This window comes from Ursus arctos, chromosome X, assembly GCF_023065955.2.
Source record: "Ursus arctos isolate Adak ecotype North America chromosome X, UrsArc2.0, whole genome shotgun sequence".
NCBI lineage: Eukaryota > Metazoa > Chordata > Mammalia > Carnivora > Ursidae > Ursus > Ursus arctos.
In genome coordinates this window covers 22,532,547-22,604,635 of record NC_079873.1, presented here as the reverse complement: position 1 = coordinate 22,604,635, position 72,089 = coordinate 22,532,547, and the positions used below count along the sequence as shown (strand labels likewise).

The following is a 72,089-nucleotide window of genomic DNA, read 5'->3' as shown; positions in this document are numbered from 1 at the left end:
CCCCAAATCATTTAACTAATAAGTTATTTTAGTAAGGTTCCAGGAAAAAAGCAAAGTCACAGAATACAATCATATTTTTACATACTAGCAATAAATAATTGGAACCTGAAATTAAAAAGCACAGTACATTTACAATAGCTGAAAAATTAAGTACTTAGGTTTAGGTCAGAGAAAACATGTACTGGATCTGTAAGCTAAAAACTATAAAATGCCAATGGAAGAAATCAAAGATTTAACGACTGAGCCACCCAGGCACCCCTAAGAAATCCAAGATTTAAATAAATAGAAGTACTATATCCATATATTAAAAGACTCCACATAGTAAAGATGTCAATTTTCTTCAAATTGATCTGCAAGTTTAATAACTCTACTTTCAAAATCTCAACTGAATGTTTTATCAATATACACTAGGTGATCCTAAAATTTATATAGAAAAACAAAGGAACTAGAATAGCTAAAACAGTTATTAAAAAGGAGAATAGAGTTGGAGGAATTATACCACTTGATGGCAAGACTAAATGTGTAAGTACAATAATCAAGAGTGTAGTATTGACAGAGGGATAGACACAGAGATAAATTGAACAAAATACAGTCTGAAAATAGAACCATACCAATACAGCCAACTAATTCTGGATAACATAGCAAAAGCAATTCATTAGAGAAATGGTTGTTTATTCAACAAATGATGTTGGAACAATTAGACTACTATAGGATTTAAAAAAAAAAAAACTAAACCTAAACCTCATACCTTATATAAAAATTATTTAAAATGGATCATAGTTCTAAAAATAAAACTTTTAGAAAAAAAAAACACAGGAGAAAATCTTGCTGACCTAGAAGTCAATGAAGAGTTTTTAAACCTGTACCCCAAACCAGGATATATAAAAATAATAATGGATAGATTGAACTTGTTCAAAATTAAAAAGTTTGGTCTGGGAATGACATTGCTAAGAGAATAAGACAAGTCACAGTCTGGAAGAAAATATTTGCAAGTCATATATCCAACAAAGGACTTGTACAGGCAAAAACCTTTAAAGTCAACATTAAGCAAGAAACAGTCAAATTTTTAAAAAAGGCATAGAATTTGAATACACGCATCACCAGAGAGGATATAAGGATGGCAAATAAGCAGATTAAAAGATGTTCAGCATCCACTGGTGTTATATATAAGTAATGAATCACTAAATTCTACTCCTGAAACCAATATTACACTATATGTTAACTAACTGGAATTTAAATAAAAACTTGAAAAAAAAAGATGTTCAACATTATTACCCTTTGGGTAAATGTAAATTAGTAGGAATGTAAAATGTTCCAGGCTCTCTGGAAAATAATCCAGCAGTTTCCCATAAATTTAAACATGTACTTATCATATGATCCAGCAGTCCCCTCCTGAGTATTTACCCTGGGGAAATGAAAACTGTTGATAGTAGCTTTATTTGTAATAGGCAAAAAACTGGAAACAACCCAAATATTCTTCAACAGGTAAATGGGTAAACAGACTGTGATATACACCCGTACAATAGAATACAACCCAGCAATAAAAAGGAACAGGTTATTGATATGAATAACAACTTGGATGGATCTCAAAAGCATGTTGCTGAGTGAAAAATACCAATATCCAAAGTTTACTCTATGATTCCATTTATATAAAATTCTCAAAGTGATAAAATTATGTAATGGAGACAAAAATCAGTGGCTTACAGAGGTAAGGCTCCGAAGAGGGCATTATTATAAATAGGCATACCAAGGCATTTGTTTTGAGTGTTTGGAACAGTCTGTATAGTGATTGTATTGTGATCATGGTTAGAAAAATTGATACATGTGGCAAAATTTCATAAATTATACATACATCAAATGAAACAATACAAAGCAGTAATAACAAAATCACTGGTTGGATGTTAAAACTGTTTACATATAAATTAGATTTTAGATTAGTTAATATTATACTGATATCACTTCCCAGGTTTTGATGATTGTACTATCATTATGTAACTTGATATATTCAGAGGAATATGAGGTAAAGTACACAGGAACTCTGTATTATGTTTGTAATTCCTGTGCGAGTCTAAAATAATTTCAAAATAAAGGGCTTAAAGACTCCTAGTTTCAGCTCCAACATATAAAGAGCTTAGAAGTCATCACTTCTGTCTTATTTACAATAAGAAATAGCTGGAAAAATTGAAAATCAACAACGTTCCTTGGATCCAACAGGGAGTTAAGGTCACAGAGGTGACAGGACAGCCACATTCAGAAATATATAGTAATCTGCTTACCTAGAGCAGAAGCTGCTACAAGCTCTACAGATAGAACCAATTACTTCATTAGTAATGTTGACAAATAGCTGGAGGCTGAATGCCCACTAGTGTGAGACTACAAAACTCCCGGAGGCTGCAATTATAGAGGGGACTCCAAACTTGCAGGCTTTCCCTCCAGGCACCACACCAGATGTGCACAGTGAGGATCCCAGAAAATCCACTAGTGGCTCTGGCAGGGAGAAGGGAACAACAACCTTTGTGTCATCATCCCAGACCCTACATAACAAACACCTACTCTCCAGGGTAGTGCAGAAACCTTATCCTACTAGGGGAAAGACTTTCTACCCCACTCCATCTTCCTCCAGCCTTTCTGTCTCACCTAAGGAAAACAAAACAAAACATAATCAACAAGAGATAGGTCTCCAAAGGAATAGACTGGAAATGATGCAGCCAGGCAAGGAAGTAGGGGGCTCAGGTGTGTGGGCGGGGAGCTATATTACTGGAAGAGGGACAGAAATATTTGTGATGGCCACACATCCTTGAATCAGGCAAACTAAAATATTTAGATTTAATTAGAAGATTGTAGAACAATTCTCTTACTCGCCCCCTGCCACAGTCCCACCACAGTAACACACCTCCAATATAACAACAGAGGATTACTGCTGAAAGAGATGCAAAACACAGATGCTCCTTGAGGACCAATGCAAAGAGAAGCCCTAAAGCAAAGACAAGAGACAAAAATCAGACACTAGAGGAATCTGAAGCCTCTGGTACCTATAGCTACAATAAACGTTAAATACAGGCCAACTCCTAGCCATGTTGATATAAATACACTAAAAGCGTATTTCCTTCAGTACCCAATACTGCTACATATCTGTTTTTCAAAAAAAAAAATTACAAGATATGCCATAAAGCAAGAAAAATCATAGTCTGAAAAGATTATGAAAAGGTCTGAAAAAGACCATAAGAACCAGACAGGCATGATACAGATTTTGAAATTATTAGACAAAGAATTTAAATAAACATGATTACTGTTTTAAGGGTTCTAATTGGACAAACAGACATCATGCAAGACCAAATAGATAGTGTCATTAGAGAGATGGAATCTATAAGTAAGAATCAAAACTAAATACTAGAAATAAAAAAATATAGTAAGAGAAATGAAATGTCCCTTTAACAGGCTCATTAGGACATGTGACACAGTTACGGAAACAATCAGCAAACCTGAATATATGTGGAAAGCAACCTCCCAAAGTGAATCAAAAAGAGAAGGAAAGAAAAAAATTAACAAAATACCCAAGAATCATGGAACATTATTAAAAGGAGTAATATATAAATAATTGTTATGCCAAAAGGAGAAGAAAGAATGAGGGTAGAAAATATATTTGAAGCAATAAGCCAATGACTTTGTAACATTAGTGGCAGACGCCAAATCATAGATCCAGGCATCTCAGAGAACACCAAGATAAATACTAAAACAAACAAACGGGCGCCTGGGTGGCTCAGTTGTTAAGCGTCTGCCTTCAGCTCAGGTCATGATCCCAGCATTCTGGAATTGAGCCCGCATCAGGCTCCCTGCTCAGCGGGAAGCCTGCTTCTCCCTCTCTCACTTCCCCTGCTTGTGTTCCCTCTCTTGCTGCCTCTGAGTCAAATAAATAAATAAAATCTTAAAAACAAACAAACTACACCTAGGCATATCATATTTAGACTGCAGAAAACCAAAGACAAAAAGAAAATCTTGAAGAAAGCCAGAGGGGTGGAAAACACCTTCCAATAGAGGAAGAAAAATAAAAATTATAATAAACTTATCACCAGAAAACATGAAAGCAAGACAGGAGTGAAATGAAATCTTTAAAGTATTGAAAGAAGAATGCCAATCTAGAATTCTATATCCAACAAAATTTTCCTTCAAAGGTGAAGGAGAAATAAAAACTTTCTCAGACAAAAAAATGACTCAATTCATTGTCAATAGACCTGCTATACAAGATATGTTAAAATGAATTCATTATGCAGAAGGAAATTATAGGTCAGAAACTTGGATGCACATTTAAAAAGGAAACTCATCAGAGAAGGAATAAATGGAGGTGAAATAAAATCTTTAACTTCTCTCAGTCTTAATTTTTAAAAATTGCTTGTTTTAAGCAACAATAGTAATAATGGATTAGATGATTACAACACATGAATAAGTGAAATGAATGAGAGCAATGTCACAAAAGACAAGGAATTGGAAGTACTCTGTCATAAGGAATCTGCACTACGTGTGAAACAGTATAGTGCTTTCTGAAGGTGAACTTAGATTAATTTAAAATGTATATTAAAAACCCTAGGAAAATGTATATTAAAAACCCTAGGAAAAGGGAAAAACCCACTGAAAAGCCTAAAAAAAAGCATAGTGATATATCAAGAGAAGAAATAAAAGAGAGCCATATAAAATGATCAGTTAATACCAGAGAGCACAATAAAGGTGATATAAAAAAGAACAAATGCAACAGATGGAAAACAGTTACACAAATACTAGATTTTAGTACAGTTTTATCAATAATCGCTTTAAATGTGAATACCAGTTAAAGGGCAGAAGTTGTCAGAGTAGATTAAAAAAATTTTAAAAGACTCAACTACATGATGTCAATAGGAAACCTGTTTTGTGTATTGAGACTCTTGACAGTTTAAAAGTAAATACAAGAAGGATTTTAGGACAGTGAAACTCTTTTATATGATACTATAATGGCAGATACATGATATTATGCATCTGTCAAAATCTATAGGGTCCATACAATACAGAGAATGGATGTTAATATAAACTATGGACTTTAATTAATAAGAATGTATTAATATTTGTTCATTTATTATAAAAAATGTACCACGCTAATGCAAGATGTCAGTAATAGGGGAAACTGTGGGTATGTGTTGAGGTGGGAGTATATGGGAACTAGAACTTTATGCTCAATTTTTCTGTAAACCTAAAACTGCTCTAAAAAATAACGTCTATTAATTTTTTTAAAAAAGTGTTTAAAATCCACATATATGGTGGACATATAACCAGCTTAGTGTAAAGGAACTAAATCTGTATTGTAATGAACTAAAGCACTGTTGGATCCCCTGCTAATTCTTTAATTTGTCTTATTTTTAGCACATTGATTCCCACATTCTGTATATTGCCCACAACACAACTTAGCAGCTCTAACCTATCTTCCACACCCTCCTGTTCAACCTCCAGGAGTTACCTTAGAACATCCAAGATCAGACCAACAACCTGGTGATGATGGTGGTTGACATCTAATCAGTGTTCCGCAATGCTCTTTTTAAAGGAAGTATCTGATGGCCTCCTCACTTCAAGCAAGGGTCGGCTGCAGAAAATGAAAGAGTCTTTAGACTCTTAGATGATGTGATGGACTAACTTTTACCAACATTACCTCTTAACCGTCTGGTCGATATCCTTTATCCTTAGCTGACCACGTCTCAATGCTCAGGACCAAAGTGCAGGGAAGGACAGGACCAACCATGAAGCCTAGCAACCTAAGCACAAAACACATTAAACTTGTCCCTTTCACTAGTGCATGATGCAGACCAGTAGATGACACCTTCTCTTACTTTGAAATGGACCTGTTAGGAAATCTGAATTGAGGAAGCAGGTAGCTAGAAAATGTGACCTTAACTGTGCTCATTTCCAGATGAATAAAGAACTTTAAACTTTGTGCAATTAACAGATAAATTCTGTTGTTTACTTGGATGGTGAGAAAAGAATGCTAGACTTGTTAGAGCCTAGCCAGAGGTCACTAAAAGTTCAAATGCACGTGTAGCCATTGTAGCCATTGTGTTGCTACTGTTAATGTATGATTCTATTAAATAGAAATACATTCATGAGGGCTGCGTTATGAACTAGTGTCTGGTCTGATTTTGTCTGAGCAGGTCTCATCACTGGTTTCTCTCATGAGACATCTTGAATAACTTATTTTAGTTTCTTATATCTCATATAGGAATGTCACCTTTGAATTTAATAAAATTCATTTCAGAGTACATCAGTAAAGGATGGAGAGAGATCTACCATGGTAACACTATTCAAAAAATGCTTAAGTAGCTATACAAATTTCAGCCAAAGCAGATTTCAGAACAATGGATAGTATCAAGGATGAGGAGATACATTATGTAATGATAAAAGGATCAAATATCCGAGAAGGTATTACAATCCTAAACATGTATGCACCTAACAAAGGAGCATCACAATATATGAGGCAAATGCTGATTAAACTGAAAGGAGAAATGTGCAGTCACAGTTGGCAGACATCACTGTTTCTCTGGCAGTAATTGATAGATGAAGCAGTCAGAAAATCAGTAAAGGTATAGATGGCATGAGCAATACTAACAATCAACTCGACCTAATTGACATCATAAAGTACTTCATCCGACAACAGCAGAATACACATTTTTCTTTTTTTTTTTTAAGATTTTATTTATTTATTTGACAGAGGTAGAGACAGCCAGCGAGAAAGGGAACACAAGCAGGGGGAGTGGGAGAGGAAGAAGCAGGCTCATAACGGAGGAGCCTGATGTGGGGCTCGATCCCATAACGCCGGGATCACACCCTGAGCCGAAGGCAGGCGCTTAACCGCTGTGCCACCCAGGCGCTTAACCGCTGTGCCACCCAGGCGCCCCCCCCCAGAATACACATTTTTCTTAACCTCACATGTGACATTCACCAAGATAGACCACATTTTCATCCATATCTTCATCCATAAAACACTACTAAACAAACCTTAACAAATTTAAAAGAATATAAATCAAAGTATGTTCTCAGACGATGACAAAATTACATTAGAAATCAATAACAGAAAGATAGGTGGAAAGTTCCCAAATATTTGCAAATTTTAACAACGTACTTCTAGATAACCCATGAGTCAAAGAAATCTCAAAAGAAATTTAAAAATGTTTTGAAATAGATGGCAATACAAATTACCAAAATTTGTAGATTGCTACTAAATGAAAGCTTAGAGAGAACTGTAGAGGATTAAATGCATATATTAGAAAACTTCAAGATGCAAGATATTTGATCCTAAAATAAATAACTTAAATTTCCCCCTTAGGAAACTAGAGAAAGAAGAGAAAATTAAACCTAAAATGAGCAGAAGAAAAGGAATAATTTAAAAAGTAGACCATAAATAAATGATATTTAAAACAGGAAAACAACAGAGAAAATCAATGCAGTCCTCAATGACATCAGTAAAATTGGTAAGCCTCTAACCAGAATAACCAAGAAAGAAAAAAGAGAAAATATAAACTACCAATATCAGGAATGAAACAGGGGTCACTACTACTGATTCCAGAGATATCGGAAAGATAAAAATGGAATAGTATGAACAGCTCTTTTTTTAAAAGATTTTATTTATTTATTTGAAAGCAGGCGAGCGAGCGAGAGTGAGAGAGAGACTGGGGGGGGGGAGCAGAGGGAGGAGTAAACTCCCCCGCTGAGCGTGGAGCCCTATGCGGGCTGGATCCCAGGGCCCTGAGATGGTGACCTGAGCTGAAGTCAGATGCTTAACCAACAGTCACCCAGGCACCCCTGAACAACTCTATCTGTACAAATTTGAGATCAGATGAAATGGATCAATTCCTTGAATGTCACAAACTACCTAAACTCATTTAAGTTGAAACAGATAATGTGAAGAGCCTTGTATCTATTAAAGAAATTCGATTAATTTAGTTTAAAAACTTCAAAGGGAAAAAAAAGAATCTTTAGGCCCAAAATGTTTCATTGATGAGTTACATCAAACATTTAAGGGTAAAATAATACAAATAATCTGTAATCTTTTTCAGAAAATAGAAGAAGAGAGAAAGAAGCCTTCCCAATTCGTTTTATGAGGCTAACATCATTCTAAGCCCAAAGCCAGATAAATACATTACTAGAAAACTACAGACAAATATTTATCATGAACGTTGACAGGGAAAAATCCTCAACAGAATAATAGCAAATACAAGTTAGTAGTATGTAAAAAGAATAAATACATCATTACCAAAATTAAAGCCTAATTCAACATTTGTAAATCAATTAGTGTATTTCATCATATAAGAGACTGAATAAGAAAATAAATGTAATCATAGCAGTAGATGTAGAAAAATAATCTGAAAATTTTAATACCCATTTATGCTTAAAAAAAAACTTTAAAAACTAGGATTAGAAGGTAACTTCCTTAGATAAAGGGTATATAGAAAACCTATAGCTAACATTGTACCCAATGATCAGAGAATGGATTCTTTCACCCTAAGATGGGAAATGAAACAAGGATGTCTCCTCATTAATCCTATTTAGTATCATAATGCAAGTCATATTTAGTACAAGACAAGCATTAACAAATAAATAAAATAAAAATTTTAATTTTTGTGCAGGAAATGATTGTCTGTGTCAAAAATCTCAAAAAATCTACAAAGAAGACCTCCTGGAACTAATACCCGAGTGCGATTGCATTATTATATACCAGGAATAAACAATTGAAATTAGAAATTTTAAAAGGCAAAAACATTTACAGTTGCACAAAAAATGAAATGCTTAGATAATTCTAACAAAATATATACCAGATCCATTTGCAGAAAACTATAAAACACTTATCAAATAGGATCTAAATAAATGGAGAATATATTCCCTGTTCATGAATTGGTAGACTCATTATTATTAAGATGTCAGTTATTTCCAATTTGGTCTATAGATTTAATGCAATCCCAATCAAAATCTCAGCACCTTTTTTTTCTCAGCAACTTTTTGTAGATATCAACAAACTGACTTTAACATTTATATGGAGTGGCAAACGTCCTAGAATAGCCAACACAATATTGAAAAAGAAGCATGAAGTTTGAATATTCACACCACCCTATTTCAAGTCTCAATATAAAGGTATAGTAATCAAGACAACATAGTGTTGGTGAAAAAATAGACAAATAGATCATTGGAATGAAGAATTGAGAGCCTCAAAATAGACCCACACAAATAATAGTCAACTAACTTTTGACAAAGGTACAAAGGCAAATAAATGAAAAAGAATAAATTTTTTTTTCACCGAATAGTGCTAGAACAATTGGACATCTCTATGGGAAAAAAAAATGAATTTAGATACTAAGACACAAACCTCACACTTAACACAAAAGGTAACTCCAAATAGATTATAGATCTAAATGTAAAATGCAAAACTATGCAACTTCTAGGTGAAAACACATGCAACTTTCTAGATGAAAATCTGTGACTTTGGGTGTAATAATGAGTTTTAGATGCAGCGCCAAAATCACAATCAATAAAAGAAAATGATAGACTGGACTTTACTAGAAAGTTTTGTTCTGTGAAAAACACTCTTAAGAGAATGAGAAAACAAGCTGTGAAGATTTGTATATCACATATCTAATAAATGACTTGTTTACAGAGAACTCTTAAACTCAACAATAATAAGACAAGCAACCCCTAGTGGTTTGAATGGTGTTTCTTTTTTTTTTTTTTTTAGATTTTTTATATGTATATTATGTTTGAACTTGGAGTCATACAATTCAGTAAGCAGTTAGAAAATTAGCTTACTTTCAAAAACACGGAATCAAATTTTTCTTTGCCCTTAGGTTCTTTCAGTTGATTTATACAGTTTTCTGCATATAGGTCTAAAAAGTACAGTATAGTTATTTGGCCATTACCTATGCTGTGTTACATTTTCAATATGCAAATCAACCTTCTGATTATATGACAGGTCTGAAGAAATACTGTCTTCTGATTTGATGCCAGTGTATAATCAAGTTCCTTGTAATTTAACTGGTATTTATGTTACAGGCAGAATGTTAAATCAGGAATTGTAAACAATTCCTAGGCAATGTGTATAATGTTTGTAAGTCATTCCTAGAAATTGTTCACAATGCCTGTAACATATATGCAACTAGCAACATGCCTGAAATATATAAGAAAACTTCAAGATGCAAACTGGCCATCCCTGTGGCATCCCTGGATTATAACACATTTGCTTTAATACTTCTACTTATTTTTATGTTTATATATTTAGATATTAATAATAAGTCTAGTAATAATAGAGTTTATTTTCATAGCTCTCATGGGTTCTGGATTTTTACTAGTTATTGGGTGTTACAAGGCTTTGAACATGTTCATTTTAAGAGGCACTAGGAATAAAAGAAACCAATAAATAAGAATAAAGGAAATATTGTTTGCCAGATACTCTAAGGCCTCATCCAAATATTCTTATTCCTGTTCACAAGCTATAGCCCAAGCTCCCTTGCCTTTTTTCCCAGCTCATTAGACTCTATCTCATCCAAATATTCGTATTCCTGTTCACAAACTATAGCCCAAGCTCCCTTGCCTTTTTTCCCAGCTCATTAGACTCTATCCCAGTGATGGGTATTAAGGAGGGCACGTATTGCAATGAGCACTGGGTGTTATATGCAAATAATGAATCATGGAACAAGAACTGCTTCTTGTATTTGGAAATCATTTATATCTTATAACTTTTTTTCTCAGTATGAGAAAAATCCAGGGTGCTGTGGTGAGGCTTTCCAATTTGATTAGAATAAGTATCTTAGAGCCTTACTTGTAAGAACGATGAATTCCACATAAACAAGGTAGATGGAATATAATTTAAGTTTGTCTTAATGACTCAAGGTTGCCATTAAAAGCATGAATTGTTGTACTATGCTTTGTTACTCTCGGGTGAAATTAAGGTGTGTAGGTAAATTAGCCCCCAAGCTAACTGATTCCAGATTACTAGTCTTAAAAAATTCTCTCCACTTTTCTCTCCTCCTCACTGTAAGCTACCCCTTCTTGTGGCATGTCTGACTCTAGATGAATGGCTGCTTTCTGCTCCACAAAAGATTAACTAGTTATCTCATTAACTAATTGAGCTAAAAATTAATGAATAAAAATAGTTCAATATCCCTTATGGATCTGCAAGCCTTAAATGAACCTAAACTCCTTTCTAAGCTATGTTCTTACCCTATACCACCTTTTAAAATAGCAAGTTCCATGTGCTTATCACCCTTTCTATTTTCTTAATTTACTTGAAATTTTGGTATGCAAGAATATAGGCAGCCCAGTGAAGGATTCTAGAATTTGGTAAACAAATCCAAGTTCACATAATCCACATCCTTACAGACTTCAGTGAATGGTGTTTCTAAAAAGATATGTCCGTTTCCTAGTCTCTGGAACCTGTGAATGTGATATTATTTGGAAAAAGTCTATGCAAATGTAATTAAGTTAAGGATCTCAGTATGTCATCATCCTGCATTTATCTTTCTCAGAGAGAACAGAGACAAAACCATTCAGATCGGAAGGCCACATGAAGACAGGTGTGGGGCAGAAGCTATACATTTGCAAGCCAAGGAACACCGCAAGAATTGCTGGATAGCTACTGGGAGGTAGGAGAAAGACATGGAATGTATTCTCCCTCAGAGCCTCTAGAAGGAACCAACCCTTCTGACAGCTTGATTTCAGACTCTGGCCTCCATAACTGTGAGGAAATAAATGTCTTTTCTCACAAGCCACCCAGCTTGTGTTTATTACAGTTGCCCTAGGAAAATAATACACAACCCTATTTCTAAAGTGGGGAAAAGATCTGAACAAAAATTTATCAAGGAAGATATAGAGATGGCAAACAAGGCATATGAAAGGATGCACAACATAATTTGGCATTAAGGAAATGCAAGGTAAAATAGCTATTAGTTACAGGTACGCACCTATTAGAAAGGCTCAAATATCAATTACTAGCAAGAATACAATTGGATCTCTCACATATTGATGTTGAAAATGGAAAATGGTGCAGTCATTTTGGAAACAGTTTAGCAGTTTTTTATAAAGATAAACATAGTCTTGGGGCTCCTGGGTGGCATAGTCAGTTAAGCATCAGACTCTTGGTTTCCGCTCATGTCGTGATCTCGAGGTCCTGAAATCCAGCATCAGGTTCGGCTCTTGCGCTTAGTGTGGACTCTGCTTGAGATTATCTCTCCCTCTCCCTCTGCCCCTCCTGCTCATGTGCACATGCACTCTCTCTCTATCTCTAAAATAAATAAACAAATGTTTTTTTTTAAAAAAAGGTAAGCCTAGTTTTATTACGTGATCCAGAAATTGCCCTCCTAGATGTTTCTCCAACTGATTTAAAAACATCTCAAGACAAATAACTGCACATAAATGCTTACAGCAGCATTATTCGTAATCACCAAAAACCAAGCTGTCTTTGATAGGTGGGTGAATAAATAATCTGTGACACATACATATACTGGAATACTATTCAGCAATAAAAAGTAATAAATTATCAATTAATGAGATAACATGAATGAATCTTAAATGCATGTTGCTAAGCAAAAGAAGCCAGTCCACAAATGTTTGATTCCATTTATATGACATTATGTAAAAGATACAGCTAAAGAGACAAAAAACAGATCAGTAGTTTCTAGGGTTTTCTTTGTAGAGGGGAGGGAGCGGTTGAAAAATTGAAACACACGGGATTTTTTAGGATGGTGAAACTATCCTGTATGATATTCTAATGATGGATGTATGCACTTTTCAAATCTCATAGAATGTTAGAGCACAAAGAGTGAACCTTAATGTATACAAATAAAACTCAGTTCAGAGATCTAGGTACCCCAGGATGGAATGCAGACTATGACCAAATAATTCTAGTGTTATTACAAATATGTGAAGTAATATAAATGAAGAGGATGGGGGAAGAGAGGTGCTGATGTAAGTAACTTTGAAAGTGAGTGGATGATGTGTGACTAGAGAAAAAGGAACTGTATATAGATACAGTATTCCAGTTAGTAAAGTTGTTTCTCAGAAGGGTATGGGTTAATAATCAGAAATCAATAAACCTGTATACTAGGATTGAATAAATAAATATATGAATGGTGGATAGTTGGAGCCAATTTTCTCACAGAGGTAGGCAAATGGGAAGCCTAGAATGAATCATGTGATCCTAGATTAGAATTTGGAGACATCAGTATGACTCATGTTTAGCTTAGTATAGGTACAGATGGACAAATATAGAAATAATTATAAATATATGTGCATAGATGGGCTAGTATACAGACATTTTCCAAGCTCTGTCTTCTGAGAAGAAACAATAAAATTCCATTAGTTATGGAATAATTTGAGCAGGAAAATAAATAACCTAATACTGGCATATGACCTAAGTATAAAATAAATATCCATGAATCCATGCTGCTATAAATAAGTGACTGAAGGAATAAATAAATCTGGGATAATAGACAAATTGTATGTGTAAAATAATTCCAAATAATTTAGGTAGCTTATCTACCCTCAAGGAGCTAGAGCACAATTCCCCACTGCTTACGTGAAGGCTGAGCACCAAGACTTTTTTTTCCAAAGAGTACTGTATTGAAAGGAGGAGGAAAGAGTAATTTCACAATAGAGAAACTTGACAAATACAACCTGGGTAGCTGATCAAGGTGATATCATCAGTTCAGTCATGTTTATGGTATGTGCCTTTGATAGAATGTAATGAAAATAGTACCTTAGTCCTGAGTCCTTCCTTCCAAGAAGCTATAGTGCCAGTCAATCTTAAGAAAAACATCAAACACATCCCAGTTGAGGGACAGTGCAAAATACCTTCCCAAAACTGTCAAGGTCATAAAAAATAAGGAAAGTGACAATCTGTCACTGCCTAAAGTAGCCTAGGAGAAATGATGACTAAATACAATGTGATATCATGGATGGGATCTTGGGCCAGAAAAAGGACATTAGGGAAAAAATAAAGGAAATCTGAATGAAGTATGGACTTTAGTTAATAAGAATGTATAAATATTGGTTCATTAGTTGTGACAAATGTATCATATTAATGTTAGATATTAACAATAGGGGAGAGTGAGTGCTAGGCATAAAGGAACTCTGCACTATCTTTGCAACTTTTCTATAAATTTAAAACTATTTTAACTTATAAGTTTATTTAAAAATAAATGATTTTAAACAAACACGAATATGACAGCTTGTGGTACACTTACCTAGTGTCCACCAATGTCCAGTTCTCACATTCAGCCACCCTTCCTGGAGCCTACCAGTACTGACAGCAGGGGTGGGGCTCTATGGAGATCCCTCTGTTCTACTGTGGGTGGTTTCTTTAGACTTCACTCAGGGTTCTTGTGTTTACTTCTGTTAGGGCCTGGGCCTCTTCCCTCTGCTGGCCTGAGGTCAATACCCCGGTCTAAAACTCTCATCAGCTAGAAATCCACAAGGAGAATTTAGAGGTGCTAAATCAGGTGGTCCCAGGCTGGGTCTACCAGGGCTGAAAGCAGAGTTGGTACTCTGTGGGATACCCTTCAAATCTGGGGTGGGTGGTCCCCTCAAACATCACTCAGGGTCTTTACCTTATCTCCTGGCAGGGCCTGGGCTCCTCCTCCATCTGCTGACCTGACTCCTCTGCACTCATAACAGAGCCTTCACTATGCTGAGACACCAGAGGCAGAGGTAAAGGGAAACCAATTCCTGAGACCCCTGCATAGGGCCTGCCAGGGCTGACAGCAGGGGTGGGGCTCTAAGCTGGTCCCTCTGTTTTACAGAAGAAAATATCCTCAGTCCTCACTCAGATTTCTAAACTTGACTGCTAGACAGACCTGGGACTCCCTTTTCTGCTGAACCAAGTTGGCTAGCCTTAGATCAAAGCCAAATCCCCACCCCACCCCCTATATTTCTACCCCAACCCCAGTCTCAGGAGAGTGCAGTGAAGCAGTGCCTGTGCTTAACAGCTATAACCATTGTTCACAAGGCAGACAGCAGGGGCAAGGCTCTGTGTGGGGCAGTCTGTTCTCTGGTGGGCATTTCCTCCAGACTTTGCTCCTGCTTTTCACCTTTACTTCTGTTCAGGCCTGGGATCCTTCTCTCTGCTGGCCTGAGACTGACACTTTGCTCCAATAACATTACCTTTTATTGAAAGGTAATAATATTTACTACAGATCATGTGAAAATGTTGAGACTAGCTGATACAGAATTTTATTTTTTTAACTCAGGCCAGAGTTATTACAATAATAAAGAGCTTTAAACACTACATATCACCATCGACTCCAGTCAATTTAACAAGGAACTGCACTATTTGCAATGATTTTCTCCATCCCTTCTATAAAACATTTACACACCTGGGTTCATCCCTGTACCCCCAGAAAGTATATGGTGGCAACATATACCAGCAAACAGAGCCATAGCACATTCTTGCTATGCAAGAAAGAAAGGGGGCCAATCTAAGTTGGCTTAGTATCTAGATCATTTTTTAATGATCTAGCCTCAGCTTCAGTGCTGGAAGGGTGCTGTATGTAGGAGAAGAAATAGCCTTCTCCATCAGGCATTAAGACAACTCTTAGTCCTGCTATACTGGAAAGGATGCACAGAACCATGAAAGTAGTGAAGAGATATAGGCTTCCCAGAATTCATTAATATTATCACTGGGTGATGCATGGGAGCTAGCTATATTCTGCCTGATAGTGGGCAGGAGGGATTCTAAGGCAAGGAGGGGTATCAGGTATGCCTCTGATTCTTCCATCCAAAAGGTCTGCCCACTCAGATTGCTGTGCAACTGTAGGCTGCTAATATTGATTCATTCATAGGTATTCCAAGCCTTTTGCTGGAAGTTGTCCAGGACCCTCCAAGATTCCACATGCTTTCTCCTTCTGGTCCCCTTTCCATTATATGCTGAGCTGTAAATTCACACCCCGGACTGCCAGCCTGCCCTGGGCTATCTGGGTTTTGTTTAGTATGTGGTCTGTCTCATGGGATCTAGAAATTTCTTTACCATTCAGACCTCCTGATACTCCTCACTAGCTGACAGCATCCTGTCTAGACTATTTTCTGAAATCTAGTCATTCTGATCAAATCCATCCTTCTTATAGTAAATGGAAAAAATCTTATTGACAGAATTTTAAAACACTTACCCACAGATATCCCAGTACTCAAGATACCTTGCAAAAAATTGTGCTTACTATGGATGGGGAATTAATAAAAATTATTTTTTTGAAATACATAATTAGAAAACATGGAAATTCCAAATAAAATAACAGTGAGGATATATTTTGACACAAAAGATTGATCAGCATTTAAAATTGATTAGAATGCCCGTGAGAGTTTAGGATATTTACGTACATTAATATGTGAGAATATAAATTGGTACAGCATTTTTGAAACAGAATATTAGCAATACTCATAAAATTTTGCAGTCATCACACTACTTCCACTTTAACCCAATGTTCACTTCTTTGTTTTTCCTATAAGAAAACATCCACATTTGCCCAATAATTTATATTTAATAATGTTGATATCAGTTTTATTAGTTATAGCAACAAATGGAAAACAACTTATGTGTCCATCAGGAGGAGACTGATTAAATTAATTATGGCACATCTGCACATTAGAATTTTTGGGGCTACTTAAGAGTCAGGTGGATCTGAAAGATCCTGCATTCATTTTATTGGGGACAAGGGCAAGAGGCAAAACAATATGTACACCATTGCCCAAGTACATTAAAAAATCCTCCAATTGTACTTTTCTAGTACATCTATATAAGAAAAAGCCCAGACTATATTTTAAAATAATATATACAACATTTTAAAATTGTGGTTACTTCTGAGGAGTGCTGAATTTTGGAAGATGAAGTAAGGAATGGGCTTTCTGATTTATCCATATTTTTAGAATTTTTTAGCATCAAGAATTTGTGCACTATTTTGTAATTAGTATATTTAAGAAAGGCCAACAATAGAAACAGTAGCTGCCTGTTATTCAGATGAAGTTAACCGCTAATGAATGTAATGGAGGAAGCTTGAAATCTGAATGACTTAACACTACAAAAGCTTACTTCTCAAGCACAGAAGGCCTGATGAGTTGGCAGGATCTTCCCTGTCTGGTGACCCAGGGATAGAGTCTGCTTACACAGTATGAATCAACATCTCAACACAGGATCTCCTTGATTGTGCTGTATGGGACAGAAAGCATAGAAGGGGTGTACTGACTCTCAAATGCCTTGGTCTGCAGATGACAGCCGTTGTTTCTGTTCATATTTCAGTGGCAAGGGTAGTCACAAAACCTTTTCTAATACAAGTGCATTTGACAATATAGTATATCCCATGAACCCAGGAAGGAGAGCAAGGCATGATGTGGAAGAGCGCTTACAGTCTCTCTATAAACAGTTACAGAGTAGGTCATCAGTAGAGTACAACACTCAGAATCTGTATGACAAAAGCCCTCTTCATTCTTGGAGAAGTTTCTGAGAAGGCCAAAATTGCCTTGCAACACTCCAGATCTTTCAAAGTACCTACTACGTGACAGGTGTTCAAATACAGGATCACACCATTATTCTAAAGGACGCTGGGAAACCTGAGCAGGGAGGCATCATCCTTCTTCACTCTATAACACCTTCCTGCCCTGACCTTTTCAGTAACCTCTACGGTCCCAATACACTGAGAAGTTTCTTCTTCCTTTTGCTGCATGGTCAAGATCACACAACTTTTGAGTTTCTGCTACATGCCACTTGATGAACATGACTAAATACTTGTACAGGTGTCTTTGGGCATGCTGAAAACCAGGATTTTCCCCTGCAGCAGATACAGACAAGCATCAGGAAAATGATGGCCAGTTAGTTTTTCTTTTCTTTTTAAGATTTTATTTATTCATTTGACAGAGAGAGGGAACACAAGCAGGGGGAGTGGGAGAGGAAGAAGCAGGCCCCCAGCGGAGCATGGAGCCCCATGCGGGGCTTGATCCTAGGACCCTGGGATCACGCCCTAAGCCAAAGGCAGACGCTTAATGACTGAGCCACCCAGGTGCCCCTAGGTTTTCTTTTCTTACCAAAGCAGGCATGTCTGCGGGGGAGGCATTTTCCACCTTGGTGGTAGACTGAATAATTGTTCCACGAAGATACCCATACCCTTATCCCTGAAACCTGTGAGTTTGTTGTTACACTTTGCAGATGTAGTGAGGTTATGAAAACGACTTTAAAATAAGGAGATTAACACTGCATTATCAGAGTGGGCCCAATCTAATGATATGAGCCCTTATAAACAGAGAACTTTCTCTGGCTGGATACAGAAGAGAAATGCAGCAGAGTGGGAGGGGGCAGTTAGAGAGATTTCAAAGGCGAGAAGGATGCAGTGTTTTATTGCTGACTCAAAGTAGATGGGCTCAGGACTGGAGAGAGGCCTAGAGAAACTCTGTCAGCTCCAGCGGACAGTCAGCAAAAAAACAGGGCCTCAGTATCATTACCACAAAGAACTGGACCTGCCAACAGCCTGAATGATCTTGGAAGGAGATTCTTCCCAGAACTCATGATGAGAGGCCTGTCAGCTAAAAGCTTGATTCAGGGCTGCAAAAATCCAAGTACAGAATCTAGCAAAGCCATCCCAGCCTTCACAACTACAGAAATGTAGGTAATACCTACTGAGATAATAAACATGTGCTGTTGTAAACCAGTAAATTTGTGGTAATTTGTTACAGCAGCCATAGAAAACTACTATAACTTCCTGAAAAACTACAGGGTCTTTTAGACTCCATCGTCTGCCAATGGTTGTTACACAGTGATTTCCCCAGTCCCTCCTCATCTACCATGTAGGAGGGAGGCTTTGGTTTTTGACCACTCAGTTAAGCTCACTCATCTGTGTGTGGATTCAGTGGCCAGTCTCAAATAATTCATCAGCTTTAATTCTCCTTTATAATTTTATCTTCTTCCTACCACCTCCTCTCTAACTTCATGAATATGTTTTTGTTCCAGGACATTATAGCCATTATATTCCGTGTCATATTAGAGTCTACCTATCAGCAGATTTGGTTAAAAAAAAAAAAAAACACCAGACTTCTATGAATGTAGTGTAGGTATCCAGGGTAGGAGGTGGGGGTAAGGAGGTGTCTAAACTTCACTGTCAGAATTACAGGGAAGGGCAGTTGCTGTCAGAGGAGGGCCAGGGGGAGGGATGGGAGCTGCAGGGAATTGGAAAATGCTCTAAGTCAGGGTACGGCAAGGGACAGTGGCTGTCTGTTCCACCAGGAGCAGGTGCTGCCTGCAGAAGAGGACAGAGAGGAGAGCTAGTCTGAAGGTCAGATTCCAGTTTGGTCATGAGCGCCACTGGGGAAGTCCCAGGGGAGGGAGCTGTGATGCAAGAAAGTCCCAGGACTGGACACAAGTGCTGAGAAGAGGGCACAGCCAGCTTTCAAGGAACCTTGGGGTGAGGGGCAGGAGGATCCTAGGAAAATGTACCCCATGAACAATCCCTGACTTGTGCTTGATTTTCATTTTCACCTTCCTTCTTTAGACCTGCTCTTAGTACTTTGGCCACAAGGTCCTTCTTTCATTGTCTGAGAGCCATCATGGAATAGTGAGAAGAGAAAGTAATTAAGAGACAGAAGGTTGGCCTCACGCTGTGAAGAGTGGAACAGTGTGGGCTCCAGAGGAATTCAGACCAGGGCTTTATTCTCAGGCCTGTCTTTTCTGAAATTTGTGAAGTCATGAAAATTTCAGAGATACGTGTGCCTCAGGTTTCTCATCTGAAAAACGGGCTTGATGTAGTCAGCTTGCTGTCTGGCTCAATGATACCTTGTGAAGTCAAACTGTTGGAATGTAAAGTAATTTATGTAAGGTACCTGGAATGGCTTTTTTGGATCTTTGGTAATTACCAGTTATTATTATTAAAATTCTGACATCAAATGCTACCAACCTCCTATCTTGGAATTTTAAAATATATTTTTATCCTGGAGATGTCAGAGAATAGTAATACATAGCTCTAGTATATAGCACACCAAATCAGCCAAAATATTTATTACCAAGTAAAAGTAAGTTACCTGCTAAGGAACATTTTGAGGATTTTTATTGTGAGTTGGGAAAGTCTTCCCCAGTTGGATGCTTAGAACATTCATAGAAAATCTGTCAAGGACTGCCTGGTTCACTCCCATCAAAACATCTATCTCTTGCTTTGAGTTTGCCAATTTATACTCAAGATAACTTAATTTAAATACCCTATTAACAGAGTGAGCTCTGTCTTTGACAGTGCAAGTCAAAGATTGCCAGCAAAGTGGCTTCTGAGCATCATAGGTTAAGGCATTATTAATTACCCTTATTTCTCAGAGTCTCCCTGGAGACAATGTACATAAAATACCTAGTTTGTGCACTGTGTTCACCTATACTAAGACAAGAGCCCAGGGCACCTTTCATTTCTGCCCCATTTCTGGTTAATTCATGGCCTTAAAAAGTAATTGCTAGAAAGAGTTTTCCATTCCAGTCCTTATTTTTTTAAAAGATTTTATTTATTTGAGAGAGCACGGGTGGAGGGTGGAGGAGCAGAGGGAAAGGGAGGAGCAGAGGGAAAGGGAGAAGCAGGCTCCCCGCTGATCAGGGAACCCGATGTTTTGCTTGATTCCAGGACCCTGGGATCATGACCTGAGCTGCGAAGGCAGACGCTTAACTGACTGAGCCACCCAGGCACCCCCATTCCAAGCTTTAGTCTCTTAACTCTGGACACAGCTTTTGAGGGTCTGGCCCCTGCCCACCACTCCCACAGCCTCATCTGATCCACCACCCAGCTTCAGGTAAAACTGACTCACACCAAAGGACTTGCAGTTTCCCAAAGCCCCAGACCCACTGGCCTCAGAGTGCTTACACTTGACTTCTCACATCTGGATCCTCCCATGTCCTCTCCTTTTCACTTGTCCTTAGGTCTTAGGGTATATCCCATCCTCTTTCTTACTTGACAGCTGTTTCTACATTCTATGGGCACGGTGGGTGGGTCTTGTTTATCCTGACACTCCCAGTACTAGCAGGAAGCCTCCCAAAGAGCAGATGCTGAAGGAATGTCTGAGAAATAAATGAGACAGTGTGCAAGAGGTCTAATTTATTATGCTATAATTCTACATTCTTAAATAATCTATATGTATAAGTATACAGGCAATATCATTTAGTTTTAAACAAACTAAAAGTGAAAAGAAAATGAAGTATTTGGCCATCTTTTACTTTTTTCTCTATTTCTTGACCCCAAGTATTTTACTGCTGAATTCTTTTACATTTCCAAGGAAATGCCTAATCAACTGACATGTTATCATGTTCCAAATCAGTAAATAAGATGAGGAATTTCCCAATTTGGTTTACAAACTAACAATCGTTTACTCTTAAATCTCATATTACAGCACAAATTTGAAAATGTCATTCATAAACTTGGATTTTTGAAGCTGATAAACCTTCTATCAAAAGGAAAAACAATTAAAAATGAACATGTAGAATGGGAACATAAACATGTTATACACTCTGTTGTCTCTACCCCACCCTGATCTTCCACTAATGAGATCATGGATTTTTTTTTTTTTAACAACAAAATGAAGAATCTGCCTCATCCTTTACTAGGGGTGGGAGGAGCTGCTAGCCATGGCCCTGGAATGTGCACTGGCCATGGCCCTGGCACGTGCACTGGCTTTGGCAGCAATAAGAGCCCTGGCTGCAGCTCTGGCTTGGGCTCGCTCTTCCTCATCCCTCAAGGCCTCTTCATAATAGAATGGGAAAGCAGTGGGGACAGTATCATGGATCTTGGCTAAAAACTCAAGAACTCTCATCTTGCTGGTCTCAGCATGGGCTCTGGGACCCCACAGGAATTCATAGCGTGGAGGATCACTGTTGACCACCTGCCTATACTCCAGGTAATTTTCTTTCACCAAATCTCTGGTGATGAGCTTCCTGGGCTCTCCATAGATGAAGTGCTTCCTCCCAGGATATAACCCCATCATATTCAGCACTTCCCAGACTTGCTCCTCAGTGGCACAGTTGCCCTTTGTGAAGATCACACCCAGAACAGTCATCAGCAGACCGGTCTCAGGCACACTACTATCATTACTCAGCTTCCCATCATAGTTTGGTTCCAGTTTGTTGACGAGCACATAGATGTGCCTATTGGGATCCACTTCCTTCATGTCGAGGCCAAAGACCAGCTCCAAGTGCTCAGAGGCTTTCCTGAGGATCACATGGAAGTAATTCCTGTAGATCTGAATTACATTCCTCAGCATACCTGCCTTGGTAATGGGCTCTTTCGTTTGGTATTTGTACAGCAGGTAGTACACCAATATAAACACCTTCTCCCCTAGAGGGCTTCTATGGAAGGACTCAGTGGCTGTTGGGTTCTGGGAGGATCTTGGCCTTTCCTGTACTTCGTTGGTGCCTTCATTTGATCTCATGTATGACACAGCTGCAGCAGTAGTGGCGGTGAATGTGGCTGTCCGAGGACCCTGGGGATTGCAAATGATTCAGCAGGTGAGCTCTAAGGGAATGTCTTCGAAATGAGGAGAGGAAGAGGAGTGCAATTGAGCAGTGGCTTGAACACTTACCAGATCCTGTGACCCTGCTTGGGCCTGGCGACGTTTCTCACGGGCCCGGAGCTTACTCTTCTGACCCCGAGGCATGATGACTCTGTTCAGGTGCAACAGAGATGTGAACAGGTGAACCCGTGACCTGGAGGAAAGAGGATAAGATGGTGTGTGCCTGTTCACAGGGGGATACTGCCTTGGCTTTATTGATGGCTACCTCTGTAGGTTTTCTTGTGTGCTCTGCTCAAGGAATCCACAATTTTCATGTTTTCTTCTCAGCCTGTTTCCTGAGACCCTTGTGAAAGTAGCTAGAGTTCACCTTATACTGCTACCTGCCAGATCTGCCTGGGGCTTTCTGGGGTGACAGCAAACCTAGAATATCTAGGCTCTATGGAGGCCCCTCTGTTTGGGGTGGGTATGTTTCTCTCACTTCACTTTCAGAGCTATTGTCTTGGCTTCTGGCAGCTTCTGGGATCCCTTTACTGATTTCATGCTGACCTCATTTCAATACTTCATCTCCCTTTGATTCCAGAGGAGAAATTGAGGGAGACTTCAACTGACCATATTTTTCCAAGGATGACAGTAAGGGAAGAGCTCAGAAGGCCTCTCTCCATCCTGGGGCAATTAGGATCCTCACCCCTCACTCAGGGTCCTCACCTCGTCTTCTGGTGGGGCTTGGTACTCTTCCCTCTCCTGGTGTGAGACTTATCTTTTTAAGACAAACCCCTTATATTTTAAAAAATTACTGAGGAGGTCATTAGGGAGCCCTTAGCCTGACATATCTACCCAATACCCTCAGGGCTTACAGCATGGTTGACACTCTGGGCAGGCCTGCTTTGATATGAAGTTAATGGTTTTCTCAGAACTTTAATCAAGGTCTTTCTTATTACTCTTGTTAGAACTCCTCTTTCTGCTGGTCTGAGGCTGATGCTCCAGTCCAATGCCCTCACCTCTCTAAGTTCTCACAAGGAGAATTCAATGGATGCTTCATCAGGCAGTTCCTGCCCAGGGCCTGTCAGAAATCTGTGGGACCCCTTACCTTTTGGGGTAGTGGTCCGCTCAAACTTCACTCACGATTTTTACACTACCTCCTGGCAGGACCTAGAAGTGGTTCCTCTGTTAACCTAAAGCAGTCCCTCTGACACGAAGCTACTCACGTTTTTGAAATGCCAGATTTTGAAATTCAGTATGTTTTACATCCAACCACTCTCACCTTGGCCCTCCCTGGGCTGAAAGCAGTGTCAGGACTCTGTGAAAACCCATCTTTTTGAGGGTGGGAAGTCACTGGGACCTCACTCAGGGTCCTCACCTTTACTTACGTTAGGACCTCGGACTCTTCTACCCATTGACCTGAGGCCAGAAACCCCGGCCCAATGCCATCTCCTCTTTGAATCCACAAAGTAAGAATTTAGAGGGTACTATATCAGATGTTCCTTGCCCCAAGCCCACTGTTGCTGATGGCAGTGCCCGACTCTGTGCAGCCCACTTTCACTGGATAGTGGGTATCTTCATACCTCCCAAACGTCCTTATCTTACCTCCTAACAGAGCCTGGGTCTTCTCCCTCTAACTCACACTATCCCCTTCTCACCAATTCTTTCACTTCCCGGAGACACCAGAGGCAGAATTCTAGGTGTATTATATCCAGCCAGTCCCATCAAGGGTCTCCCAGGCCTGATAGCAGGGGCCCGGCTTCTGAGTAGCCTTTCTCATCTGTTGTAGATGGTTCCCTCAGATCTTAGGGTCCTCAACTTAACTGCTGGAAGGGCCAATGCCAACCCCCGGTTTGATACCATCTACTCCCTGCCCACAAAGAGGGAATTTAAGGGCACTATATCAGGTAATCCCTGTCCAGGGCCTACCAGGATTCTGTCAGCCCCCTTCCCTTCTGGGGGGGGGGTGTTTGTGTGTGTGCGTGCGCACGCACACGCGCCTTGCCCAGGCACAGCGTGGGGGACGGGGAGGTGTACCCTCAAGCCTCATTCAGGGTCTTTACCCTAATTCCAGACAGGGCCTGGAACTCTTCCCGAGAGTTCTCCTGCTTGCCTGACACCACCGGCCGGAACTATGCTTTCATTTCTCTGAGAAGTCAGAGACGGAAGTTGGGGGAATCCACTTCCGGTCATTCTCATACGGGGCTGAGGGAAGGGGTGTGGCTCTTGGAGGGGTGGGGCGGAGTCTGTTTTGTGGGTGTGGAGGACTCTGGCAAAATTCACATAGAGGTCTTTCATTGACTCCTGGGAAGTCTGGGACTCGGACATCTCCTGATTTCAGTCAGCCAGACTTAAGCCAAGACTTTGTCCTCAAGCATCCCACCCTCCACATCTCCATTCCCAGTTGCCAGAGGGTGAAGTGAAGGAGCCCCTGGACCTAACAGCTTGGAAGTGCTGATAGCAGGGAAGGGTCTGTGTAGGTCCATTCTGTTATGGGTGGATTGGTTCCTGAAGAACTCCCTTAGGGTCTTCATTTTTACTTCTTAGAGTCTGGGACCCTTCCCTCTACTGGCCTGAGGATGATGATATAAAATTTTCTGTAGATTGTGTGATAATTTTGGGAATGGTTAGCCGAGCGTCCTGTTTTTAATCTTTTTTATTAAGTATTTTTAAAATTTCAATTCAATTGAATCGGGGTTGTGGCAATAATGAGTTTTGGACTTCACATATACCCATCATTCCCAGCTTAACAAGGAAGTATACCATCTCCAGTACCTTTCCATCCACCCTGTAAACGTTCGCATTGTGAGCCCACCCCCTACTCCAGTCAATATCTGGTAGCAACATAGACCACCAAACACAGCCAGAGTACATCTGCCCTCTGGTGTGCAAAGAAGTCAGGAACCATGGGAGGTAATCAGAGCTGGGGATAACACCTGGGTTGCTTTTCAAGGCATGTCTACACTGAGCCCTTTATTCTCAGGGCCACTGGGGTAATTAGCCTCAACGAATTCCCCCTCCAATTTCCCCTCCTTGCAGCTGCACAACGCTGGCCAGCACTCATTGGTAATGTTTGCCCTATTTTAAACATTCTGAATCACCAACCGAGCCCACCTGCTTGCATAGCTTCAATCTCCGTGGTGGGAGGGCCAAGTACAATAGGGGAAGAAATAGCCTTCTCCATCAGGCATCAAGAACACTCGTAGCTTTGGTCACTGGCAAGGATGCATGGAACGATTAGAGTCGTGAAGAGTTGTAGCTCTCCCAGATTCAATCAATAACATTACTTGGTGGGTGACACAGGAGAGCCAGCTATACTCTGTCTGATAGTGGTCAGGGGGCATTTTTGGCTGGGGATGGGGGCCTGGGAGCGGGTATCAGGCATGCCTTTAGTCCTTTTATCCAGCAGATCTACCCACTCATATCACTCTACGACTTTGGGCTGGCAGTGATGATTCAGAGATTTCCTAGCCCATCCATGTAAGCTGTCTGGTACCCTCCACCAGATTCTCCACATTCTCTCCTTCTGGCACATTTTCTGTGTTTTGCTGAAGCCTGCATTCAGGACTCTGACTGCCAGCTGCCCTGGGCTCTCTGGACTTGTTTTAGTATGTGATCTGCCTCGCGAATCCTGGAAATTGCTCGACTTCCTCCATCCCTGGTCGTCCTGATTTTCCTTCACTCACTGATGCTTTCCTGTCCAAGCCCATTTCCTGGCACCTGGTCATTCTGATAAATCCTAGCTTCTCAAAGTAAAGGGGAAAGTCTTATGGACATAGAATTTTAAACTACGCACCCAAAACAATCCTAGTACTTAAGATATCACTGCAGAAATCTTGCTTTATATGAGTGAATGATTAAGTTAATTTTCTGCTTAATCTGTTTAGAAAATAGGGAAATACAAATTAAACTAGCAGAGAGATAATATATTTTCGATCAAAAGTTTGACCAAAATTTAAAAGATTGATAAAATAAAATGCCATTGAGAGCTTAATTTATTCACATATATAAATACATGAAATGATAATTTGGTATAACATTATTAGAACAGAATATCATCAATATTCATAAAAATTCACTGTCTTCAGATTCTTTCCACTTTAATTGCATTTGTCTACATCTCTCCATAATAAAACATCCACATTTGCTCAAGAAATGATGTTCAGTGATGTTGCTATCAGTTCTCTTAATCATAACAACACATGAGAGACACCTTGTGTGTCCATCAAGAGGAGAATGTTTAATTATGGTACATATGCACTATAGAATTCTAGAATTAACAGAGTGAGGTAGATCTGTTTGTCCTTTCTTGGAAAAATCTTGCATTTATTTTATTCAGGGACAAGGGCAAGAGGCAAAATGATATGTACGCAGTTACACATGTATTGTTAAAACTCACAGTGTATTTTTCTAACACATGTATGTAAGACTAGGCCTGTAATCAGCCTTAAAATACTACATACAAGATTTTTAATGGAGTTACCTCTAGGAAGGGATAAAATTTGAAGGAACATAGTAAGGAAGAAGAATTATAATCTATCCCTATTGTTAGAATTTTTTGGCAACAAGAATATGTGCCCTATATCTTTTGTAATTAATATATTTTAATAAGAGAACAGAAATAGTATCTGTATAGTTTTCAGGTAAAGTATATGAGATGTAATGGGAAAAATCTGATTGTGAATGGCTTAATGTAACAAAATTTTATTTTTTATGTGCATAAAATCTGATGGGTATTGGCAAGGTGTCTCCATTGTCAGGTGACCCTGGGATCCAGGGTGCTTCCATTGTAAGCTTCCACATCTCAACACAGGCTCTCCATGTTTGCTGTTCAATGAAACAAAAAGCATGGAGGTGGCACACTAGTTCTCAAATACCTTTGTCTGAAGGTGAGAGACATGCTTCTGCTCATACTTAAGTATCAAGGATAGTCACATGACCCTCCATAACCACTGGCAGGTAGCCTCTGTATGAACCAAAGATAGAGAGCAAGATATGACCTGTTTGAGCATCTGTAGACCTTCCCATTAATGGTTAAATAATAGGTACTCAGAAAAGAGCAACTATTAATAATTTGTTATGACTTTAGCCCTCTTTGTTCCTGGAGAATTTCCCAAGATCAAATTTCCTTGCAATTCAACAACTTTTTCTAGTGCCCCTATGTGACTAGTGTTTTCAAATACAGGATCACACCAGTTTTCTAAAGGACATTGAAAATCTCAGCAGGGGGGTGTCACCCTTTTTCACTCTATAGCACCTTTCTTCACTGACCTTTCCAATAACCTCTACAATCTCAGTACACTGAGAATTTTCTGCTTCCTTTTGCTGCATGAAAAACCTATAACTTGTGAGTCTCTGCTATCCACCACCTGAAGAACATGGCTGAAGACTTGTTCAGGTATCTTTAAGCACGCTAAAAAACTAGGATTTTCCTCTGGTGCAGATAGAGACAAGAGTCAGGTGTATGCTGGTGAATTTTTTTCTTTCCTTATCAAAGCTGGCATGTCTGCCAGGGAGACATTTTCTGCCTTGGTGGTGGACTGAACACTTGTTCCACAAAGATGCCCATACCCTTATCTCTAAAACTTGCCAATATGTTATGTTACGTGGTCAAAGGCACTTTGCATATGTAATTAAAATTTTGGAATGGACCTTAAAATAGGGTCCATTATACTGTATTATCTGAGTGGGCCCAGTCTAATGACATGAGCCCTTATAAGCAGAGGACTTTGTTTGGCTGGAGGGAGAAGAAAGATGCAGCAGAGTGGGGGTAGGAGAGTTTCCACAGGAGACAGTCAACATACTATTTCTGAAGTAGGGGCCCATATGCAAAAAGTGGAGAGAGACCTTGAGGAGTTATGGCAGCTCCAGCTAATGCTTAGCAAGGAAACACGGCTTCAGTCTTATAATCACAAAGCACTGAATTCCTCATAGAACTGGATTCTGAGAGTAACCTGTGTATGTGTGGAATGAGATTCTTCTCAGTATCTCTCAACAAGAACCCAGACTGACAGCTTGATTTGGGCTTTGTGTAACCCAGAACAAAGAAAACTGCACACCCAACCCATATATATTACCTACACAAATGTGAAATAATAAATGTGTTGTTGTAAGTACCTTGATTTATGGCAATTTGTCTGTCAGCAATAGAAAATTACTACATCCTCCTGGAAGGATACCTGAGATTTTAGGAATCCAGCCTCTGTAATGGTTGCTATATAGTGATTTCTTCTGGTTTTCCTCATCTACACTTAGGAGGAAGGTTTTGGTTCTTGACCACTTAGTTAAGCTCACTTATCAGTATATGGGTTCAGTGGCCAGTCTCAAATAATTGATCAGATTAAATTCCTTTTTCTTAAGAATTTCATCTGCTTTCTAAAACCTCTTCCCTAACTTCAGGGTTATCTTACAAGAATGAATAGATCCTGTGCCAAATCAGACTGCTCACAAGCTGACTTGGAAAAAACTTCGAGTGAGAGAGAAGCACCCAGAGCAGATGAGCAGTCTAAACTTTACTGCCAAAGTAAACAACCATGTGGATGGGACTGTTCTTATTTCATAGGGGTTCCATGGTCAGGGATGGGGCAGACAGCGGACATCTTCAAGGGTTTGAAACACTCTAAGTTAGGGGAAAGGCAGGTGATTCTGGGCTTTCTGTTTCATTGGTAACAGAGTGAGGCCTGATGAAAGAAAGCTGGATGGCTGGTCGGGATCCAGATTTTGACGTGAGGGCACCCTGGGAAGACCCAGGGCAAGAGTGATGTAATTCAGGAAGTGCTAGAACTGGTCCCAAGTGCTGGGACCTGGGTGGAGTCAGCTCTCAAAGAACTCTGGTGGTAGAAGCAGGAGGAGCCTAGGTAAATTAAGCCCACAGACTATCCTGAAATTGTTTTTAATTCTCATTTTTTTTTATTTATTACACCTGGGCTTAATACATTGGCAAGAGGGTCCTTCATCTCAATTGCTTGAGATACATTGTGGAGTAGTGAGAATAGAAATGAATTAAGAGACAAAACATTTGCTTTATTCAAGAAGATGTGAAAAAGTGAGGGACCCTAAATGAATTCAGACCAGAAGTCCAGTCCCACTTCTGAAATTTACGAGCCAGATGAAGTCAGGAAAATTTCAAAGCTCTATAAGGCTTTTTTATGAAATGAGCTAGAGAGGCCCTGCTCTGTGGGACTCCTGGCATGTATATAATGTATGAAAACACTTAGCATGTATTGAGTCTTTAATAATTTTCAGTTATTACTATTACTGTTTTGACCCCAGACTCTACTAAAATCTGCTCTGTGATTTTTTTTTATTCAAGAGGTATCAGAGAACATGCAGCACTCTATGAGACAGCACAACAAATCAGCCAACATGATGCATGGCAAGTAAAGCTAAATTACTTACTCTGCAAGTTTTCAGGATATGTTACTTTTTGCATGTTGGGGGGAGTATTCCCCAGTTAGGTGGAACTTAGGGGTCCTTTGTGTCAAGAACCACCTCCCTCCAACTGTCCTTCCATCCAAACCACCTCTATTTTCCTTTATTACAATTCCATTAAAAATCTAGCCTTCACTTGGAGTTTGCCAAATTACACACAACTTAGTAAATAAACTTTAATGTAGTGGGCTGTGTCTCTTCCAGGCCAGAGCAAAGATTGCTAGCACAGTGGCTTCTGAGCATACCCATGTTGTGTATGACTCCCATTTCTCAGAAACTCCCCGTCCATGGTGTGCATAAAACACAGTGTGCTGTGCTTAACTGCACTGGGAAAAGAACAGTGGGAAAGGATGCAGGACCCCTTCCATTCTTGTCCAAGTTGGAGATTTCTCTCTGGTTAATTCATGATCTTAAAGTAATTGCTAGAAACAGTTTTCCACTCCAGGCTGCAGCCTCTTAACTGTGGACACAGCTTCTGAGGGTCTGGCCCCTGCCCACCACTCCCACAGCCTCATCTGATCCACCACCCAGCTTCAGGTAAAACTGACTCACACCAAAGGACTTGCATTTTCCCAAAGCCCCAGACCCACTGGCCTCAGAGTGCTTACACTTGACTTCTCACATCTGGATCCTCCCATGTCCTCTCCTTCTTTTCACTTGTCCTTAGGTCTTAGGGTATATCCCATCCTCTTTCTTACTTGACAGCTGTTTCTACATTCTATGGGCACGGTGGGTGGGTCTTGTTTATCCTGACACTCCCAGTACTAGCAGGAAGCCTCCCAAAGAGCAGATGCTGAAGGAATGTCTGAGAAATAAATGAGACAGTGTTCAAGAGGTCTAATTTATTATGCTATAATTAATTCTACATTCTTGAATAAACTAAGCACATCTAAGCATATATCTCTTAATTTTACAGAACAGACCAAATAGTGATAAAGGAATGCAAAAATATCTCTTTTACTTTTTTCTCTATTTCTTGATCCCAGCGTTTTACTGCTGAGTTCTTTCACATTTCCAACGAAGTACTTAATCCACTACTATGTTATCTTATTCCAAATAACTCAATAAAATGGAAAATTTCCCATTCTATAAAATAGTAAAACTCTTACTCTTAAAACTCATAAACATCAATAAATGTGTGATTTACATCATTCACAAACTCAGATTCTGAAGCTAGTTAAACCTTCTATTAAAAGGAACAACACTGGAGCACCTGGGTGGCTCATTCGGTTAAGTGTCCAACTCTTGATTTTGGCTCAGGCATGATCTCAGTGTTGTGAGATCGAGCCCTGTGTCAGGCTTTGTGCTGGGCGTGGAGCCTACTTAAGATTCTCTCTTAAGTACATGTTATGTACTCTCTTGTCTCCAGCCCCACCCTGACCTTTCACTAATGAGAACACAAGCTGTTCTCTTCAAACACATAGTAATAACCTTCCTCAAACTTCACTTGGGGGCGGAGAAGCTGCTGGCCATGGCCCTGGAGCGTGCACTAGCCATAGCAGCAGTACAAGCCTTGGCTACAACTCTGGCTTGGGCTCGCTCTTTCTCATCTCTCAAAGCCTCTTCATACCAGGCTGGGAAGGCACTGGGGACCGTATCATGGATCTTGGCCACAAACTCTAGGACTTTCATCTTGCTGGTCTCAGCATGGGCTCTGGGACCCCACAGGAACTCATAGCATGGAGGATCACTGTTGGCCACCTGCCGGTACTCCAGGTACTCTTCTTTCACCCAATCTTTAGTGATGAGCTTTCTGGGCTCCCCATAGATGAAGTTCTTCATTCCGTCATATAACCCCATCATATTCAGCACTTCCCAGACTTGCTCCTCCGTGGCACAGTTGCCCTTTGTGAAGATCACACCCAGGACAGTCATCAACAGGCCAGTCTTGGGCACACCTCCATTATCATTTACTCTCCCATCATAGCTGGATTCCAATTTGTTGACAAGAACGTAGGTGTTCCTGTTGGGATCCACTTCCTTCACATCAAGGCCAAAAACCAGCTCCAAGTGCTCAGAAGCTTTCCGGAGGATCTCGTGGAAGTGATTCTTGTAAATCTGGATTACATTTCTCAGCATATCTGCCTTGGTAATGGGCTCTTTCATTTGATACTTGTACAGCAGGTAGTATACCAACATAGCAACCTTCTTGTCTAGAGGGCCTCTGTGCCAGTGCTCAGTGGTATTCCTGGCTTGTGAGGCATTTGGCTTTTCCTCCACTTGATTATTGGCACCTTCATTAAAACTTGTGTTTGAAGCAGCTGCAGCAGTAGTGCTGGTGGAGTGGACTCTCCCAGTAACTTGAGGTTTGCTGGGTGTTCCAGTGGCAGGTGAGCTCTGGGGAGCATCTTTGAAATGAGGAGACAGAGAAGAGGGGGACTCTTCTTCCTCTGGTACAGTAGCCTGAGCAGCCACCAGATGCCCTGGCTCTTCTCGAGCCTGGCGGCGTTTTTCACGGGCACGAAGCTTACTCTTCTGGCCCCGAGGCATGATGATTCTGGTCAGGGACAGCAAGCACAACTGTGGAAAAGGCAACAGATGATTCAGTGACGTGGAGGAAAGAGGATGAAATGGGGTGATATCCTCTGGCAGGGAGATACCATTTGGGGCTTTATCAACAGCCATCTCTCCAGGTTTCCTTTAGGGCACTGCTCTAGGATTCCACAAGGCTCCCTTTCTTGGATTCGCCTTTACCCTGAGGACTCTGAAAGTAACCAGAGTTCACCTTGGGCTGAAGCTTCCCACCCCTACCTGAGTCCTACTGGAGCTGATACAGGGTTTGGCAGACCCAGGCTCTATGGTGCCTCCCCTGTTGTGGAGTAGGGGGTGTTTCCGTTCACATTCAGCACCATTACCTTGACTTCTTGCAGGACCTAAGGTCCTCTGCTTAACTGATTTGATGCTGAACCCTCATTTCAAAGCCCTCACCTTCATGACATCCTGGAGGAGGAACTGAAGGAGAACCACATCTGAGCACATCTGCCCAGGGGTGCCCTGAGATGAAAGCAATGGCAAAGCTATGTGGGACCTTCCCCATCCTGGGATAATTATTTTTGTATTCAATTTTGTATTCAAGTATTTTTGTATTCTTATCCTCTGGCTATGCATTCTGACATATATAAGTAAGGGTTCTCACTCCTTACTTAGAGTCCTCACCTTGACCTCTTGCAGGACCTAGGACTCCTCTCTTGGCTGATCTTAGACCTATACCCTCATAGCAAGAATCTCACATTTTTTTAAAGGTTTGAGGAAGAGTTTAGGGAGGACTCAGTTTAACATATCTTCCCCAGGGCCCCCTTTGAGGGACGATATCACATGGAGGGTTCTGTGAAACAGCCTCTATTCTGTGATGTGTGGTCTGCTCAGTGCCCAGGTTCCTTACCTCCTCCCCTTGACTGCCAGGTATCCCCCCTTCTGCAGACCTGAGGGTTGTAACAATCACACCAAGGGTCTCATCCACCTGATATACTAGAATATGCTGTGGAGTCGGTGGGGGGGGGGGGTATGGAAGGAGACTCAGAATGCAGATCTCCCCAGGGTTTTCCAGGGCTGAACACAGAGGAGGGCCCTAACTCTGTATCCTCCCTGCCTCTGTTCTCCCTTTGACCTCTAGAACAGCCTGAGTCATCTTCTAATAGGGCTCATCACCCTGGGACCACTGAGGATAAAGTCAGAGACATCTTTGCCTCACAACCCTGCTGAGGATCCACCAGGGCTTATAGCAGGGGAGGTACTCTTTGGGGCCCCTTTTGTCATGAGGGAGGAATTCCCCTCAGTCCTTAAGGTTCTGAAATTCACTCAAAGGCACCCCTAGGACTCCCTCTGCTAACCTGAATAGTATAGGCTTAGACCAGGGCTCGCATGCACCCCTCTTCCCCCAGCTAACCAAAAGGTGAAGCAAGGGGGCACCTGGGCCTTACGGCCGTATCAAGAGCTTCCAGGGACTGCAGAAGGGGTGGAGCTCTTTAGGGCCCCCACTGTTCTAATGAGGTGGTTTCTCCTAGAACATAAATAGGGGTGTTCGTCAACACCCGGCAGAGCCTGAGACTCCTTCCTCTGATAGCCTGAAGCAGAAAACCCCAGTCAAATATCCTCACCCCTTGGGGTCTCCCATGGCTGACAGCAGGGGCCCGGCTCTGTGGGAACATCTCTGTTACGGGGGAGGGAAAGTTCGACTGAATTCACACAAGATCCTTCATTGACTCCTCCGATATCAACACCCTGGGTCCAATGCTATTGTTTCTCCGAGTTCTCAGAACAAGAATTCAGAAAGCATTACATCGAGTGATCACTGCCTGAAACCTTCTAGGGCCGACAGCAAGGGCAGGGCCGTGAGGTCTTAGGTCTTTCGAGACAGGGGGATTCCCTCAAACCTTACTCAATATCCTTATTTTACCTGGGGCTGAGCTTGGATTCCTCCCTCGTCTGCTTCGATGCCGTCCTTCTCGCAACAAAAGCTCACCTCCCACGGACTCCAGAAACGGAAGTCAGTTTGGGTATATCCGGCTACTCCTGGGGCCCCCCGAGATGGGGCGATAAGAAGCGTGACTCTGTGGTGCCCCCTCTGTTATAGTGTGAGTAGTACCGAAGTTCTCGCGAAGTAGGTCCTCATTTTGGCTCCTGGTTCATTGATTAAAGGCTCCTTGGGAAATATCACCTCTTTTTCTTAAGCTCCGGACAGTTTGTCAGCTTAAACCCTTGCAGACTGTGGGTCCGCGTTCCAGCCGGGGTTTGAGATCGAGAAACTGCCGCACAAGGTAGGGGGGGCTAGAACAGGTTCTGAGATGTCAGAGAAAATGCATAGTGATGATAGGATCTCTTCACTAGTCAAACGGACTTTTGGAAACTTTTCTGTTCGAAAAGATCTTGCTGCAGGAAAGAGGCAGATCTGCGTAACTTTGTGAGACCCAGGTGTTTTGATCTTATGTAACATTGAACAGTGTAGTGAAATTCATTTTAATTTTGATTCTCATTTGTAATACATATATACATATTCTAATAATTACTGCTTTATACGACAAGGCTCTTGATATTACTATAGTTATCTATACACCAGTTTTCTGAAGTTGCTTATTTACTTAAATAATCCGTAGCCTTTTCCTTTGGATTTTCAAAATGATGATCGTGTTTGCAACCAATAATTTCTGTTTCTTTTTACTATTCCTAACTTTTATTTATTTTTGTATTCTTATCCTCTGGCTGTGCATTCTGATCCAGTTTTGAACAGTTAGAGTTGGTAACATATTGCTGTGTCTTGCTCCTTACATTAATGGGAATGCTGCTAACATTTCACATTTAAGTTTGTTTGCTATAGATTTTAGGAAACGGAAGTTCCCTTCTAATGTTACTTAGCTAAATGGTATTATCCTGCATTCACACTGAATTTTTTTTCAAAAGTTTTTTTCTTTACTTCAGTATATGATCAAATGCCTTTTAAATCTTATCTGTTAATGTAGTATTTTAGGCAGTTTTTTCTAATGTTAAATTGTTATATTTCTTGGATTCAGCCTCTTTTTTCTGCTTAATTCACTGCTATATTGAAACTTCTGTGAATTTATTTAGGATCTTTTCTTGTATGTGGGTGAGCTTGGCCTTAAGTGTTCTGTTTTCAAAGTGTCTTCAGCTGGTTTTCTTATAAAGGATACCTAGACTAGGAAAGTAAACTGAAAAATTGCCCATATTTTTGTATACTTTGGATGAGTTTACATGAGATGGTGGTTAATTTTTTGCCTATTATTTGGTAGAACTGGTCCCTGGCTGCCTGGTCCTGAAGCTTGAAGGTGACTGAAACTTTGAGGGTAGTTTCAGTTTATATTTCTCAGTAAGAGTATTCTATTTCCACTAAAACCTACTGGGTGATTAATATTATTTTCTAAATCATAGTCTATTATCACTTAGGGTTTTAAATTTAATGGCTACGTATATATTATATTTATTGTAGAAAATTTCAAACATATACAACAGTAGAGAGAATAGTATAATAAAACCAGTATACTTGACATCAGAATCAGCAATCATCAACACATGGCCTGCCTGGTTACATTTCTACCCATATCTACCCCCATCTCTGCCACTGAAATAATGAGAAATAAATCCTAGATATCATGCCATTTCATCTTTAAATATTTAAGTATCTATTTCTAAAAGGTATCCTTTATGAAACATAAATGTTCAATTACACATATCCTACCTTAAAAAATTAATATCAAATGTCCAGTTATTTTTTACATTTGCCTGACATTTTAAAAATGTTTTTTCTTGAATCAGTGTCAAATAAAGTCCATTCATTGTCATTGATCTTTATTCCCATTAATTTATAGGTCCTACACCCCCCACATACATATATTACCTATTTTCCTTGTCATTTTTTTGTTGAAAAAAAAAATTGTGTTTTGTCCAGTTTCATATGGCATGGGTTTTGCTGATTGCAAAACTGGTGTCCTTCTCCCTCTGTATTTCTTTAAATCAGTAGAAGTTTCATCAGATTAAGGTATAATTTTTTTACTCTCTCTTTTTTGTTTGGAAAGACTTCCTATAGGTGATACTGTGAATTTCTATCGTAAGGAACCTAGTGTCTGTCTTCCTTTGTGCTCATGTTTGCAGTCTTTGAAGATTAGCATATTTATCCATTAATTAAGGGTTACACAATGTTAATTTTATATTTCTATTGTTTTTTTCTGAGTTTATTAGACGAAATATGTTTTATGCAAAAACCTATCCTTGTTCGCCATTTGGTAATGATATTTATAGTGTTCTCTTATAATTTTTGAATTCCTTCTGCACCTATATTTTGTACAATATTACTTAATATCATTTACTTCTGTTTCTTTTGTTAATTGATGATGCTTATAAAACTGTCAGTTATATCAGTCTTTTCAAAGTACAGGCTTTTGTTAGTTGGCTCCATTGTCTTCTAATTCATCGTTTCTGTGCTTCATTATTTTTTACATTCTATTTCCTTGGGTTCAATATGGTATTCTTTCTCTAGTTTCTTGAAATTTTTGCATGTTGTAAATATTTCCATTTTTTGTCCATTGGGATTTTAATTTCAACAACTATATTTTTATTTCTAGTTATTGTTTTAGTTCTTTTCAAATTAGCCTACTCTTTTTTCCTTCTAATTTCTTGTTGTTATGGTCTCCATGCTTTCTTTTCTCATTAATGGACTTTATTTTTTAATTGAGATATAATAATTGACATATAACAATATTAGTTTTAGGTGTACAACATAATGATTCGATAGTGTATATATTGTGAAATGATCACCACAGTAAGTCTAGTTAACATCCATCACTACACATAGTTACAATTTTTTTTCTTGTGATGAGAACTTTTAAGATCTATCCCCTTAGCAACTTTCAAATATACAATACGGTATTATTAACTATAGTCACCATGCTGTACATTACATCCCAAAGACTTATTTATTTTATAACTGGGAATTTGTACCTTTTGACCACCTTCACCCATTTTACCCAACCCCTAACCCCTGTTTTCTTGCAACCAGTAATCTCTATGAACTCTTTTTTTTTTTTTTTTAGATTCCTCATATAAATCAGACCATATAGTATTTGTCTTTCTCTGACTTATTTAGTGTAATGTCCCTCAAGGTCCATCTATGTTGTTGCAAATGGCAAGATTTTATTCTTTTTATGTCTGAATAATATTCCACTGTGGATATATGTATGTATATTTGTGTGGGGGGGGGTATGTGTATCACATCTTTCCCCCTTCATCCATTGATGGATACTTAGATTGTGTCCATATGTTAGCTATTGTAAATAATGCTGCAGTTCTATAGGGCATATATCTTTTTGAGTTAGTGTTTTTGTTTTCTTCCAATAAATACCCAGAAGTGAAATTGCTGGGCCATATTGTAGTTCTGTTTTGAATTTTTTCAGTAACCTCCATACTGTTTTCCATAGTGGTTGTACTGTTTTATTAATAAATGTACTTAAGACTATAAATATCTTTGTGAGTACCACTTGGGCTGTTTTCCACAAGTAACTCTATGGAGTTTTATGTGTAGAATTTTTTTACAAACTGAATATGTCTCTGTATTCCTTATCTTCTTAGAATTTTTTGAATACATAGACAGAAATACTAGTGAGTGCAGAAAATTATTTTTGAGAAGGATGTGAAGAAGAGAGAACCAGAATTATATAGAGGAAGTGTCAGTTTCCCTGGGGTGTTTTGCTTTGTTTTGTTTTGGTTATATGTAATCTAAGAGACTTGAGCACATTTAATTGCTTGTGACTGAGTTGAGTTTTTCCTAGGAATGAAAAGAAAGATTCACAGTTAGAAAGTCAAACAATATAATTAGCTAAGTGCAACTGTCAGAGATTATTCAGGAAAACAGAAATTACTCTAATTCTATAACTCAGACAGAATTTAATGCACAATATTGGTTATTCAAGTGATGGAGAGGCCAAACGAGGTAGTCAGGCAAACCAATACTTAGCAACTTGAAAGTCAGTCCCATTTCTAGTGTAGAGGGAGAAATTGAAGAAGGAGATAGTGTTACAGAAGACTGGGAATTGGCATCAACAGAATATAAAACCATCGTTAACCAGTGTGATGGGAGCTAGAACTAGAGCCATGGAGAAGATATAACCACTGAAGGAGAAGCCACCTGATGCAGAGGGGGAAGGCTGTTCCTGTCCTCCTGGGCTATAATCTGCTGGTGTCCTTGTTGCCTGAACCACGAGAGCAGCCAAATATTGGAGAACCTAGGAATTGGAACCTGCAGGGGTTATCCTGAACACTAGAGAGTAGAGCAAGGAAAGAGAACAAATTATTTAAGGGCAAATAACTACAGTACAGGCATACCACATTGACAAATTAAATGAGAAAAATATCTAAGTTGTTAAATATCTGCTCTGTAAAAATCAGGATTAATCTGTGATAAGAAGAGATGTTATCAAACTAAATAATGGCTAGCCACCATAAAACAAACAAACAAACAAACAAACCCTCTATCAAGCATCATACTTAGTGGAGAAAGAATGGAAATTGGGAATTAGATAAGAATAGCTACTATAACCATTATTATTCCACATTGTAATATAGGTACCTGCCAGCACGTGAAAGGAAAAAAATGAAATAAGAGTTAGAGACTGGAAAATAAGATGCTTTAGTTGTCACTTCTCCTAAAATGATCTGTAGGTTTAGTAAAATTCCCACCAAAATCCCAACAGGACTTTTCTTAAAAGAAATTTATACATTGTAAAATTTTTATGGAAATATGATGGGCCAGTAATGGCTGAAATGACTTTGAAAAAGAAAGGGAAATTTGGAGGACTAACACTACCTGCTTTCAACGTGATAAAGGACTTGTCTGCAGCATTTATAAGGAACTTTTCAAACTAAATAATAAGAAAACAACACAGTATAAAAAGCCAAAAGGTTTAGCAGACGTTTCACTAAAAGACAGTTATGAGTAAGAAAGAAGCACATGAAAAAATCCTAAACAGCATTAATCATTAGGGCAATAGAAATTAAAATCCCAAAGAGATACCATTACACACATACTGAGTACTGCGAAGGGTTTGAAGGAACTCTTAAACATTGTTGGTGGGGATGTAAATTGGTACATCCAATTTGGAAAACTCTTACTTCCTAGAGTTGTTGAGATTTTGCAATGAGATATACGTAAAGCCTCTACCACAGTTTAGCAGTTTCTTAAAAAGTGAACTATACACCTGCAATATGACCAAGCTATTATACTACCAGGCATTTACCTAAGAGAAATGAAAGCTTATACCCATGCAAAGATGTATATATGAAACTTCATAACATTTTTTTTAAGGATTTTATTTATTTTATGGGGCGCCTGGGTGGCTCAGTCGTTAAGCGTCTGCCTTTGGCTCAGGGCCTGATCCCGGCATTCTGGGATCGAGCCCTGCATCAGTCTCCTTGGTTGGGAGCCTGCTTCTTCCTCTCCCACTACCCCTGCTTGTGTTCCCTCTCTCACTGGCTGTCTCTCTGTCTAATAAATAAATAAAATCTTTTAAAAATTTTTTTATAAAAGGATTTTATTTATTTTAGAGAGAGAGAGTGCACACACTTGGGGGGAGGGGCAGAGGGAAAAGGAGAGAGAGAATCTCAAGCCGACTCTGCGCCGAGGATGTAGCCTAACTTGGGGACTGGGTCTCACAACCTTGAGATCATGACCCGAGCCCAAACCAAGAATTGGACGCTTAACCCACTGAGCCACCCAGGTGCCCTGAACATTCATAGCATCTTGATTTGTAATGGTGAAAAACTGAGAATACCTAAAAATATCCACCATCAGATGAACAGATAAACAAACTGTAGTATATACATACAATAGAATATTATTCAGCAGTAAAAGGAATTAACTATTGATACATGCTGTAGCATGCATGAATCTCTAAATAATTACTTTGAATGAAATAAGCCAGGCTAAATAGCACATACTGTATAATTCCATTTATATAAGAGTATAGGAAATGAAAATGATTGTATACTGATATAAAGAATATTGTTCATTGGTTGCTTATAGACTGGGAAGAATGCCAAGGAGGTTACAAAGGAGCATGAGGAATCTTTTGGAGGTGACGGATATATTCCTTATGTTGATTGCAGTGGTGGTTACATGAATGTATACATATGCCAAAACTTAACAAATTGTGTGCTTTAAATATATGCAGTTTATTGTATGTCAGTTACACCTTAATAAAGCTGTTAAAAACTCTAGAACAAGCCGATCTAATTTATAGTTGACATCAGAACTGTGGGAGAGGAGTGATGTAAAGTTTAGTCTATTGGAACTGGCTAGAAAGGGCATGAATGATCTTTATGAGGTGGTGGAATAATAACGTATCTTGATAGGGAATGGTTTACATGTGTGTATGCATTTGTACACCTAGGTTTTATGAATATGTTCTATGAATATTATATAATAATAAGAAGAATACATATATTCAGAATAGAACAAAATGAACTTTAAGGAAACTTGAATATCCAGTTTTTATTGGTAATGCTTAATTATCCACTTTATTTAATCTATTGATAAAACATAAGTTAAATAATACTTAGTCCTTCTGAACTTTGTATACACCAAATATTTCAGTAGTTTTACATGTATCTTCACTTTTCAGCATGGCTGCAATGGTATTATATATATATTCCTCAACTGATCTTTTTATCTCTTGGACATTTTAGGGCTCACCTTACTCCTTTATCTAGAATCAATTTCTAGTATTTGTTGGTCATAATTAACCCAATCCCAAATACCGCAGTAAGAAAAAGAACAAGCTAACAGTGCTTTGTAATTAAGGCTAAATACGTTTTGGATGAGGATGTTTTGAAGCCTAAACTCTTAAAAAAATTTAAGTAGTTAACCATGTACAATGTTGCTAAGAAACAATCATTATCATCATAACGGAAGCACATGACTGTATAATTACCATAAAAGTATAGGAAAATACAATAAATTATTTTAAACAAAAGAGAATAATGATGGGGCACCTGGGTGGCTCAATCGTTAAGCATCTGCCTTCAGCTCAGGGCGTGATCCTGGCGTTCTGGGATCGAGCCCCACGTCAGGCTCCTCCGCTGGGAGCCTGCTTCTTCCTTTCCCACTCCCCCTGCTTGTGTTCCCTCTCTCGCTGGCTGTCTCTCTCTCTCTGTCGAATGAATAAATAAAATCTTAAAAAAAAGAGAGAGAATAATGAACTAACTTATAACAAACACGTTTATGTCACCTAAAGGCAAAGCTGCAAAGAAAAGAGTAAGATGTGGTGTGTGAAAAATTTGTATATTGCCTAGACCCTGTTTAGAAGAACAAACTTTTTTACTGTTTGTCTCACAGGTAGCTGGTACTTTGTTCAAAATAGGCTACTTCTTTTTGAGATTTGTCACCACATTGATAACTGTGCTTTACTTATGCATTTGATATGGCCATTCTCATGCAGATCATATTTTGATATTCATATTTACTTTTGTAAACCATAAACCAGCTTTTAAGATCCAATTTATTATTTTGGCGTGTAATTATGCAACAGGTATCCTTACCCCTTTTCTACTACTTCTGTCCTTCCTAACTCCATATCTAATCGGTGACCCATCACCTTATGGTCACTACTTTATTGACAATAACTCATGTGCTAATATTCACCACATCCTTAATCTCTGCCCCTTTCTTTAAGCTTTAACTAATTACTGACTCTGTTTCCATTATCTGTTTATGGGGATTAGGCTTGAGGATGAGTTGAAATTTTTGGAAATATTGAATGAGTTTTAAAGAACAAGTAAATACTTCCATCATCATGTAACTGAGATATAGCAACCATCAACATTTTTCTTTTAATTTTTTACTTATCTATATTTTTTAACATCCTGCTTAGCAATTAGGGACAAATGGTAACATTGCCTTTTTGGAGCTTCTAGGTCTCAAATCAGGAATAATACAGAGAAAGCACAGACTTCAAACATCCTCAGACTAATAGTAATGTGGTGAATGTCCAGAAGTCTCTTTTTCATGTCTACTTATATCTGGGTTTTTTAGGGCCTAATCCTAAACATGGAGTCATGCTGATACTATAGCTGAAGGACAGTATTCACAGTCTACTGAGCTAGAAAAGTTTCTTAAAACATCAAAAATGTACTCTAATTCTAGTCTCCAAGTTTTCCATAGTGACATTCACAACTGCATAAAAATGATTGACTAAAACTGTACCTATCCCTCAGGCTAGTCCTTGTCCTTTGGTGGGAGAAATAACTTTGTGAATGTTGTTCAGAACTCTCACCCCACCAGCACCAGTATCCTGGTCAACACGGGCCAACAAATTAATCCTGACACAGATGAAATCTAGGGAGAAGATATTACTTGCTCTAGCAAGCACTATAGTAGTATAGCTAACTATGACATGGAATTGGTAGTATTGCTGCCCACGTGTCTGCATAACTCAGTGTTGATATCCGCAACATCACACCTGGATGTAAAATTGCATGTCTTCCCTCCTTCACAGGAATACATGTTTGAAATTGTGCAGCAGTTAAAATTTTAAAAAAAGGCATGAGTTGCAAATGGCAAGATAGAATTGTGGAATCATTATATTGTACACCTGTTAGTATATAACCTTATTTGTTAATTATTCTTCAATAAAAAATTAAAAAAGAAGACATGAAGAAGATCAGACATGAGCTTATGACAGAAAATCATGAAAATTTTCAGTAAATACTTCTATTTCCCCCTATATTCTTGCATGTAATCCCATGCAAACATTGTGTACAACTATTTTAGATAATTATGTAAGGTAAATATGCAAATTATGGGTAGAATCAATTTGTTTCCTCCATTTTTTAGTTGTTCATGCTGCTTAAATTTAGAAGAAATTCAGTTAAGTAAATAGCAAAGGAGCTTATTTTGATGTGGCTTAAATATTCACATGTATTCCTCAATATGTGAGTAAAATATATCTGTGAGTAAAATATATATAATTTTATATATAACACAAATATATAATATTGAAATGCATATAAGTTTATATTGATGTATATTATGTAAGTATATAATATATCCATGTATATATTGTTCTTACAGCTCTGACATTTAAAGTAAAAAATATGAACATGAACAAGTAAAAATATGTATATGTAACAATATGGAGTTTATTTTTATCATTACTTAACCTCAGTGGGTTTGATATTCTGTTAAAAAATGAAGGCAGTACTCCAAGTAGATAAGTTAAAATGGCTGTAGATTTGCTTTGATAAATAACTAATATCAAAAGTATATTCCTTGATCTGCTTCCACTCCTCATCATATTACATATCTCACTTTTTAATGATATACATGAAGCTGGTTAAATGATTTGAAGAACTTCTCAAACTCAATACACGTGAAACAAATAATCAAATCAAAAAATGGGCAGAAGATATGAACAGACACTTTTCCAATGAAGACATACAAATGGCTAACAGACACATGAAAAAATGTTCAAAATCATTAGCCATCAGGGAAATTCAAATCAAAACCACCTTGAGATACCACCTTATGCCAGTTAGAATGGCAAAAATTGACAAGGCAGGAAATAACAAATGCTGGAGAGGATGTGGAGAAAGGGGATCCCTCCTACATTGTTGGTGGGAATGCAAGTTGGTACAGCCACTCTGGAAAACAGTGTGGAGGTCCCTTAAAAAGTTAAAAATTGAGCTACCCTATGATCCAGCAGTTGCACTACTGGGTATTTACCCCAAAGATACAGACGTAGTGAAGAGAAGGGCCGTATGCACCCCAATGTTCATAGCAGCATTGTCCACAATAGCTAAATCGTGGAAGGAGCCGAGATGCCCTTCAACAGATGACTGGATTAAGATGTGGTCCATATATGCAATGGAATATTACTCAGCCATCAAAAAGAACGATTTCTGAACATTTGCTGCAACATGGACGGGACTGGAGGAGATAATGCTAAGCGAAATAAGTCAAGCAGAGAAAGACAATTATCATATGGTTTCACTCATTTATGGAACATAAGAAGTAGGAAGATCAGTAGGAGAAGAAAGGGAAGAAGAAAGGGGGGGTAAACAGAAGGAGGAATGAACCATGAGAGACTATGGACTTTGGGAACAAACTGAGGGCTTCGGGGGCGGGGGGAATGGGATAGGCTGGTGATGGGTATTAAGGATGCCACGTATTGCATGGTGCACTGGGTGTTATATGCAAGTAATGAATCATGGAACTTTACATCAAAAACTGGGGATGTACTGTATGGTGACTAACATAATATAATAAAACATATTATTATAAAAAAATAAAATGAGTCTCTTGTAGGCAGCAAAAAAAATGATTTGAAGAAATTCAAATTGGTGATACATATTAAAATTTATTATAGAACAAAATAAAAGCAAAATGAAAAATTTAAATGCTATCTATTTTTACACCTTTTAAAGGCTATTTTATAGGCTAATATTGTTTGCTTTTTGTTTGCAGGAGGAAAAATGGAGATATGTGGTAGCTGTCACTAACTGTGAAAAGGCTAAGATTTTTATCCTTCTTGCAAGCTATCGAGTTAACCTGTCACAATTTCATGGATGCTGGCAAAAAGCACGTGGCTCTTGGGTAAGAGACGAAATGCTTTATTCTCATAGCAGTAGTAGTCACCAGAGTACCTCCATTTTCTTACAGTGGTAACTCAAACCCCAGTAATCACAGACTGACATGAAGAGGGCCAGGTGATACCAAAGCATGCAGTGAGTTGCATTGCAGTAGAGGAGCTCTGTGCTTCGGTAACCTGATCTTATATAATGGGCAATGAGCATGACTTCCCCCTGATCTGGACACGTTTTATATGTCTATGACTATCTATATCTATATTTATAGATAGATAGATATCTTCTAAGGCTGTTTGCTATACAGACTTTCTTGAGAAGAGTATCTAGAATAAAGGGCAACCGCTGCCTCACAAGATATACAGAAATGCAAGTGACCCATAGAGAATTGTCCCCTAGCCATTACATATTCTAGTTAATAGGTAAAGTCATTTGTATAGTTGATTTTCTTCTTCTTAGACGTCAACTTTTGGTGAAGTAATATGAATAGATTTACTTGGGAAAAGGAAACATCTTTACAAAAATGTATTGTCTCACTCAATCCATTTTCTTAACATCCATCTGGTGCATATTTTATTGGAAGAAAATAAACATTAGGACATAAATTAAAATCCACATAAACAAATTGGTTTCAAGTTATTATATGTTTAAGTGACAATTTGCTCACAAAACGTACTTACTATTGTAAAGCTTATTCTAGGTGAGTTTCTTCAATGGAAAGTTAAGGCTTAAGCAAAATGGAAAAAGATCCTTTGTTTTTCCATTTTGTATATCAAAATAAAATAAAATAAAAACATCTATGTGCCCCTAAGTGGAATTAAGCAAAGATGTAAAGGACAGATAGGTAAATATAATGAACCTGGAGGGTTGGGAAAAATCTTCCTTCCTCTTACATTTTACATACACCGTTAGTATGTTACTGTTCTGACCCCAAGGTCCTAAGCTTTTCAGTGGCACAATGATAAGCATTCATTTCCTTCTCTAATGAAACATATTTTATAGTTTCTAATATCCTGTGAATAGGAATCAGTGAGATATAATAATACATGAATCCTTACCAGTGTTCCAATGGGAGTAGCTTCTGGTTATAAGGAAACTTTTGAAGTATTAACTATAAAATTATATTTAATATTCTGAGCACTGTGATAATCTCCTTACAAAAACCCGAAGAGTGGTCATCTTTACCTTAGAATTCAAAAGAAAATGCTTCTGCTTGCATTTTTGAAACCACTAGTGTTTTAACAGATAAATTTTCTTGTCGAGGAGGGTGGGGGGTGCTTTTGGATCAGATAGTCTTTAAATCAACTCAAATCACAGATACACACAAAACTGCTAAAAATCTTCTGGTTATTATATCACTTATCAGGATGTGTTGAAGCTATGTTTCAAAACCAAATATAGTCATATTAAAACTGCCTATAAAATAGTCCAAAACATATCAGCTCTGCCTCTAAAAATTCATGAGGGTGTAAAAATAAAAATACCGAATATGCCATCTAAGTTGAAGATCCCTTATGATTAATTTCTGTTTCTTGCTGCAAGTTTATAAACATGCCAATAATTCCTGCACTACATTAAAAAATCTTTCTTGTGAACTGACCATGGTGACAAGAATACAAAAGTCCACATTTTTAAAAATATGAATTTGAATTTCTCCTTAATGTGGACATAAAAACAGGCAGTGACTAGGAGTTGCATCAATTCTTCCCAACTGTCTCAAAAAATATGTGCACTGTTACAATAAAAACAGTTCACCAGCTGTTTATGTAAAAATTATTTGACAAAAAACAAGCATGGCCATATGGCACTCTAGCTCTGCTGTGGGAGCATGAAGAATAATTTTGTAGGCTGTAGTACATAATGGTCATGCTAAGCAGGGTGTCAACTATTGCAGGCACATTACATTAATAGTTAATCTGTCCTTTTATCCTCTAAGTACTTACATTTCTTAACAGCTTGTAGTTTGGAAACAAGTTAACAACTCACTGATTAAGAATTAAAATTTTGGAAATGACAAAATATTTGATGTAATGTGGACATAATATTCACTTGCTAATTAAAGGTATTATTTAAATAATACATTAATTGGGTGATATGAATGTGGTAGGGGAGCTAGTTCTCATCTATCTAGAGGTTCAGAAATTATGAATCTGTTGAAGGTACTATACCACTGATTTAGAAGAAAAAAATAATTAGAAGAGATATTTCATGTAAGAACCAAATCAACAAATATACTTACATTCTGAGACTGTAAGAACTGTACCTCACTCACCTTTGTATTCTTTGCAATATCTATAACTGTGTCTTGCACATAGTAAGTATGTAATAAATATTTGCTGAATAGAGCATTGTTAGAAAAAAATGAATTATAAATGCCACCAGCAGACCCTCGAGTCTTTAAGTTTATTTAGAACTTCTGGAATACATTGGGGAATAACCCTTATCCATTACATAGACTGCATACTTGAATGATGTTTATTAGCTTATAAAACTCCAATATTTTATTCTCACATTCATTTTCCTTTTTGAGTTGTTTACATATTGGGAGCTAGAGTCAAATGAAAGAAAAAACTGAATGGCCTAGCTCTCATTCAGCAAATTAGAGTACTTAATCCAAGATCCTGGAAAAGAAGATAGAACACACTGGAGAAGAAAAAAGCCAGGTTAGAATCAAGTCATTCACATTCATAGTTTTGGTTGATACCCTGACAAAAAGATGTTCATTGACATGTGGCTCTGTTATTAATAACTTTAAAATGTCAGCTGAGTGTCATGGTGACATTAATAACTCAGAACGAAACCACAGACATAGTTCTGTAAGAAAAATGTTGGAGACAGACCATCTATTTCTAAAATGCTTATCCTTTGTGGTTTTCATGGTTCATTTGATACATGAATACCTACTTTGAACTCATGATCTATGTGGTTCCCCCCATATCAGTTCTCAAACAAAAATGTTAATCTTTAATTTCAGGGATTTAGAACTTCACATTAAAATTTTCAAACTGGTAATGATTTCCTTGCTTACAAACGGCAAACACAATTCGTGTGTAGGTGATTATGTCTCAAGGGACATTGGAAGAAGGCTACAAACTCTGCTATGGGTACATAACTCATATTGGTACATGGAATATAACAATCATAATAAGGGTGTATTATGAAAATAACTTGAAAAATGTTCGAGGAAACAAAGTCTTTAAGTTGGTATAGAAACAAATAGAAGGAGGGGTAAAGAGAAGGGGGAATGAACCACGAGAGACTATGGACTATGGGAAACAAACTGAGAGCTTCAGAGGGGAGGGGGGTGGGGGATTGAGATAGGCCGGTGATGGGTATTAAGGAGGGCACATATTGCATGGAGCACTGGATGTTATACACAATGAGTCATGGAACACTACATCAAAAACTAATGATGTACTGTATGGTGACTAACATAACATAAAAATTAAAAAAGAAAAAAGAACAAATAGAGCTCATGGCTTAATATTTGAATGATGGGACAATTAAATACTGCAATCAGAGAAGTGTCAATATTTCAATTGACGACAGTCACAATGAAGCAAAGCTCACAAGATTGGAAGAGACTGTTAGATATAACATTATTATCCCTCTATGATATTAATATTTAAGAAAATTAGACTTTTTCAGTTAAATTTGTTTCACAAAATTGATCAAAAAGGCAATTTTCCAGGGGTGCACATCTTTTTATTGATTTTTACTATAGCATGTGGTTAAAGTAACTGGTTTTTATCACTTGAAAAGATTTTTTTTACAAGAAAGTCTACTGCTCATTTGTTGACTATAAGAAGTAGTATTTTTAGTAAGATGTTAGTTACATATATATTTAAGTTTTCAAGGATACACGTAATATTTGAGAAGACAATAATAAGAATATAGAGAGATATGCTCACCCAGAATGAGTATGGTAGTGTAAAATAATGGGTGATGATAATTAGTAAACTATAGTGCGAATTTATGAAATAAAAATCAGCTGGTATTACAAAATAAGAATACTTTTGAGGGGAAGTTGAAATTTCTTGATTTATGGATATATATATATTTAAAACATTTTTAATATATTCGTTGTATACTATTGAGATATTAAAATAGGCATCCTTTTTTTAAAAGTAGGGAGCTGTCCAAAGAAGAGATAAAAATCGCCCGTAATTTCCTATCAAGAGATAACCTCTCACTAAGTTATTTCACTTAGCATAGTACTCTCTAGTTCCATCCACGTCTTTGCAAATGGCAAAACTTCATTGTTTTTGATGGCTGAGTAATATTCCATTGTGCATATATATACCACATCTTCTTTATCTGTTCATCTGTTGATGGACATCTAGGCTCTTTCCATAATTTGGCTAGTGTTGATAATGCTGTATAAACACCGGGGTACATGTATCCCTTAGAATACCATATGATTTCACTCATACGTGGAATTTAAGAAACAAAACAGGTGAACATAGGGGGAAAAATAGAGGCAAACCAGGAAACAAACTCAGTTACAGAGAGCAAACTGAGGGTTGCTGGAGGGAGGTGGGCAGGAGATGGGTTAAATACGTGATGGGGGGGGTGCCTGGGTGGCTCAGTCGTTAAGTGTCTGCCTTCGGCTCAGGGTGTGATCCTGGCGTCTGGGATCGAGCCCCGCATCAGGCTCCTCCACTGGGAGCCTGCTTCTTCCTCTCCCACTCCCCCTGCTTGTGTTCCCTCTCTCACTGGCTGTCTCTCTCTCTGTCAAATAAATAAATAAAATCTTTTTAAAAAATAATAAATAAATAAATAAATAAATAAATAGGTGATGGGGATTAAGGCAGGCACTTGTGATGAGCACTGGGTGATGTATGGAGGTGATGAATCCCTAAATTCTACACCTGAAACTGATATTACACTGCATGTTAACTAACTAGTATTTAAATAAAAAATTGGGGAAAGAAAAAAGTAATTACATTTTCATAAGTGGAACATGTTGAATAAAAGGCAATATTAAAGTATTAACTAAAAAAGAGCCTATTAGATATATTTTTCCAAGTTTGTTTACAATATTTTAAACTTTTTATAGTATTTGTTCCAGACACTTTCCCAATTTATATTTTTACTTTGTTCATTTATTTTACATACGGAATTTTAATTTTTTGTAGTTAAAACTGTCATATTTATCATTTATATATGTTTTCTGAATTTGGAGTCATATATTTATAAAGGTTATTCTTTCTCTCAAATGACCTTTAATATTCTTCCAGTGATTTTTTTATCCCTTAACTTTATAATATATTTACTAGGCAAAATCATAAACAGCTGGTCTACAGTTTGGATTTTGCCTGGAATTATTTTATTCACACAGTGAAGTTTTTGTGGTTGTTGCTTTAGTTTGTTAGTGTGTGTGTTTATGCACTTATTTTTGAAATATAATGTACATAAAAACAAAAAAGTGAACTAACCATAGTTACAGCTCAGTGTATTTTCACGAAGTGAACACATCCATGTAACCGTCATCCAGATCAAGAAAATAACTACAGCAGAGACAGTACTGTGAAAAAAAATATTGCAGACGTGCCATCTGTTTCTAGAACTCAAAAGCCCCCAGTATACCTTCTTTCAATTGCTATTCCTTCTAAAACGTAGCTACTACCCTAAGTTTTAAAAGTTCTAAAAGATAAGTTTGTCAAGTTTTTGAACTTCATGTAAATTGAAGCAATGAAAATGACTGTTTCTCATATGATTATTGACCATTTGGATCTCCCTGTTCCAAGTGCTTATTTGAGTCTTTGGTCTATTTTTTCTATTGGGTGGTCTCCCTTTTTCTTAATATTTTATAGAAGTTCTCTATGTATTTTGGACATAAGAACTTTGTTGGAAGTTCCTGCTGAACTCACCTTTTCCCTCTTCTTGGCTTCTTTTTTCATTCTCTTAATAGGGTATTTTAATACCGAAAGTATGTCAATCTTAATGTACTCTATTTTGTTAGTTTTTCTCATTTTTGATTATTGTTTTTTATGTCCTGTTTGAGAAATTGTTGCCTATTCCATGGTTATAAAGATGTCCTACCACATTTTCTCTCTAGACACTACATTGTTTTAACTTTCATAGTTAGATACACAGTGCATCTAAAACTAATTTTTTATTATGTGAGTTAGAAATTATGAGTAATTTTTTCTCATAAATGTTTAATTGATCCAGGATGTTGTACAAATAGACACTCTTTCCCTTACTGCATTCAGTTGTTATAAATCAAGTGGCTATACTTATGTGGGTCATTTTAGAACTCTCTAGTCTTTTCTGTTGGCCTATTTTACTCTTCTTTTGCAAATACCATATTGTCTTAATTACTGTGGTTTTGTAATCATTTTTGATGTCTGGTAGTGTAAGTTACCAAGTTTTGCTCTTCTTCAAGATTGTCTTGGCTGTACTTGGCCCTTTATGTTTCTGTACACATTTAGAGTCACTGTGTCAATTTCCATTTTAAAGAAAATTGCAGAAATTTTGATTGGGAGTGTATTGAATCTAATATTCAGTTGGAGGATACTTGACATCTTTAAATCATTCAGTTCTGCAGTCAATAATTATTTAGTTCATCTTTCTTTTGTATTTAGCTCTTTTTTAATTTCTCTCGGCTATATTTTGTAAGGACATCTTGTACATTTTTCTTACACTTATTTCTGGGTATTTTACTTTTTTAAGAATTTTAGTTATTTATTTTGAGAGAGCGAGAGAACACACGCGAGTGGGGGAAGGGTGGGCAAGAGGCAGAGGGAGAAAGAGAATTTCAGGCAGACTCCATGCTGAGCCTGGAGCCTGACTTGGGGCCCAGGACGCTGAAATCGTGACCTGAGACAAAATCAGGAGTCGGATGCTTAACCAACTGAGCCACCCAGGCACCCCTTAGGTGACTTTGTAAATGCTTCTATTAATCTCATTTTAGTTTATAAACCATAATATAAGGATACAATTAATTTGTTCATATCAACTTATATTCCACAACCTTGATAATGTTCCTTATTAATTTTAAATATTTTGTCTATAGATCCTTTTAAAATTGTATGTAGAACTCTATATGGTTATTAATGAAAATTAATAACCATTTAATTGTTTTGTTGAATCCTTATGTCTTTATGTATTCATGCATATGTTCTTGCTTCCTTACAGTGTCTGGGATGGCCTTCAAAATGTTAAATATAAGTGATGACAGTGTTATTAATAGGCATATTTGTCTTGTTTCTGATTTCAAGGGGACAACTTTCAATATTTCACTATAACTAGAATGTTTGTTCTAGGAATTTAGATCCTCTTTATTCAATTCAGGAAATTTTCTTTTCCAGATTAATAGTTTTTATCAATAATGATTATTAACTGGGGTTCCTGGGTTGGTTAAGCATCCAACGCTTGGTTTTGGCTCAAGTTGTGATCTCAGGGTTATAAGATCAAGCCCCCTGTCAGTCTGTGTGCTCAGTGGGGAGTCAGGTTAAGATTTTCTCTCCCTCTCCCTCTGCCCCTACTCTTCTGCGTGCTCTCTCTTTTCTCTCTCTCAAATAAATGAATAAATCTTTAATAAATGACTATTAACTTTTGTCAAATACATTTTCTTGATTGATATACGTGATTTTCTTCTTTTGGTCCTGTTCATATTTTTGAGTTAAAATATTTGATATTTTTAATGTTAAAGAAATCTTGCATTCTTGAAATAAACCTCACCTGATCATGATATGCTATCTTCTTTTAAGCTAGATTTATTTATTATTTATCTTTTTATTTATCACTGTATTTAATTTTCTGATGTTTTAAGATTGTTGCATCTGTGCTTATGAAAGAAATTAGCTATATTATTTTTCATAATGTCCTTGTCAAGTTTTGGTGTTACAGTTATGCTGCTCTTATAAAATGAGATGAGATGGCCCCTATTTTTCTATTCTTTGGAAATGGTTTTGTGTAATGTTGGTTTTTTTCTTCCTTAATAAAGCCATTTGGTTTTGGAATTTGCTTTGAGTGAAATTAAATTATGGTTCTGTTAATTTCATTACAATTCAGATTTTCTATTTCTTTTTATGTCAATTTTAGGAAGATGCACTTTTCTAGGAATTCATCTAGTTTAATAAGTTTTCTGTAATACAGTATTTTTGTTGTATGTTGGATTTGTAGTGATACTCCTTTTTCATTCTAACAGCGGTTTTTTTATGCTTTCACTTTATTTTTCTTGATCTCTCTTGCCAAAAGTTTATCCATTTAATTAGTCTTTTTATGGAATTAATTTTTAGTTTGATGGTACTTTATTGTGTATTTGAATTCTATTTTATTGATCTTTTTCTTATCTATCACATGCTTTGTTTTATATTCTTTGGGTTTATTTTGCTTTTCTTTTGCTATTTTCTTGAGATGGATGCTATTTTTTATTAGCTCATCAATTTTCACCCTCTCCTCTTCTCTAAAATATGGCTTTTAAACTGCAACATTTCCTATAAGTATATGTTGAGTATTCTGTAAATGTTATGCTGTATTTTTATTTTCATTCACTTCAAAATACATTCTAATCTCTGTTTTGTTTTTTCCTTTTCTCCATGGTTTATTTAAAAATGTATTTGTAATTTCTAAAGTTAGGGGAGATTTTGATTTATTTATTATTGATTTTTTCATTTAATTACAATTACAATGATCAGTGACTATGGTTTTCATTATTTCATTATTTTGTCTGAAATTTTCTTAAAGTTATTTTGTGGCCTGTTATGTATAGTTAGTGATTTTAAATGTTCCCTGTGCATCTGAAAAAATGTGTGTAATGAATGCATTGGATGAAATGTTCTTTGTATATCCTTTACATCAAATTTAAAACTCTTAAAATATTCTGTATTTTATAAACGTTTTGCCTGCTTGACCGCTCAGTTCAGGGAAGTATAATAAAATCTTTCACTATTTTTATAGATTTTTCTATGCCTTCTTGTAATTTTGTCAAATTTTGCCTGTGTATGCAGAGTACATACTATTTGAGGTATAGCGATTTAGAATAGTTTCATCTTCCCAGCAAATCAAACTTTTGATCATTCAGAAATAATCTTCATATCTAATGTTACTTTTTTGCTTTAAAATATATTTTATCTAATATTAATATAGCCATACTTGACTTATTTTGATTGGTGTTTACATGGTACATTTACTTTTTCTATGCTCTTCAATATTATTGTATACTTTTGTTTCAGATAACTCCCTTGTAAATAGCATATGGTTGATTTGTGGGGGGCAGAAGTGGGCAGAGGAAGAGGGAGAGAGAGAAAAATCTTAAGCAGGCTCCATGCCCAATGTGGAGCCCAGAATGGGGCTCAATCTCACAATTCTGAGATCATGACCTGAGCCAAAATTGAGTTGGACACTTAATCAATTGAGCCACCCAGGTGTCCCATCATATGGTTGATTTTTTAAATCAAGTCTGAATCTATTTTCCTTTAGTTACGTTTTTTTTTAAATCAAGTCTGAATCTATTTTCATTTAGTTACATCATTACATTTCTTTAATAAACTATTGTATCAAGGTTTGTAAATACTAACTTATTATTTGCATTCATATTGTCCTACTTGTTTTATGAAGCTTTCTCTCCTTCTTTACATTTTTTTGAGTTCAGCGTTGTATATTTCTTTTTCCCTTTCTATGATATTTATAGTTTAATATTCTTTTTTTCTTCAGTTCCTTTTTCTCTAGAAATTACAGCATGCACCCCTGAATTACCGAAGACTAATATTTGTTGGTTTTTACACTCTTCTTAGAAAATGTGGGCAATGTAGTTTACTTTAACTACAATTACCTCCTTTTTTTATTATGTATATAACATTTCTATGGGGTTTAATTCTTTATGTTAAGCACTGGCAGCTATTATTATTTTTATTTCATGTACTCTATTTTGATTTAGATTTAATCATATTTACAGTTTTACTTTCTTCCTACACTCAGACTTTACATTTAGGGTTTTTGTTTTGTTTTGTTTTACCTTAGAAACACTTTTTGTTATTTCCTTTTTGTGAGATGGCTTGTGATAGATTCTCACAATTTTTGTTTGTCTATGTCTTTATTTCCTGTTCATTGTTGAAAGATATTTTTGTAGACTATATAATTCTATTTTGGTGATCATTTTTTTTAATACTCTGAAGCTATAATTCCATTGGCTACTGGCTTTCATTGTTGATGTTACAAAGGCAGCTGCCCTTTAAACTGTTGATCCTTTAAATGTGATTCTCCCATGAGTTTTTTTTTTTGAGATGTTATTTATTTTTTTGCTTTGATTTTCCACAGATACTTTGTACATATGCCTGAATTTCTTTTATCTTTTGTGGGCTTCATTGGGATTCTTGAATGTGTGGGTTGATGTGTTCTATTAGTTTTGGAAAATTTATAGCCCTTTTTTAAGTTCCATTTTCTTTCTCTTTTCTTCTGAACTCCCATTAAATGTATTTTAAAACTTTTAATTGTGGGGCGCCTGGGTGGCACAGTCGTTAAGCGGCTGCCTTCAGCTCAGGGCGTGATCCCGGCGTTATGGGATCGAGCCCCACATCGGGCTCTTCCGCTGGGAGCCTGCTTCTTCCTCTCCCACTCCCCCTGCTTGTGTTCCCTCTCTCGCTGGCTGTCTCTATCTCTGACAAATAAATAAATAAAATCTTTAACAAAAAAACTTTTAATTGTATTCTTTGTCTCTTAGTCTTTCTTACGTATTTCATTTACTTTTTTCTCTTCCTGATTCATCCTGGGTAGTTTCTTCTGATCTGTCTTACAAATCACAATAGTTTTTTTTGTTTGTTTGTTTGTTTGTTTTGCAGCTGAATAAATATGCCATAAAGTCCACCCTTTATCTTCTTAATTTTGGTCATTGTATCTTTTAGTTCTAGAATTTCTGATTGTTCTTTTTGAAATTGTATTGTTACTTTTTATACTTTGCTGTTTCTTGCTGAATATTTTAAGTTCAGCACTTACCTCTGTGATCATGGATGACATAGCTGATTTATAGTCTCTTGTGTGTCAGTTATATATAGTATCTGTACTAATTATAGGACTGTTAATCATCATGTCTCCTCCTGTATTGGGTTATTTTTTATTGTGTATAGATCATTTGTTTGGATACTTATTTAGACATTTTATTGTGTTCTGAGCATGAATATGACGATTTCATTTATTTGTGCTAACAGCTTCCAGGGAGCTTCCTCCCCCCCACTGCCAAGTGTTTGAAGGCATTAACAATCTAAGATCACCATAATCCAATTTTGGAGTGTGAGTTTTTCTAGAGACTAGATGACCTAAAACTGTGCTTCCGTCCATGCAAGGGCAGGTTTCTTTCTGGTTCGTAATTACTCCTAGTTTACAGGATCCCAGGAACTATCCTAAATGAGGGATAGGTTACAAAATGGTTCTCCATCTTGGCAGGATCTGGAATTCGTCTTTTGATCACTTAGGCTTTGAGCCTACCACAGCCACTGTTGGCCTCTTAGCCACCTGCAAAGGGTAGCATATAGCATTGCAAGTGCTGCTTTCACCTATGAATTTCTGCCTTCTCCAAGATACTGACTTTCTATTTCCTCATCATGTTGTTAGCTTTCTGATTATGTGTTTTTTCTTCTCCAAATGTTTTAGTTATGTGTATTGGGATGCAGGTCCTAGATTATGCAATCTACCATTTAAGTAAACTTTATAGTGCTTTCTTAGTCATCACCTTGTAATATTGACACATTAAGTGTTCACAAAAAGTGTGCATCCCATTTCTACTTAGGCTTCCTTTGCCTATAAATTTTCCGGGGCAAAGATATAGACACTTTATCTAGAAAATACAGAAACTGGTGCAGACTTAACAAGGATTATATATTCAATAATATGTAAGAAAGCTCTTTGTAAGTTTCTGATAGCCATTAAACTGTTTGTTTTTGTCTGTGAAAAGATTATTTCCAGGTCCTTTTAAATGTAAATATTAAAATATATAACTTATTATAAAGGCTAAGCAAAAAATTAAACACACTTGGATGCTGGTGAAGTGGATGGTTATCTATGTGTGTCTCTAGGAAATCATGCTAGAAACCATTCTAGAAAGAACTCAGAAAAAAAGTACTGGCATATTGGAAATCCTGCACCATGCTACACTTCTTAGCTGGGCACTTAATCACTTTACTTAACAAGTTTTATTAACTATATATGTCATGTGGCAGGCACCATCCTATCTACTGGGTATGTATAGAACATGCTGTCCCTGTTCTCAGGGACACCAAAGTCCCATGGTAATATCTGTCCAATAAAGAGATACTTTTGTAACAGTGTGGTGAGTTATCTGGTAGAGACAATGACATTAAGTCTTCAGCGTCCTGAGGATAAAAGGATTGATGGACAACAGCATAGCTTTGAGAAATTGGTGTGTCTTTCCCCTCATCCCAGTTAAGGATGTACCTGTAAGCCAATTCCACGTCCAATTCCACCTTTCCTCTCCATTCTGTTTCCCAGGGGAGAATGCACCATTCCTAGGTTTTCTTCACTACCGCATGCTTCATTTTTAAATAGAATCCTTAAATGATTCAAATAAAAGTCTTGGGCAGAAATGGCATGTACAAATATGGAAAAAAGAGGTGAAGGAGGTGAAAGTAATCAAATATATCTTTTTTGAAGACTCGTCAAAGAAAGAAGACTGCATTAAGGACATGCACCAATTGTTTCTTTTTTGTGGCAATCTTACAATCTTCAAAGTGACTTTCAAATATACTTCTGAAATATTTCAGATTTTATTTCCTTCCATGCATTATGAAAACTTACATGCTGATCCCATTTAAAAATTTACTGATAATTATAATTCTTGGTATTGGGTTTATTATTATAATACATAATATAAGAAATCCAAATTCTCTCAAAATTGGACCTTCAAATAAAGGTAGTTTTCCAAAGTAAATTAACTCATGGTATTACCTCTACTCAAAGGTTTATGAATTATGTTGTTAGAATAATTTAATTAATTTAATGAGATTAAGTCCTATATGAGTTGGATGTATTAGCAAAAGTCTTTGATTATTTAAATAAAGGCCAATATTTGAAGGAAAGTACAGATGCAAAACAAATCTGGTTCAATAAATAAAGAGATATAAAACCAAATTATTTGTAATCCTGTGCTGAAACAGAAAATAAAAGTAATAGAATAAATTCACTTAGATCAATGCTGATAATTCAGCTATCCATGTATTCTTACATATTAATTTCTTTCCATTTTCCATCTAAAAGTATTAGCAAATGAATCCAATTTTAAGACATACTTGCATTTGTGAATTTTATTCTGCCTTCCCCATAAAATATGAAAATGGGCCTTTTAAAAAGTTAACATGATTAATCAAAGAAAAGTATGTTAAAAATATAGGCTCATGTATTAAAAGTACAAAAACAATATGGTTGAGAGTTAGTTTTTTAATTTTATGATACTTCTGTGTTTACTCATGTATCCTGAGGACTTTTGATGAAAATATGCTTTTATTTTTTTATTTTTTTTTAAAGATTTTATTTATTTATTTATTTATTTATTTATTTATTTATTTATTTATTAGAGAGAGAGCACAAGCAGACAGAACAGCAGGTGTAGGGAGAGGGAGAAGCAGGCTTGCTGGGAAGCAGGGAGCCTGATGCAGGGCTTGATCCCAGGACTCTGGGATCATGACCTGAGCCAAAGGCAGATGCTTGATGACTGAGCCACCTAGGTGCCCTGAAAATATACTTTTAAATTAGGAAAGCTTTTCTAATACTCATGGCCTCATAAAATGTTCTTCTGGTACCACCAATTATATATTATTTATAAAACAAAAATAGAATTAGGCTAAATGACTTTTCTGTTATGTATGAGGCAATCCACTTTATAGATTTAGACTGAGAATTAAGGTACACAAGTCAATATATATGAGCTGGTGAATCTCCCTTTTTATAATGTTATTTCATTTACTAGATATTAAAGTGCTTTTTTAGTTGGATGATAGAATTAGATATAAAGAGGAGCAGAAGGAAATGTTGATGTCTCTATTTTCAACTTATATTTTAATTTTTTCTTGCAAATATGACTTTTAGATTATTTTTGCCCATCACCTGTTCATCTGATTATTAAATAACAATTTTAATTTAAAAGCATATATCAGTGAGAAACCAGGCCGAGAGAATTTAAGCTATAGAGTTCAATAGAGGGAATTTAATATTGGGAATATTGTGTCCAAAAAGCGTTAGAAGAACTGAAAGGGCGAACAGGGGGCCATGAGGCAATCTGGCTATTAGCACAGGAGGAAGCCACTGTTAAACCTAGTACTAGCAGGGCAAGGATAGAAAGCAGTGGTACAAAAAAACAGGAGTAAGGGCCTTCTGGAAGAAACTGGGACTTAGGAAGGAGGAACACTGCTGGCAATTACAACCACAAGGATATGGAGCCACATCAAAAAGGCAATCTGAAGCAGGGAGATGGGAGAAATACCCTAGAATCTGGTCTCCACTCTCCACTCACCCTCACATATCCTGACTGGTGGCTCCCTTTGATAGAATTGATCTGACAGCATCAGTCAGATGCTAATTGGTAAGGGAGCATGGGCTTTGTAGTTGTGGGACTGAGTCTCCTGAGACAATATAGTAAAAGGAAAACAGGAAATGGCCCTTAGAGCATATTGGCCAATAAACAGATCAGTATATTCTAAAGAGTAGTTTAATGTTGTTCTCTTCTAGAATAGCATCACATTCTCAAATTTTTAAAAGGTTAGAAAATATTCAGACTACAGATGACAAACTTTCAATACTTACAGGGTTCGAGGTAATGGGAGATTTAAAAATATAAAAATGGAACAACGTAACAAAAAGGCATTGATAAAAGGAAATATTAACTCTAATTAAAAATGAGTGGATGGAAGATATAAAGATCCTTGCTTAACACAATAATGAATACCTTTGTATTATTTATATTATCAAACACTGAATTGACATCTATACTTCTTTTTTTTTTTTTTTAAAGATTTTATTTATTTATTCGACACAGAGAGAGAGATAGCCAGCGAGAGAGGGAACACAAGCAGGGGGAGTGGGAGAGGAAGAAGCAGGCTCCCAGCGGAGAAGCCTGATGTGGGACTCGATCCCAGGACTCCGGGATCACGCCCTGAGCCGAAGGCAGACGCTTTAACCGCTGTGCCACCCAGGCGCCCCGACATCTATACTTCTGAAATCATACAAAGGTGATGTTCCTACCTTGCTTTTTGGTATTGCCGTGCTAGTCCTAGCCTATGCAATAATGTGGAAAACAAAGTGACATGTAACTATTGGAAAGTAGTAAAGAAAATTATCATTATTTGCAAAAGATATTATTGTGTACATAAAAACTCAGAAAATTATCTGAAAAAAATTATCACAACTTAAAATGCATTTTATTGCTGAGAGCAAAATAAGTAAATATGAAAAATTCTATACATCATCAAAATAACATAGAAATATAATGAAAAATATACCCCATCCATAACAATAACAAAAAATTAGTAGTACTTTGGTATAACTACAAAAAAATGAATGTGAACTTCATGAAAACTTCTATACAACTTTACGTTGAGACCTAAGGACTTGAGTAAATAAAGACTCATATCAGGTTTGTGATGGTTAAATTTAAGTGTCAAGTTGTCTGACCAGATTAATTATAACTTCTGGGTATGTCTATGAGACCGTTTCTGAATGAGATTTGCATTTAAATTGGTGGACTCAGTAGTTGTCCTGTCCAATGTGTGTGGGCATCATCTAGTCAGTTGAAGGCCTGATTAGAACAAAAAGCAGAGGAAGTAGGAATTTGGCTGTTTTAACTGCCCCCCCAACCTTGACTCACTGCATGAGCTGGGACATCTCATCTCATCTTCTCTGGTCCTCAGACTGGAATTTATATCATCTGCTCCCTTGGTTTTCAGGCCTCAAGACTCTGACTGAATTACACCACCATTTCCCTGGGTTTCTGCTAACCTACAGATGGCAGATGATGGGAATTCTCAATCTCCATAGTCATGGGAGCCAATTCCTCATAATAAATTCTCTCCTTCTTTATATGTATTATATGTATAATATATTTTTATTTATTATATATATTATATATAAACTATAATAGAATTGTCAATTAAGACACCTTTGTATTTTTAGATAAGATGATTATTGGTAGGTAGAAAGCCAATGAGTTTAGACTGATAGCAAATTCAGAAGTGCCAAAAGTGAAGCTAACACCACAAGTAAACAGATCTTCTCAAGGAAACCCTGGGAAGAGTAAGCTAAAGGTCAACAACTATCAAAGCCAGACAGAGCTGTGGGTCATTCCTCAAGATAAGTATTTTAAGAAACTATTGATAACACCCAGAATGTTTGTGTTCCTCTGTCTACAGCTCATAAATAGAATAGCTGGCTATATTGAATTTTGCTCTCAGAATTAAGTCCAAGAGAATTTTCTAGATAAAATAGTCTGTTCTGGGACAAGGTTACTAGTAAGTATATTGTGACTTGTCAAGGAAGCTAAACTGAAGTTGAGACAAGCCTTAAGGGATTATGAAAAGGAAAGTATTGGACAAAAAAGAAATACACTAGAGATTTTCATTCTCAGAGTAAAACTTGGTTTAGCAATTATGAAGACCTTGGGTATGCCTGTTTGCCTGCACACCATCCACATAAAGTTAATAACTGCCACAGAGTAAAACTTGTTTACTTAGAATCAGTGGTCAGCCTTAATTATGGAAAAGTTCTATTGGAGAAACACAACTACCACCATTGTGGAACCCAGCATGCTATGTACCAATGGCAATTAGTGCATTGCTTCATTTATAAATATAAATAAATCAACATATATGACAGTGCACTTGAGGAAAACACAAAGCATGAAGGAGATGAACAAAGAAGAACAGAGTAACAGAATTAAGGGATCAAAAAATGCAGAGGAAAAATAAAATAAATCTAATTCACATCCTGAGAGAAAACTGAGATGAATATTGCTTCCATGACACAATAATCGACCATGAAAACAAAAAAGATCTGAGATGCAGGGGTGCCTGGTGGCTCAGTCGGTTAAGTGTCTGCCTTTGGCTCAGGTCATGATCCCAGGGTCCTGGGATAGAGCCCCACATTGGGCTGCCTGCTCAGCGGGGAGTCTGCTTCTTCCTCTCTCTCTGCCCCTTCCCCTGCTCATGTGCTCACTCTCTCTGTCAAATAAATAAATAAAATCTTTTAAAAAAATCTGAGATGTAAACTACATTCTTGGAAGTATAAAATTCAATGGACTGACTAAATTACAAATGTACATAACTTATGCTTGAATTGCAGATCTAGAAATCTCTCAGAATAATTGATACAAAGTCAAGGAAAAGTATGAGACATGGTATATAGATTCAGGTAACCCCAGAGAAAGGGAGAACTAATCAACCGAAAAAAGAGTCCCTGAATTATGGAAAGATGTAAATGCTCAGATTTAAAGGGTCCATTCACTGCCCAGCAGAATAAATAAAATAAGACTACACTTACCAAATTCCATTGCCAACATTAAAAACAAAAACTTTACAGTTTTCACACAGGAAAGAAATTTTATTTGCAAGGAAAGGAGAAGTGTGGGAAGGTAACTTTTCATCAAAAACATAAGCTGCTCCAAAAAATGAAGCAGTATCTTTAAATTTTTATGAAAAATAAATATTTTGTAACTGGAATCCTGTACTCAGTCATATCATTCATCAGCCATGAATGTCAAAGAAATATATTTTCAGACACTTAATTAAGGACAGAGAAATCTAATACCTATGAAAAAGTTGCCCAGAAGACTTTTCAGCGAAACAAGAAAGGCATCCAAGAAAGATGGCAATACGTAGTATAAAAAACACTGACATCAGAATATGACCTAGCAAATTAAAGAAACTTAAAAGTAAATTTAAGGAAAACCCATTCTATATGCATAGCATTTTTTTTCCTTTTTGCAGAAAATAATAATGATTCAAAGACTGATCAGTTTTACTACTTAATTGTATGATATACATTTGGATAGTTGAATGGAAAGTGCTGTTTATTGCTTTTCATGCTTTAATACCAACATATAGAGAAAATCTTAAAAAATTATAGAGAAATGACTGTAAATATTATAAATGTCACATTGAAAATATATGATGAACAGAAATTGAGAAGATTGGAAAAGAGAGGTGCAAAGGAGGAAACGTGTTAATTTTCATTTCCTCTTTTAAAAACGGGAAGGGGCGCCTGAGTGGCTCAGTTGGTTAGGTGGCCCACTCTTGATTTCAACTCAGGTCGTGATCCCAGGATCCTAGGATTGAGTCCCTAGTCTCGCTGTGCACTCAGTGGGGTGTCTACTTCAGGATTCTCTCTTTCCCTCTGCCCTTCCCCCCTAAAATAAATAAATAAATCTTAAAAAAAATAAAAACAAAAACAGGGACTTATTTTTTAGAGGTGAGATAATAAGAAATGCAAATTCAAGAGCCTCACTTAAATTTAAAAAAACAAATAAATGAAACCACCAGAAGAACTAAAAAGAACACTGTGAAGACAGGAAGGAAGTAATGTAAATGTCATACATCCTCTACTTCCCTAGAGAAGAGAGAATAGAAACTGTACACATTTTATATTTGGTACATACAACTGTTTTTGAAGTAATAATGGTAATTACCATAAGAACTAAACTCAAAAACCATTAACTGTGGATGACTCTAAATTGTGTTTGTGTGTGTGAGAGAGAGAAAGGATGACACTTTCACTTTATTTTAGTGTCTTCAGTAATAGTTTCTTTAACATGTACATTTATTATCCTCATAACAAAACATAATTTGATAAGGTTTGAACTTAGATGTATCTAAAACTACCTTAATAAAATTGTATACCAGTCTGATGATGAAAAAATGGAGTCTAGAAGAGTTGTAGGGAAAGGAAGTATTATTAAGTAAAAATTGTCAGGATACTTAGAAAAGTAATAAATAGCCATTTTTCATGAAATGTATTGTGAACATTTTTTTTTAAGATTTTATTTATTTATTTGACAGAGATAGAGACAGCCAGCGAGAGAGGGAACACAAGCAGGGGGAGTTGGAGAGGAAGAAGCAGGCTCACAGCAGAGGAGCCTGATGTGGGGCTCGATCCCATAACATAACGCCGGGATCACGCCCTGAGCCGAAGGCAGACGCTTAACTGCTGTGCCACCCAGGCGCCCCAACATTTCTGTTTTTTATATGAGGAAAAGCTTTCTATACATGAAAACAATGGTAGGTGACAGAATGGCGTATATTGTTAATGTAGTTATTTTTTAATGTCATAAAAAGCAAATAAAAACATATAAAATATATTTTTGTTGAAATCAGTAAAGGATGCTGTCATTATCAAAGAATACTTAAAAAACAACAGAAATTTACTTTCATATAAATAATTGGAACACAAACTTACAATTTATAAAAGAATATGAATGAAAAAATATTCAATCTCAGTAACGCCTACATATTTTTTAAATGCCACTTAAGATCATTGGATTGGCAAACTTTAAATTTATAAATACATTTTTGACAATGAGAATTCTTTCCACTTTTTGTGGGGAGATACATATACACATATATAGTGCATATGCATATGTGTGTGTGTGTGTATATATATGTATATATATATATATGTATATATATATATATATATATATATATATACATATATATATAAAACCTTTATGAAAAATCCACTTACAATGAATATTTTAAGAGCCTTAACAAGGGCATTTCTCATCGGTCCTGTGAAATAGAAGGAAATGCAGTCAGAGACATGCAGAAAATAGCCATTACATTATAATGCTAAATGTTTATAATAGCAAAACAATGGATAGAGTTTCTCCAAGAAATGAAAATGTTTAAATAAATTAAGAAAAAATAATTTTCTTAAGAAAATAGAACCTGAAGGAAGGATTAATTTACCTAAATTTCACTTGAGATGTGTCAGCCCAGTGCAGTGGGGGTAAGGAAAAAAAGGAAATGAGTTAAGATCCAAAGCAACGTCAAGCAAAACATTGCCGCATTTGCTACTGGTTCAACTAAGATAGCTCTGAAGGCATGTTCACTTAGCATATGAGACCTCTCCTAAAGGGTAGCCAGTCCTGGGGGTAATCCACAGAAGAAAGAAAAGAAGGGTATTTACATGCCCTGCTCTCTTCAGTTTCTTATTTCCTGTTGGCCAAAGTCGACCTCAGGATAGCTAATCTGATGCTAATGTGGTGACCACTCTGGAAGCTGGATTCTGCTCTTTACAATGTACTGTTTCATCCAAGTTCAAAAAAGGGAGCCATAACCTGGAATAGCTTGCCTACCATAAGAAAGTAAAAGAAGGAGATAGTCAAGGAAATATGAAAAGGCACACAAGGGTGGAGTCCCAATAAAATCTAGATGAATAATTATCACGGAACCCTTATAATCAGGTTTTCTGAAAATAAAAGTAGCACAGAAATATGCATGGAATAATTTGTAATTTTAAAAAAGCAGGAAGAAATGGCTATATGTTTGGTAGGAACCCAAGATGAGATATCTATATGAAAAATGGAGAGACTGATGGATAGATCAACAATCTAGAAATAAATTTACTACCAATAACTTGCTGTCTTTGTAAGGAGATTTTTAGTTTAGGGTTATTTTTTTCCAAATAGTGCCTGCAATGTTCAAACATTTTACTATGACTTTGTATTTGCTTATAATTAGAGTGAACAATTTGTATAAAAAGAAGTAACCGAAATTGTATTAATAGGATCTGATTTTACTCAATTTTAATAAATTATTTTTCAGTATAAATAAATTTAAATTTCAGGAAACTTTGGACACCAGAATGAGGACTCCATGGGGATGCATACAATATAGAGTTTAAAAAGCCAGTTGATGTGACAGATGTTCCCTTTCCATCGTGTCAGATGAAAGTTACATTAAACCCTTTTAGGAAGTATTTTTTTAATAAAGCTCACTAAGCAAATCATCCTTGTTGGTTTGGCATATTCACTGATAAAATAAGAAATTATTTTACATTTGTGGTCCCAAGAACTTTTAAAAAACACAACATAAGATCATTTGTCAGTTGTAGTTATGCCTGTATTAAAATAATCCCTGATTCTTTGTATTAAGATTATGTAAAAAGACTGGAGAAAATTCAAGAGCATTGAATAAAGGTATATCATGACATAATTTACTTCTAGATGATGAATGGAAAAGCAGACTAAACATTTTCGTGTTTTTGTAGCTTAACCAAATGTATATTCTTCCATCTTTATTCTGAGCAGATTTACATAGAACTAAGCTTTTAAAACAAAACAGAAGCTAGCCTTTTGCTTAGATGCTTTAATATTAGATGGTAAGAATAATTTTCAAATGTCAGTAAAATCTTCTAAAGTTCAGTTACAGGAGTTTATTTTGTTGCGTTTTCCTTTCTATTTGTTTAATTTGTTTTCTGAAATTTTCACCAGCACACCATGAGCCATGGATAATACTTCTGAAATATGAAAAAAATGAATGGGTAACAATAAGAGGGATCAAAATAATAGCACATATTTAAAGAACACTTTGTAATAGTTCCAAGTGTTTTATACACATTAGTAACTCATTTAACATTGAGAAAACTCTATGAAGTGAATAATATTATTGTCATTCCCATTTTACAGAACAGAAACTGAGGCAGAGGGGTCAAACAGCTAGCAAATGGCAGACCTAGGATTTGAACTTAAGAAGGGTGGCTCCAAAGGCTGCTCTATTAACCATTACAACACATATTACCTTTCATTATCATTTAGGCAATTGCTGGAAAATCAGAATTATACATTACATAGAAAATATTCTGCCATGAAGAATCTCTCTGACTTTTCTCTGGTGCAGATGCCTAATTATAGCTGACTTAGGAGCTGAGATCTCACATTTACTTTATAGTCCTTCTTTCTGTGAAGTACTGCTCAAACCGTGAAAAAGAAGTAGTTATGTTGATTTGCCTCATTGCTGTTTCATTTCTTAGTACATTTCTCATAGGTAATGCTACTAAATATTATAACCTTTAGTCTTTTAATTTTACCATTCCAAGATTTAAAGCCAGAACATATGACATTGACATAGGCAAATTTAGCAAAACACATTTACAGTTTACACAGATACTGAATTTTCAGTTTACTATTCATTTCAGAGGAAGAAAACTTAAAATTTATCATTTGTTTTTCTTAAAGTCACACATTCTATTACCAATAACATGCAAACATCTAAGAAAATATATCACTTTTGCAATAAATACAATGATAAGTTTATAAATTATTAAATTATGAATTAATCAATGTTTAAGTAGTGGTAATTTCAGAAACTGATGTTTGGTAATTTTAATTTTAATACAGAGAAGAAGATAAAATAAGGTTGAAATGAAGTGATAAAGTAGAACAGTACTTCCAGAGACTGTCATGGCACTCACATCTTCAATATAATCTGACGAGACAACCGAAAAAAAATGGAAAAATTAGGTAAGATTAAATAAAACTGTTAACAAGTGAGATCTTCTCTGTTAAAAAATGATCTATTATAAGTATATTCTGTTGTTTAATCAAAAGGAAGCAAACTCAAAAATATGTGGCCTGGACAAGCTCCTTGGATATATATATATGGATAATCATATATCCATAAATGTTGAGGGAAACACGGGACTAATAGTACATTTTGCTTTAACTGGGACAGGAAGTACTTGTGACTGCTTATTCAGCTTTCTAAGTTTTAAAATAAAATGAAGTACATGTAGACAAAAGTAATCCAGGAAGTATCCCAAAAGACTCAAGCAAATCAATGAATAGTATTTGTATTTCTGAAATTAAGATTAATAATGGTAACATTGGAAAAGGCAAGTGTTGGACTTGTCAAATTAAAAGATGAACTTCTTGAAGAATCAAACTTGACAGCTTAATATACCTGAATGGGAACACAAAAAACACAGAGATTTCATTCCTTTATTTTACACTTAGAATATTGAATATTGAACATTTATTATCATGGTAATACTTCATGATACAAAATAGCACAATCTGTTGATTATTGCCTTATTGCTGGGAATTGAGATTTTGTCAAATTTTCTTTTAGCATACTAGGATAAATATCTTTGAACCCAAATCTTTCTTCATATCTCTGATTATTTCCTTAGGATACAGTCCAAGGGATTTATTGGGATACTTAATATAGATGATGTAAAAGTAATGTACAGTGGCCAGTTCAAGGAATAAGTTGTGACATAGTTATCATTTTTTGAACAACACAACTTAATCATGCAAAAAAAAATTATCTGGTATTCTGATTGTCTCTCCAGTTGAGTCATTTAGCTTGTGAACTAACTTACATGGTTAAGTTTGCAGTTTCCATTTGAAAAATCTTCATAAATATTTTTCTATGATACCAGCACTAACTACACTGACTCAAAAATTTCTTTTTTAAGAAAAATATGTTTTCTAAAGGTTTTTTATTACATTTTTTATAGAACATGTCTGTCACCTGTCAGGCAATGTGATTAAAGGGAGGAGAAATTGCCTATTTGCTTGATATAGAGTGTAGCATATTCTAAGCTAAATACATGTTTGTTACCAAATTCATGTGCTATAAACTGCTAGTCTTAAAAATAAAATTATACACTTTATTTATATTTCATCCTATTTTATTAAATTTGGAATGCAAATGAGACCTTGTTATACTTCAGTATGTATGCCTTGAAATTAAGTTGTCAGTCTTAAAAGTAGTGACATTGTGCACTGTTTATGAAAAACATGACACTCTGGTTAAGAAACAAAGCTAAGCAACAAGAGCAAAAAGAAGAACTCTCGGAAGCCCATCACACTTACTGAGAATAAAATCCAAAGCTCTTATCCAGGCCTGTAGCACTGTACCTGACCGCAGGGTCTGGCTCTGAAACTTTAACATTTCTCCGTCTCCCATCCCTCTAGGCTGCTTTCCCTCTTCCCAGGGACTCTGCCTTTTCCACAGTGCCTCCATCACTTGCTCTTCTTGTCAGGGAACTTCTTCCAGATAATCACAGGGCTCCATCTTAATTTTTTCAGAGCTCCTGAAAAGACCTTCCCTGACTGCTGTCTTCATTCTCTAAGCCTTCACCTGCCTTGTTCTTTTTTTTTTTTTACAGCCTTTACCTGTACTACCTGACATTATAAATGTGTATACTTCTTTATTATCCTTCTCCCCAGTGAAGTCAAAGATTCATTAAGGCAGAGACTTTTTTTTGTGTGTGAACCACTGCACTCCCAGCACCTGGAACATTGTTTTTCATATAATAGGTTTTCAACGTGTATCAAAAGAGTAATATAATGCATTCACTGTTGGGATCCAAAAGTAATGTAACAGAATCTTTATATTCTCCATGTGAAGTCAACTAATACTCAAACTTTAACTATGATAAGGAAAAATAAATCAATAAGATATTGCATAGATTAATGTATGTAATCAAGTGGTAAAAATTTTAAAACTAAATTGCATATATTTAATGTAATAATATAATTGATGACGTCTTTTATATGTTGGAAAACATATGGTTAGATTATTTATTAAATGTTAACTAATTATTTGCCAGGTAATTATCCACTACTTTTCATACCACTCCCACTCTGTTCTCCACCCCCCCCCCAAACTCCTAAGTTATAGCTTCAGGGGAGGAATGAGAAAGAAAAGAGGCTTCAAGTTTCTTCTGGATATAGACACCTAAAATCTAAAGTCCTTAGAGAACATGTTGACCACTGATGAAAATGGGGGGAAAACTCATAATAATGAGAAGCATTTCTTTATTTTTAAAACTTTCTCTAACCAAAATATATTACAAGTTTGGTAGGTGGGGAAAAAATAATAGAGTGGTATTCAAAATAGAGAATGACCAGTACTGGTCTGCTGTCGACATATCAAGTACATATGTTGGTTATAAACAACTTGTATGAGCTATTCTGGAGATAACCTGCTAGATAAGAGTCTAAGTATTGGGAGTGTCCCAGAGAGGGGGGGGCAAGCCCTAGGAAAGAAAGACAAAGGGAAAAAATGGCCATAGAATGGGCGTAGACACCCTGGTTCTTCAATGGCCTTACCAAGAAGTGTCTGTTCTCATTCCCTTTCACCTTTAAGTCCCCAAGAACTTTGACCAAATCTCTAAGAAAAAGGATAAAACCCCGCCTGACTGAGAACAAGTTTCCACTACTCCAGTAGAATGGAGATCTTCAATAAAAATAAAGTGAATATGAGAAAATAAAAAGAATTGTATTTTTTGCACAACTAAGCTCTATACACGGGCTTCCCACACTATATATACGCAATGGCAGATTTTCTGAGAGTAATGAAGCTTAAGCTTCAGGGTCTCTCTCTTGCACAAGTCCCTAAGTTTGTAGGAGTACTTGGAGTTGTAGGACATTCTGGGACCTAGTTTGCACAGAAAGTATTTCTCTGTAAGCTTTTCTACGAAATTGTCTAAAGAGACCTCAAAAGAAGTGAATCTGAATTGCTAAGGCTCCAGAAACTCCTTATGATTTCTCTTTTCATTAAAAAATATATACACTTTTGTCTCTTGTTTTTTCCTTTGCTCATTTGTTTTGTTTCTTAAAATCCATATATGAGTGAAATCATACGGTATTTGTCTCTCTCCGAGTGACATTTCGCTTAGCATAATATTCTGTAGCTCCATCCATATCATTGCAAATGGCAAGATTTCATTCTTTTTTATGGCTGAAAAATACAGACTCTTAACTAAACTATGGAGAACAAACATGGTTACCAGAGGGGAGGTGGGTGGAGGAATGAGTTAAGTAGGTGATGGGGAGTAAGGAGTGCACTTGTGGTGAGCCTCAGGTGTTGCATGGAAATGTTGATTCACTATATTGTACACCTGAAACAAATATTACATTATATATTAACTAACTGGAATTTAAATATTAAAAAATAGATATGTACATTTTTAACCTAATTATAAATACATAATTTTGTATTATTTTTCTTAATAAAGCCATTGTATTATATAGACTTCAGGCTCCACTTAACCTGGACCCACCTTTGTATATGTTTGTATATACATATAACTTTAAAAAGATAGAACATCGGGCTGATAAGTGCACTGACCTTTGGAAATAGTGACGGCAGACCTAGTAGGGAAAGGTTTTTCAAATTTTATGTCACATACCTTTATAAGTTTTGCTCTATCATGTTTTGTATTTCTTTTTTTCATTCTGTGACAAAAAGAAACAAAATTCTCATTCCTTCAGAGTTACTTAGATTTTGATAAAAACTGCCTGGCCCCCACCTCCCCCCAAAAAACAAAATAAAAATGAAACCAAATTGGGGCACCTGGGTGGCTCAGTTGGTTAAGTGTCCCACGTTTGATTTCAGCTCAGGTCATGATCTCAGGGTTGTGAGATCTAACCCTGAGTGGGCTCCACACTCAGTGTGGATTGTCCTTGTCCCTCTCCCTCCCCCTCTGCGCCTCCCCTCCCACCCCCCCACCCTGCTATCATGCTCTCTGTCTCTCTCTCTCTCTCTCTCAAATAAATACATCTTTAAAAGCAATGAAACCAAGTGTTTGGATTTTCCAATAAAAGGGGAAAAATACCACATCTTTCTTGTTTTCTTCACAGCCAAATTTTTATGAAGGTTATTATCATTAGTTTTATTTTTAGGTTATATTGAAGTATAATTTACATATCATAAAATTCACAAGTTTTGTAAATTAAATGATGTTTTTAGTGAATTTATGAATGTGTGCAACCAGCACCACAATCCAGAAACATTCTCATGACCCTCCAGAATTCCCCTGAGCACATGTGCAGTCTATAAAATTATTCTTTTTTAAAATATGTTTTTACTTAAGAACATTTGTCTTTACTTGTCCACCTCTTAGTGCTAACCTTTCCTCATTCCTTTTGACTTCTCCTGCATCAATCATTGAACCTTTCCTTGCCATGGTCACTAATAACTTTATGGTTCTTAAAATTAATGGGTGTTTCTTCACTTTTAACTTACTTGCTTTTCCAGCTGTCCTTGGCACTGTTGGGAATTCCTTGCTTTATGAAACACTCTTGGCACTCTTGTAGCAGGAAATCTACCCAGTATCTGTTCTTCCCTTTCCTTTCTCCTTAC

The 72,089-nt window shown here is 36.8% G+C and overlaps 2 protein-coding genes across 2 annotated transcripts; both read right to left on the bottom strand.

Moving 5' to 3' along the window:
- Window positions 1-21,594: 21,594 nt before the first annotated feature.
- LOC113265799 (melanoma-associated antigen B10-like) lies at window positions 21,595-22,644 on the bottom strand. Its single transcript, XM_026513250.2, is given in 1 exon segment — window positions 21,595-22,644. A coding segment is annotated over 1 exon segment (1,050 nt).
- An 8,709-nt stretch (window positions 22,645-31,353) lies between these two features.
- On the bottom strand, window positions 31,354-32,400 carry LOC113265737 (melanoma-associated antigen B10-like). The gene has a single exon (XM_026513240.1). The coding sequence runs from the start codon at window positions 32,398-32,400 to the stop codon at window positions 31,354-31,356; it is 1,047 nt and encodes a 348-aa protein (XP_026369025.1).
- Between the last annotated feature and the right edge of the window lie 39,689 nt (window positions 32,401-72,089).

Excerpts from the sequence above, each read along its gene's own strand:
- LOC113265737 (XM_026513240.1), bottom strand. The coding sequence starts at position 32,400 with ATGCCTCGGGGCCAGAAGAGTAAGCTTCGTGCCCGTGAAAAACGCCGC.